At 40.6% G+C, this 72,089-nt stretch overlaps 5 protein-coding genes across 8 annotated transcripts in view; 3 read left to right on the forward strand and 2 right to left on the reverse strand.

Moving 5' to 3' along the window:
- Positions 1-738, forward strand: part of cryl1 (crystallin, lambda 1) — a 24,633-nt gene extending 23,895 nt beyond the window's left edge. The window contains exons 9-10 of one of the 2 annotated variants that reach the window (XR_003834331.1): positions 299-467; positions 603-738. Coding sequence is in view for 1 of the 2 variants with exons in the window: in XM_029459796.1 (XP_029315656.1) it covers positions 299-403 (105 nt within the window). In the remaining variant the exon portion in view is untranslated. Of the gene's footprint in view, positions 1-298 lie in introns of both variants that reach the window. The other variant, XM_029459796.1, reaches the window with a different exon arrangement.
- Positions 739-3,047: 2,309 nt separating this feature from the next.
- On the forward strand, positions 3,048-7,528 carry gjb8 (gap junction protein beta 8). The gene is made up of 2 exons (XM_029459765.1): positions 3,048-3,176; positions 4,242-7,528. The coding sequence occupies exon 2, from the start codon at positions 4,275-4,277 to the stop codon at positions 5,070-5,072; it is 798 nt and encodes a 265-aa protein (XP_029315625.1). The 5' UTR covers positions 3,048-3,176; positions 4,242-4,274; the 3' UTR covers positions 5,073-7,528.
- A 524-nt stretch (positions 7,529-8,052) lies between these two features.
- Positions 8,053-14,394, forward strand: LOC115026652 (gap junction alpha-3 protein-like). The gene is given in 5 exon segments (XM_029459533.1): positions 8,053-8,434; positions 9,004-9,065; positions 10,308-10,731; positions 10,733-10,775; positions 10,778-14,394. Coding segments are annotated over 3 exon segments (1,434 nt in total). The 5' UTR covers positions 8,053-8,434; positions 9,004-9,065; positions 10,308-10,342; the 3' UTR covers positions 11,780-14,394.
- Positions 14,395-28,131: 13,737 nt separating this feature from the next.
- zmym2 (zinc finger, MYM-type 2) lies at positions 28,132-56,405 on the reverse strand. Its single transcript, XM_029458706.1, has 26 exons — positions 55,813-56,405; positions 49,442-50,152; positions 48,847-49,015; positions 47,554-47,708; positions 43,558-43,706; positions 42,989-43,151; positions 41,822-42,034; positions 40,132-40,282; positions 39,550-39,665; positions 38,632-38,757; positions 38,114-38,264; positions 37,856-38,028; positions 37,597-37,762; positions 37,404-37,432; positions 37,157-37,298; positions 36,866-36,987; positions 36,518-36,668; positions 35,959-36,095; positions 35,598-35,733; positions 35,283-35,416; positions 34,965-35,157; positions 34,608-34,750; positions 33,124-33,238; positions 32,188-32,430; positions 31,896-32,040; positions 28,132-31,287 (listed from the first exon to the last, which is right to left on the reverse strand). Exons 2-26 carry the CDS (start codon positions 50,135-50,137, stop codon positions 31,065-31,067), a joined length of 4,341 nt encoding a protein of 1,446 aa, XP_029314566.1. The 5' UTR covers positions 50,138-50,152; positions 55,813-56,405; the 3' UTR covers positions 28,132-31,064.
- Positions 56,406-62,532: 6,127 nt separating this feature from the next.
- The window catches only part of mphosph8 (M-phase phosphoprotein 8), a 25,545-nt gene continuing 15,988 nt past the window's right edge, over positions 62,533-72,089 (reverse strand). For 2 of the 3 annotated variants that reach the window (XM_029458496.1, XM_029458498.1), the window contains one exon: positions 68,449-72,084. In XM_029458496.1, the coding sequence (XP_029314356.1) occupies positions 70,805-72,084 (1,280 nt within the window). In that variant the 3' untranslated portion in view covers positions 68,449-70,804. Of the gene's footprint in view, positions 64,083-64,415; positions 64,500-64,860; positions 64,986-65,217; positions 65,370-65,493; positions 65,649-66,748; positions 66,836-67,094; positions 67,236-68,448; positions 72,085-72,089 lie in introns of those variants that run through there. The other variant, XM_029458499.1, reaches the window with a different exon arrangement.

The following is a 72,089-nucleotide window of genomic DNA, read 5'->3' on the forward strand; positions in this document are numbered from 1 at the left end:
TGTTCTGGACATTGTCTCCAAAGTATAAACAATAGTAGGCATTATGCGAAGGTTTCAATATTCTCGTATTCCAGCCTTCTTTCCTATTTCCTGCTTTTCTTTGTCAACTAAATATTTTTAGGTATTTGGACTGACGTCACATTTTGCTCTCTGAAGTTATGACGGCCATCGTTGGACGTTTGATAGACTAATTATAGGCGGATTTATCCATAATGAAAGTAATCGGTAGTTGCAGGCTTACCTGGAAGTCTTCTATTCTTTGCTTTTTCTCACATGTTTTCTGTCCTGCTGTCCACAGGAGATGTGTGAGCTGATTCCCAGCGAGGCGCAGCATCTGTCGGCCCGGATGGAGAGGAGGGACCAGCTCCTCATGGGTCTCGCCAAGCTGAAGAAGGAGCACTGAGGTCAGCGTGCGGCGCTCAAAGTCGAGAAAATTTATGACTAAGACCCAAAATTTGTGAAATTTGGTAAGAGATAGGGATTAAGCAGACAGACTTCTCATCTGATGAATAATTTCAATAATAATTATAACATCTTGGGAGTGATGAAAAGAAATGTGGTCATGTGCAGTGATAATGAATATTTGTGCCTTTTATTGATAGTTTTTGGACATTACTACCAACATTGTGGTGATTGAGGGATCAGATTCAACGCAATCATCTCACGACATAATGATCTCCTGTATAAACTATTTCTCTGAAAAATGTGAATTTTGATGAATAAAAAACAACAAAATCATACATTTACATTATTTGTCTTATATTCACTCAATACAACACGTTTGATCCTTCTCATAATGAAAAATAAAACTATGAAATCCAATATTAAATATGTTCGGATGAGTCCTGCAGTGGTTTCTGTTCCTTCCAGCACAACAAATGGATGATGTGCGTGTTTTTAACGGCTTTCTGATAAGCTCCTGAATCCCAGGAAACGATGAATGGAAACATGTCACGAGTGATTCTCACTCTCTCTGTGACATTTCTGCTCTGCTCATGTTGCAGATTTAATTTCACAGTAATATCAGACCAGAGTGACCATCACATGATCTTACTGTGTGGACTACATCCATCAAATGTGTAAGTTACAACAAACATATCCAACGGATCATTCTCACTGAGGTGTCCATTATCAGGAATTATTACATATATATATATATATATATATATATATATATGTATGTGTGTGTGTGTGTGTGTGTGTGTGTGTGTGTGTATATATATATATATATATATACACACACACACACACATACATATATATATATATATATATATATATATATATATATATATATATGTATGTATATATGTATGTATATATATGTATGTATATATATATGTATATATATATATATGTATATATATATATATATGTATGTATATATATATATATGTATATATATATATATATATATATATATATATATATATATGTATATATGTATGTATATATATATATATATGTATATATATATATATGTATATATATATATATATATGTATGTGTATATATATATATATATGTATATATATATATGTATATATATATATATATATATGTATATATATATATGTATATATATATATATATGTATATATATATATATGTATATATATATATATGTATATATATATATATGTATGTATATATATATATATATGTATATATATGTATATATATATATATATATATATGTATATATATATATATATATATATATATATATATATATATATATATGTATATATATATATATATATATATATATATATATATATATATGTATATATAAATATATTTATACATAAGTATATGTGTATTTATAATAAACACTGTGTCTTAAAAAGGTTAAATAATTTATAGAATAAACATGTTTGAAATGTTATATACTGTATAGTCTGGAACTCCATCCCTCCACACATCCGACAGTCCGAAACTGTTACAACATTCAAGTCCCAACTCAAAACTCACCTGTTCAAACTGGGCTACTCTCTGTAGTATCAATCATCCTGTATCCTCCGCCCCCCCCTTCTCTTTATTGCTTTCTTCCTGTTAGGTTTTTAGATTTCCCCCTAAAAGCATGACATGACAGGACACTGTGCGAGGAGGGGGCTCAGTATCTGTCACTTATAATACAGCCGCACTGGTTAAACGCGTCTTCCTCTATAGGTAGTGTGCAAACACGTGACAAAACTGTGTGACGATGTTACGTCATAAAGCTTTGCCGCTTCTCCTGGTGACGAAAATAAATCCTCACGAGTTATGTTGCTAAACCACAGTTTACGGTGTTTGGTAGACAGTGGTGGGAAGTATCAGAATCAGAAAAAACTTTATTGATATTGAGTACATTTACAGAAACACTTAAGTATCATTTTTAAATATTTTACTTCTACTTCCCTACATTTTGGAAGCTTATATTGTACTTTTTTTTTACTCCACTACATTAAGTTACTTTACTTTCAGATTAATAAATAAAAAAGAATAAATAAATAAATTATGATCCACAGTATAGAATAAGATAAGACTTAATCACAAGCAACCCAGCAGTATGTAAAATAATATAAATAATTATTGTGTATCTTACTTATACCTTTCTGCAAAGACTTAACAATAGATACCGTGTTCAGCATTAATATATATTATATAATTATAAAATGGAGCAACTGTAACAAAATCCAATGTCCCCCCCGGGGGTAAATAAAGTATTTCTAATTCTTATTGCATCAATAATCATGATGCAATAATATAATGTATGTATGTTTCTGAAATGGGCCATTTTTACTTTTACTTAAGTAAAGTACCACCATTGCCTTTACCTAAATATAAAAACGTATGCTCCACTAACAGGTTCAACCCTTTTCTTCTTATGAATATTCACATCTTATAAAACTCTCTAGTCATCATGCACAATACAAAAAGATAAGTAGGCCTTGAGAGTGTCTTCTGTGTGTCTGAGAGGCACCTCCCCAGCCGGCCCCTCCCTCAGCCGGCCCCTCCCTCACTGCCTGCAGGACTAAAAGCCTCTGGAGACTCAGGTGCGTCTCACACTCAACTGTAAGACGGCGCGAGCGAAACTCTGACTCTGGTGTAGCGCGTGGAACAAATTCCCTTCACATCACAAAATATTAAGGATTACTTGTTTCACTCTTCATGGATAAGCTCCACTAAGACAGGTGAGTTCTTGGTGTTATAATGTTTAGATGTGTGAACTCGTTGCAACATCAACAATAGACTTTACTTAATATTGTATAATGTTCGTTTAATTAATAGTCCTACTATTTAGCATGATTCATGTCTTCACAAGTAACAGGAATATTGTGTATATTCGGCTTCTACATTTATTAAAGGCTAAATCCCGATAATTGTATCACGAACAAGCCCTGTTGATTTAATACTCGTATGTCCGCGCATTTTTAAGTAATTACTGATATGCGAAAAATATATATTTTTAAATAATATAGAAAGAATAAAGATTATAGGATCGTCTCGCCAAATTAAAGACCGGTTTAATAGAAACCAAAGACGCTGGCTGCTCCTTTTACGATTTAATCCTGCCCAGATATCATCTTTATTTATTACTACTTCAGCATTTCCACTTCTGTACATACAAATAAATCACTATACAATAATAATTAACTATTAATACTTAAATAATGTTAAAGACAATACGATATGTTTAGTTTAAGATGAAAATAACCTGTCATTTCGTAATTAAATGAAATTTAAACTGTATTTTTAGTGTCTTGAGGGTTGGGCAGGTTGTGTGCATGAAAGGAAAACAAAGAAATGAATCAACCATGTAGAGTAAAATATGTTGAAACCTGTGTTGGTTGACATCAGGGACAGTAGTGATACCCCTGCACTTCCTGACATGCGTGCAAAACTGCTTACGCTGCAAAAAATGAATGCTCTAAATACACCAAGACGCCTAAAAGAGACTGTTCTCATAGAAGTTATAAACTCTACTTTGTAGTGCAGCATTCATCATATACCTGGACCTCTGTGTCCCAGGGTTAAAGTCTTTTCATTGCTGCCTTAATGCCGTTAAAAGTGATTTAACGTCCCTCTCTTGACGCTAATCTACCAAGAAAGCAGCTGTAGGCCAACAACAGGTTCAACTCTTTCACTTCACACAGAAGTTCTGTGAGGAAGGGAGATGCTCAGATGCGCTTCATCAATGAACTGAACTTTGGGTTTTCTAGACTTTAGTTAACCTGCTGAACTTCTTCCTCTTACAGGTCGTCTGAGCTTCCAGAGTCTTCCTCGTCACAATGAGTTGGGGGGTGCTCTATGCCCAGCTGGGCGGTGTCAACAAACACTCCACCAGTCTTGGAAAGATTTGGCTTTCTGTCCTTTTCATCTTCCGCATCACTATTCTGGTTCTGGCTGCAGAGAGCGTGTGGGGGGACGAGCAGTCAGACTTCACATGCAACACGCAGCAGCCTGGCTGCAAAAACGTCTGCTATGACCACTTCTTCCCCGTGTCGCACATCCGCTTGTGGTGCCTGCAGCTCATCTTTGTGTCCACGCCGGCCCTGCTGGTGGCCATGCACGTCACCTACAGGAAACGTGGGGATAAGAAGACCATGCTGGCCTCCAATGGCACAGACAGGATGACAGATAAGGACCTGGAGACCCTGAAGAAGAGGCGTCTGCCAATCACAGGCCCACTGTGGTGGACTTACACCTGCAGCTTGTTCTTCCGCCTCATCTTCGAGGGCGGCTTCATGTACGCTCTGTACTTTGTCTACGACGGCTTCCAGATGCCCCGGCTGGTGAAGTGCGAGCAGTGGCCTTGCCCCAACAAGGTGGACTGCTTCATCTCCAGGCCAACGGAGAAGACCATCTTCACCATCTTCATGGTGGCCTCCTCGGCCATCTGCATGGTGCTGAACGTGGCCGAGCTGTGCTACCTCATATCCAAGGCGCTCATGAGGTGCTTGGCCAGGTCGAAAAATAGGAAACTTGCTTACAATGACAACATGATGCGGGATAATGCCCACCTGCAGAACAAGAAGAACGAGATGCTGCTGTCCAGCATAGATTCGACCAGCAACAAGATGTGTTGAAGGTGGCGGTGTGGTACCAGAGAAGAGGAGCAGCATAACTCCAAACACCTGGAACGGTCACAGTTTGTGTGAGTGTCCACCAGATTTGTCTCTTGAGAAGGTAAAACAGCCTCTGAAGCAGATTTTGAGACCATGGGAAATTAAAATGACCACAACAGAGATAAGTTTAGTTAGACAGCAGCGTATGGAGCCAACCTGCGACGCTCATGTAGGGAAATCACTGTATCCTATGCATATTTGCTCTGTATACCTACATATGGACTCTAATCTGCCAAGAAAGGTAGTTCGATGTTCTTCCCTGATGAAAAAAGATCTTGTTAATGTTACTTAAAGAAACACTTCACCCAAAAAAAGGATAATTTGTTTATCAATTACTCACCTCATGTTGCCTTAACTTGTATAATCCAAGTCTTGTTCATCCGGTTGTTCTTACTTCCCAAACATGCATTTTCGCTGAAATCTGTGTTTTTAAATGGTAAGATTTTAGTAAAAATGCACGTGTGACTGGATGAATACGACTTGGACTATCATGCATGAAACGCGCCCCATTTATTTCAATTCATCTGACTTCTTTGCCATAAAAATATGTGAGAAAAACTACATTTTCTATAAGCATTGAAGGCGACACCGGCTGAGTAATTGATGTACAAATGATAACTTTTTTAAAGAGCCTGTTTCAGGCAGTATTTTTTGTTTGCATCTGTGTGTCTTCCACATTGTCACAAGTGTCACCTTACCTTTCACACAGAGGAGGATCGATTTGATGGAAGGTTTTAATTTATTGTTCACAGTTTGAAGTTGCTTTAATGTTTTGAAGCAGAAGAATGAGTCGACGCTGACATCTAGTGGTTCTTAGTGAACAAACGCCTTCCTCCAACCCAAAGGATTTATTTGGTGTTGGAACAAGAGGAAGGAGAACAAATGAAGTCATGAAAAGTGAAGCAAAAAGTGCCTTTTTATAAATGTTTTTAGTGTCTAGTTTACAACAGCTGACATTTTATTTTAAATGCGTGTTTTACAGTAACTGATAAAAGCAGTTTTTATGATCCTGCTGTATTGAATCAAGTGACTGTAGCATGAAGTTTGAATCATAGTTGAATAACTTTGTAGAGTTTTGTGTTTTTATAATTACTGGGTGTGTTGCACGGGATAAGATTATCTGACTTTAATATATGATACACCACATGCTCTTTGCTGTTCGATCAAATCAGAATGTCTTTTACTTGAACTGAAAGTGTTTCTTTACATGAGTTAAATGACCTAAACACACTGTCAATGTGTTGCATGCTATCACATGAACACAGGTGATGAACATATGAAACGATATGTATGTTTGGATTGTACAAGAAGTTTTTATTCTGCAGTCGGCAAGTGGTAGAAACCTCCCCGACTGATCGCAGTGCAATTTATCTACATCTGGACATCAAAGTCTTAAAGGAAGAAGCAGAAACAAATGTCACATGACACAGAAATATTAATGAGTGGAGTTAAAACATATCAGGTGTAAGAACCTTATTGTAAATCTGGAGATGCTTGAAAGTGATTTCTAGACATTTCACTTGTAACATTAGTTTTTTGTCCCCTGAAGATGCTTTTACCCTCCGAGTTCATTAAAGAGTTATCATCATCATCATCATCATCGTCATCAGCCAATATATATGTATAACATCCGGCTCTTAATCCTGCGTTCACACAAGTGTTCCTGTCCCCCTGCTGCTCCTCCTGTGTTACTTGTTGGGCTTGTGTTGTGGTTGCAGTGTGTACTGACCCCAGCTGGCTGTATCAGCTTTCAGCATGTGCCTTATTTTAGCCGCCACACTAATCACCGCTCGCCCTCTTAACGTGAGGAAGTACGGGCCGATGTCAAAGTGAAAATGTCTTTGTGCTCCCTCCCGTCCAGGAATAGCTGAGTTGGATTAGTCCCATCTGTGTTTGGACAGTAATTGTCTGGATGAGTCGTACGTTAACGTTACATAATCGATGTAGATCTGTAGCGTTCTCAGCATGAAGTGTCGTGTCACATTTTAAAGTGCGTGATATTGAGCAAAGATCAAAACACAGAACAAAAAGTGTGATTTCAACTTTCTTTTGTATGTCTGCTCTGCGTTGACCTTTGACCTCTTGCTTTCTGTAACAGCCAAATGACATTTTGATGCAACGTTTATAATGTGATAGCAACGGCGTGTGTTTTTACGGGACGAGCCTGATCATTACGGTCCCGAGACTTTAACATTTTTCATATCCAGATTTTTTTTCTACAATCTTTAGTATCCTGCTTTTAACAGCAAACAACGAACTAACAACCAGACCGCTTTCTGAGAGAGATGAGAAGAATTAAAAATGTTTGTAATTGTGTTTTCTACCTGAGATGTTTTTATCACACTCGCACTTTGATCCTTGAAGTCTTTTTGCTCTGTGAGAATGTTTTTCATAAATCAGTAAAAAAAAACTAAAAAGAAAACTGAGTGGTCCGTTGTTTGTGTGTACAGTACAGCAGCTACACCGTGTGTGTGTGTGAGATTGCCTCATATAATTCCATGCCTTACTGCAGTGTGTGTGTGTGTGTGTGTGTGTGTGATGCCATAAAAAATGAGTACTAATACTGAGAATACACTGTATTAAGCTCACACACATTTTGTCCTTTTTAATCAGATTTCCATGAAGGAAAGTTAAATGAATTCTAAAGTAATGTTTTATTTGGACAGTGTTTGTTTTATGATTTAATTATGCCTTTCTCTTAACATATGGAAACTATTACTAGTTTTTTTTTTTTTTTATTGTAGATTGACTATTTCTGGAGTTTGAAGGGTTTGGAGCGTATCCCGGGATACTTGTTCAGGTTTTGGACAAATAGAGCGAAAGTTTTTGGGGGCGCATTTCCGGAAACTTTTGCGCACATTTTGGACAGGTTTTTGGGGAGGTTGGCAGGGGCGTGGTGTGTCACCGGACAGGCTGATGACTCTGTGGATTCACTCATGCATGGTCACACAATGTGACAGTCCAGACATGGCTGGAAACGGGAGGCAGCTCCGTTTAACCGAGCCCCATCTCCGACTCCAAGCCGCCTCCAAAAACTAACAACAAAAGGAAAACTTTTCTCTGCGCAAGTTAACGGGCCCGGGACAAACAGCCACACCGGAGAAGTTTGTGCATGAAAGAGTTTGAGAGGCAGTGTTAAAAAAAAAAAACCAGTTGAGAGAGAGAGAGAAGCGACAGGTTGCGGGTTTGGGATCAGGGAGACAGAGGGAGTGTCGCTGCAGCCGCGGGAGGTCTACACGCTTTTCAACGCACTCAAATGATGGCACCAATGCTGGCACATGGATTTGCTTTCCCTATTTAAGTATGGCATCTCCGGTCTAAAGGTATGACGGATACACACCGCTGTGAATGTTATCCTGGACTTAAATGGGAGTAAAGTCAAATGAAGAATGTTATCTTCATGTTAATTAAGAGTTGCTTAACAAACAAGGAGAGTGACACAAAAGCCTGACAAAGCTTAAAGGGAGTCTGGGGACTCTGGCACAGTCTGTATTGTCAGCCTGGCAGGTATGGCTTTGTATTTGAACCTGGCTCTGTCTGTTACATTCATCACCAGCCGACAGAAATGCCACAAATACCTGTGAAACTGTGAAATCCATTCAACGTTTGACACTAATAATTGAGTCATCACAAGGTCAAATGGTACACAACTATGTGGGTTAAACGCTGCAGTGTCCCAAATACTTCTACCAATTATTATACTACTTATGACCAATATTAATATCAAGTATTTCAAATGCAAACTGTATTTAGAGGGTTATTTAATTATTAACACAAGCACAACTTCTTTATGTTCTTTTCTTTTGTTCACTAGTTTTTTAATCTAAACTTCATTCAAAGTCTTAAAGAAAGGAATTTATTTACTGTCTGACTAATGTTTCTTTTCTTACAGGTGTCATACATATTGTGAACCCTAGTCGATGGATTTATTACCTTTAATAGAAGAACATTTTAGTAAGTTTCTCTTCGGCTCGGTGTTGAATTTGTTGTATGAATATTGTTTGTTCCATGTGCATGATAACGTCTAAAAGATGTAAAGAATAACAACAGGATCACCTGTCTATCCCAGAAGAGGACAGAAGATATCTGTATTATAAATATTAATTACTTTTATTTACATTTGACATTAAATAACAAAAGGTTAAACTGAGAATCTTTGTACAGCTGATTAATGAAGTCTTTTATAAAACAAAATAGCAAAACATTTTCTGATTTCAACTATTCAAACACGAGGAGATGCTAATGTTCTCTGCTTTATGTAATTGTTGTTTAATATATGTGGGATTGTTTGAACAAATCAAGCTATTTGAAGACATCGACTTGGACTGTCCGGATATTTTAAAGAGAGAATAATTTAAATATAAATTAATTTAGTCAATAAAAGTTTTTATTTTATTTAAATATTCACTTTCTGTGTTTTTGAAAGTTAAAAAACTGCTTATTTCTTAAAGCAGAATTTTTCACACCGTTATTATATAATATATATTATATTATTATATTTCGTAATTACAGTCAAACGTTTCTAATTGATCCCTGTGGCATTAAAGTTACAGTTGACAGGGAGAGAGAGGAAGGGAGGGCGGCGTGTGTGTGCGCGCGCGTGTGTGTGTGTGCGTGTGCATGTGCGTGCCACACCAGAGCCCCATCGCTGCTAAATGCTGTTTTCGAACATTATAATGTTGATCTCAGCACATGCCTGCTGAGCAGTGGAGCGGTGAGAGAGAGAGAGAGAGAGAGAGAGAGAGAGAGAGAGAGAGAGAGACACACAGAGAGTGAGAGAGAGAGACAGAGAGAGAGAGAAAGGGAGAGTGAACCAGGGTTCAGTCAAACCGGTGACCTATACAGTAAACGAGCTGCTAAAAAGCGTCTGTGTCTAAAGCGAATGCTGTGTTTCGATTTCGATATCCGACGCCTGCGTAGCAATTTTCTATAAAGACCTTGTTCTGCTAAGCGTTTTATGAAAAAGAGAAATATGTCGGCGTCTAGTCGACACCTCCCCTCTTCTCCGTGTCCTTGTGTCTTCTTGTGTGTTCTTGTGTGTTCATGTGTGTAGGCTGTTTAGCGTCGGGGTGAGGCCTTACACAAGAGTTCAGATCAACTGCGAGGAACAGATCCACAAGCATTTCTTTAACTCTTCTCTCTCTGTGTTTCTTCTCTTTTTGTGTTGCCATTCCTGCCATCCTTTGTCCCGTGCAGCCTGTACTTTCTCCATAGGCTAGAAATCTTGAAGCATGGGCGACTGGAGCTTTCTGGGGCGGCTGCTGGAGAACGCTCAGGAGCACTCAACGGTCATCGGCAAAGTCTGGCTGACTGTCCTCTTCATCTTCAGGATCCTGGTGCTGGGGGCCGCGGCCGAAGAGGTCTGGGGCGACGAGCAGTCCGACTTCACCTGTAACACCCAGCAGCCCGGTTGCGAGAACGTCTGCTACGACGAGGCCTTCCCCATCTCGCACATTCGCTTCTGGGTGCTGCAGATCATCTTCGTGTCCACGCCAACGCTCATCTACCTGGGCCACGTGCTTCACATAGTCCGCATGGAGGAGAAGCGGAAAGAGAAGGAGGAGGAGACGCGCAAAGGAAACAAGTTCCAACAGGAGAAAGAACTCCTTTATAGAAATGGAGGAGGAGGAGGAGGAGGAGGAGGAGGAGGAGGAGGCGGCAAGAAGCAGAAGCCGCCAATCAGGGACGAGCATGGCAAAATCCGTATCAGAGGCGCATTGCTGCGTACCTATGTGTTCAACATTATTTTCAAGACCCTGTTTGAAGTGGGATTCATTTTGGGCCAGTATTTCCTCTATGGCTTCCAGCTGAGGCCCCTGTACAAGTGTGCACGTTGGCCCTGCCCCAACACCGTTGACTGCTTCATATCGAGGCCCACTGAAAAGACTATTTTTATTATATTTATGCTTGTGGTGGCTTGCGTGTCTCTTTTGCTGAATTTGTTAGAGATCTATCACCTTGGATGGAAGAAAGTTAAACAGGGCATGACAAACGAGTTTGCCCCTGACCACGAGTCGCTGCGCCGCGTCAACATTGCAGCGCCTAAGTGTTTGGCCTTGGCCTCCAGAACTGCCCCCTCCAGCCTCAGCTACCCTCCCAAATACACGGATGTGACGGCGGGCAGCGGGGCATTCCTGCCGCCAGTGGGGCCGGCAGCCGTGCCCTCAGCGGCAGAGTTCAAGATGGACGAACTCCAGCAGGAGTCCCGCCGCCAGCCCTCCCCCTCTTCCCACTACTACATCAGCAACAACAACAACCACAGGCTGGCCACGCAGCAGAACTGGGCCAACCTGGCCACCGAGCAGCAGACTCTGGAGATGAAGGCCACCTCCCCCTCCCCATCCTCCTCTTCCTCCACCACCACCGACAAGGAGCAGCAGCAATCCGTCGATGCTGCGCTGCTCCCTCCAGCCAGCAACACCACCAGCAACACCAACATCGACAACTCAACCGCTACTGCCGCCTCCAGCAGCAGCGGCAGCAGCCCCGGCACTGCATCCAACGCAGGCAGCTGGAGCGGGGGGAAGAGCGAGCAGGAGGAATGCTACGTCACCACCACTGTGGAGATGCACGAGCCTCCAGTAACGGTCAGCACAGACCCTCGGCGGCTCAGTCGGGCCAGCAAGAGCAGCAGCAGCAGGGCCAGGCCGAGCGACCTGGCTGTCTAAATCTCTTCAGCCCTTTCATGTCCCCTAAACACCCCGCTTCCCCAAACCCAACCCCCAAATACAGTGATTCTCAGACAAAGAAATCTCACACATGCATAAAGCAATAAAAACACCAAAAAAAACTAAACTAAAAATTAGAAAAACAAAAGAAGGCAAAGTGACAAGAGACAGGGAAGCAGACAAAAGGTTTAAGCAAATGTGAAATGACTTGACCAGCAGCAGTCGTTGATTTAGTGCAATCGGTGAGTTGCAGAGTAGGTTTGTTCTCTTCGGATGGTCTTAATTTATGCACATTAAATGTGATCATGCAGTGCTATGAAGTCAGAAGGCTCCGCTCACAGCAGCGAAGGACATTGTGATGTCATAATTTTGCATCAAAATGGACACATCTCACCAACGTGTTTGGTTTGGGGGGAAGATCTCATGCTGTTACTGTTTGTTGAGCCTAAAGGACAAATTATTACAAATGAAAATGCTCATTTGTCGAAAAACAATGACTGGATTTTTATTAATTTTTTATCTGGAAGAAGCACAGGTCGCTGGCATTGTTGTACAGATCAGTTATTCCACGTGTTGCCAGACAATTCGCTTATAAAGCTTAATTTTCATCTGTTTTCACAGGTCCTTTGACCTGGAAGGTCTTTTGCTCAACCAGGAAGAGATTTCACCAACAATCATTTCCTGTATTGTGTTCGCCTACAACTCACCGATTCATTGACAAATTTGCATGGCAAAGCTGGCTAGCTTGGTTTTTACCCATGATCCATTGCAGCGCTTCCTGCGGAGACAATAAATATTGTAATTGAGATGGATAGTAATGGTCTGGTGTGATATTCCCACGTTCCTCAGAGTAGTGTGGATGGGGTTATGGGTCAAAACTGCTGGTAGAAGTCATCCCTGTGATGCCCAGAATGCACCTGGGTCTCTACGAGCGCTACACTGTCAATAACATAGAGATGAAAACGTTGCTGTTAGTTTACAAGAGGCAAATAGAGTCCTTTACGCCTGCCTCTGCTCTCCACACACGCACAAATGACAAGATATAGCCTTATGCAAATACGTGGCAGCCAGCATCTGATATATAGAAACACAATATTCTCCTCGTTCATTCAGACAATAGCTCTTTGGTTAGACTTTAAACTGCTATCTTCTTTACGACCTTACGACCCCCCTCTTTAATCATCACACCTCAAGATTGAGAGCAACTTTGGGAGTTCAATATTTCCCCCTGTCACACACTTCACGTGCTTCTTCATTGGTTTTATTCTGAAAAGTGCTATTTTTTCTTAATTGAATTTTACTCATAAATTGCATACTTGTCGTAGTCATTTTGTGATTGCGAAGACAAAATAACTCGGCGAGTATCAAAGCGCCTCGGTGCAGTCGGCCTTGGCGGCTTCTATTTTGTTGTGTTCATCTTAATTCTTAGAGATCTTTAGAGAAACTTTTAACTGAATTCCTCAGCAGCCACAGTCCTCTGTCTCTGTTGTGTTACTGTTGGTTCATTCACAACCCAGGGCACTCACGTTCAAAAAACATTTCAGCTTTACAGCAACCTTAATCCGCCGTGTGACCCTGTGAGTTCACCTTGAGAGTGCAACGTCAACTTCTCTGCATTGAACACACTGCACTCACAGGGCATAACAATGCGATTAAGTACCAATATGTTTGTGCAGGTTAATACACTGGAGAAGGAGCAAAATGGTTTTATTTTTCATATTTAGGGGGGCGGGGCTTACAAAAAGATGGTACAGTATGCTGTAAGAGTATCTGTACCCATATAGGTATCATGTCTATCTTACTTAAGTTGCTTAAATGACATTTAGTGCAAACAGAAACACAAAGAGGAGAATAAACACCTACACCACGCACAAGAAAAAGCAGCCTTTCCCAATCCATGTTTCTTGTTCAAAATGACAAAAAAAAAAAAAAAAATCTGTTATCTGCATTTGTTTTTGATCCCTAAAGTTTACATTTTGGTAGTTGATAAAGATTTGCACATTTAGGAAAAGAAAAATTGCTGTTCTACAATATTGGTAGTAGTAGAGAGAGAGAGAGAGAGCGAGAGAGAGCGTGACTAGAAAACTGCTATGATCCTCAAAGGAAAGAAACTAAACTAAAACGCAGTGGCTCTTCATAGAAAAGGCAGTATTAACAAAAACACTTATTTATCTCCAGCTCAGAAAATGATGAGTCTGAAGATAAAAACAAACAACAACAGCGAGGGAGAGAATAAACAGCTGTTTCTCTGTGTGTTCAGTGTGTTCTCACACAGCTCGGGACTCTGGATACACGTCACATCAGAGAAAACGTTAGTGGGCCCTTCCCTGAGCCTGCATACAAAGCCCCTGATGTTGTGTTCAAAGCCTGTCGTGCTCGTGACTCCTCCCAAACTCTCTCCTCTTACGTTTCATGCAGAGCATGATTTTTCTGGCTCGTCAGGGAGTAAAGGAACCATCTCACAATGCTCAGAACAGCAACCTGTTTTCAATGCTGTCTTAAACAAGAGAAGTGCCTTGTGTATGAATGATTCTTTTGTAAGAACAAGTTGATGTAAATGTTCATTTACCTCAAATGTTTACAAAACTGTTACTAAATAAATTTTTTGTACCATATTTATTGTTCTTGCTTTTCATTTTTGCATCATGAAATTCGTCGATACCACGAAAAGTACTCTAGACGCAATACTAGTGTAGAAATACTCTCCTGCATTCAAAATATTACATATGTAAAAGTACAAATGTGCTAGTATCAAAAATACTTAAAGTAAAAATGATGCATTATGCAGAATAATATTAGTAATATATCAGTAGTATATCAGTGCCTGGGTGCAGTGTGGGGTGCCTTGCTCAAGGACACCTGACAGTGTCCAGGAGGTGAACTGGTACATTATATTATTGTGGTACTGACTGCTGATGGAGCAGAAGCCTGAGAACCAGTTTCCAATCACATAAAAATAAAGAAATGTTTACTTAGAGGAACAAATCTCAATATTGCCTTTTTAATTATTTCAAAACATCCTCTTTAATTATAATAAAATGCCTCTTAAATTATAATAAAATGCCTCTTTAATAATAATAAAATGCCTCTTAAATTATAAAGAAATGCCTCTTTCATTATAATAAAATGTCTCTTTAATTAAAATAAAATGCTTCTTTAATTAAAATAAAATGCCTTAAATTATAAAGAAATGTCTCTTTAATTATAATAAAATGCCTCTTTAATTAAAATAAAATGCTTCTTTAATTAAAATAAAATGCCTCTTTAATTATAATAAAATGGCTATTTAATTATAATAAAATGCCTCTTTAATTATAATAAAATGCTTCTTTAATTAAAATAAAATGCTTCTTTAATTAAAATAAAATGCCTTAAATTATAAAGAAATGTCTCTTTAATTATAATAAAATGCCTCTTTAATTAAAATAAAATGCTTCTTTAATTAAAATAAAATGCCTCTTTAATTATAATAAAATGGCTATTTAATTATAATAAAATGCCTCTTTAATTATAATAAAATGCTTCTTTAATTAAAATAAAATGCCTCTTTAATTATAATAAAATGCCTCTTTCATTAAAATAAAATGCCTCTTTAATTATAATAAAATGCCTCTTTAAATATAATAAAATGCCTCTTTAATTATAATAAAATGCCTCTTTAATAATAATAAAATGCCTCTTTCATTATAATAAAATGCCTCTTTAATTATAATAAAATGCCTCTTTAATAATAATAAAATGCCTCTTTCATTATAATAAAATGCCTCTTTAATTATAATAGAATGCCTCTTTCATTAAAATAAAATGCCTCTTTAATTATAATAAAATGCCTCTTTAAATATAATAAAATGCCTCTTTAATTATAATAAAATGGCTATTTAATTATAATAAAATGCCTCTTTAATTATAATAAAATGCTTCTTTAATTAAAATAAAATGCCTCTTTAATTATAATAAAATGCCTCTTTCATTAAAATAAAATGCCTCTTTAATTATAATAAAATGCCTCTTTAAATATAATAAAATGCCTCTTTAATTATAATAAAATGCCTCTTTAATAATAATAAAATGCCTCTTTCATTATAATAAAATGCCTCTTTAATTATAATAAAATGCCTCTTTAATAATAATAAAATGCCTCTTTCATTATAATAAAATGCCTCTTTAATTATAATAGAATGCCTCTTTCAATAATAAATAAATGCCTCTTCGATAATTAGGAAATGTGAAGCGAAATAACAAAATAAAAGCCTGCAGGGAAGCATAAACATTTTCACGAATAATACTAAAATCTACCCTGATGCAGGTTACCTGGGGAAAAGGTGTTTTTTAATATTCACTCCAGCTGTTTTGTTAAAGAAAAGGAAATATGAAAGAGAAATTATTGCCGTGATTGTACACTGTATGATTTGTATTTGTCCTTCAATAAAATACACAAATATTGACTCCAGCTAGATAAGAAAATGCTGAAAATCAAAGGCAAAGATCTTCCAGGAAACTCACAAGATCACATATTCAGATCTTAAGAAGCCACTGATAAGGCTTACAAAGAGCCGGCTGTTGAGACTGAAAACCCCCGCCTCAAGATGAAACACTTTACGTCTGAAAAAATGTCATTAAACTTGAAACAGAGAGATGTATGAAGAATGTGAGTATGACCTTAGAATAATTCGTTTTTTATTATAAATTAAATCCTTTTTATTTTTTATATTATTGATGAATGCCTAATTTTTTGTATATATTAATCAGTTATTAATATAATTAATTTTAATTATTGACTGTTAGCATTATTTATATATATATTTATTTATTTAAAGATTTATTTTTTGTGCCTTTAATAGATAAACACAGAGAGACGTCGTGCAACAAAAGGGAGTCAAACCCAGCCAGGTTTTTAGCATTTTATGTAAGAGCCTCCACAAGATAATAAGTCAAGTCTTTGTTTTTCATTTCCTGTGTATGTGGAGATAAATGTATTTAATAACTTGTAAGCTCAGTATTGTTTTGTTTTCATATATTATCGCCAGTTACATAATCTGTCATAATTACATGTTGGCAGCACAAGTTCTTGATGGTTTAACTTCAGGTAATGTGGCATTACTCTCTTTGTAGACTCTTTGATCTCCGACCTCCCCCGACGCTCACTCCCTCGCTCTGCATTCCCACACTGTTTGTCAGAATGTGACGCTGAGCCAGAGACACGCACACACACACACACACACACACACACACACACACACACACACACACACACACACACACACTTCATAACCACATCCAGAAATAATTAAAATAAGATGGACGTGTCAGTCTTGCACCTGAGAGTCAAACATCTATCACAAACTCAGGCTGCACCCGTTTACAACACTGTGCAATACATGAGAGGTGGGGGAGTGTGCAGCTGCTGGGAACTTAAACAGAGAAACGAGTGCATTATATAAATGTTAGAGTATACTTTGCATATTGCACACACTAAATGTGATCTCTGACTAACTCTAACAGGCTACAACATCCCCGAAATACCTCCTGAGTGCAGCCAATAGTAGCTAGCTAGTATTCAAACGTAAGTGAGTGTGTCATGCTCATGACTCAGCATGTTCTCGCAGTGTGGGGTACCATAAGGATGTGGTGTTTGCCTATGAAAACACAAAATTGCAATTATACTGCATTGCTTTTCATTTTGCTCTCCACAGTAAAATATTCAAGGTTAGCAAACAGATGTTTACTTGAACCTCCAACAGACATAAACGTTCTCATTCATTTGCTAACTATAGACTATGTTTAGCAGTTATTGTTTGGTACTTCACAGGTTGCGTACAGAGGGTTTATGATCCTTTCAGGACTTTAAAATCAACCGCACCGCACGTTTCTGAGCTGTAAACGCTGCAGATGTTTGAGCTGGCCTCCATGATCGTGGCACTAAAAGCATTTTTACATTTAATTTGACGTCAATATCAAATATATTGATTGAGGCAGGTTTAATTTTGGGGATACAGAATGTATCATGTACCAAATATATTTATTTATATTGTATATAATTAAATCACCAAGATCTATGCAGTTGGTTGTTTTCATCTTTTAAACCGTGAGTCTTCAACAGGGGGTCCGTGGCCCATAGGGGGTCCTCACAGTTACTCTAGGGGGTCCGCCAAATTATTGTTTGATAAGGCTTTGAAAGTTGTTTTTCAAAAAGTAGAATGTCTGAAAATACACATTACAGTAACATGAATCCAACATATTATTATCAAAGGTAAATCGGCCTATTCGCAAAAGCAAAACATTTAGATTTTATGATTTATGATTTAATTTAACATTAATGATCGTGTAAATCACGTGAGCTAGCTAACCTGTGCTAACACGCTGTGTGCCAACTGTCCAAAACGGCAAACTACTGGTATACAGGCTAATATTTTAATAGTTTAGTATTGTAAGCTCCATAAAAAGGTTATATACGTGGCACTTTTGGCCGCCCTACGTGTTCTGTGTGGTAGGGAGTCCCTCCCTCTTTTAGCTAAAAGGTCCTTGACCTGAAAAACGTCTCCACTTAAATATTTTGTTATTTTCGACTGTGATGAAAGAAAAGCTATCCAGATGAAGGTAAATATTTAATAAGTTAGATGTTGAGATGAAGCAGTCGAAGGATTTCTTTGCACAGGACATTTGGCATTAAATCAACGGAGTGCAGCAGGCAGCGTGAGTGCTGGGCTCTCGGGTCCAGTGGCTGAAGAGTGATGGGAGATCGTTGATCTGTTGGCACGCCTGACTGGAGGCTTCTGCCTGTCACTCAGTCACTGGCCTTGTTTCCACTGCAGGGCCAAACAGGGCCATACAGGGCCAAACAGGGCTCACATTTTCAACCCTTTACAGCAACATGTATTTGATAATATCAAAAATATTCCTCAAATCTAAGGAGAAAACATTTAGTTGACTCAGTAATGGTTGTAGAGAAAACAAGCAAACATTGGCAGATTTATTTTTTATTTATGAAGTAAAGATTCTTGTTCATCCTGCACCTGATGGCTGCTCATTTGAACTTGATGTTTTTGGGAGGAAGACACACTCACACACAAGGTTTCTCCAGAAGATCATAGCTTTAGAGTAATTACTTTCCTGTCTGACAGCTGGAGCTTTGAGTTTAACTGCTTTACATTCACTTGTTGCTCATTTCAACACAAACACTACAAAAGCTGCAGCTTTACAAGCAGTAGAGACTCAAACATCATTACCTGCAGAGGAGAGATCATTCCAATTCATTTTTATTTGCTTCAACAGCAGTTTTTGAGAATTTACTAATTGCATTTTACAGATTTACTTCATAATACAAAACACAAATAGTTTATTTAATGATTTTAAGTGAGAAAGTCATGACACTGGTGTTTCTACCCGCTGGCCCTGCGGTGGAGAAGCAACTACCACAGAGTCGCCTGTCTACAGCTCGCAGCAGACAGGAGGTTATATTTAGCCTTTAATCACAAATTCACACTCAGCCCACAGCACAAATACCTCAGCCCCTCTATCTATTTCAGGAGTGTGATGAATTTGTTTCTGGAAGACCTGACTGCTGGCTCATGGAAAGATGTTGGTTTGTTTGACAGAAACGTTTATAGTGTGGTAGCAGACTGTTAAAACTTCAGATCATGCAACCTCGAAGTTCTCTGCAAAAAAAGTCGAAAAAATCAACAAACTGTGAATTAATTTAGTTTTTAGACACATTTTAATGTATTTACTTTAAATGTATATTTTTCCTATATAATTATTTTATTTAAATTGTATTACTACTCAGACACAAAGATGTTAATAGTGTTCAACTTGCATTATTGTTTTTATAGACACCAAGTAATTGAGATTATTTCCCCGACATGTTGATCTTCACACTGCTGAGTCTAATCTCAGACGTCAACACATCACATACAGAAACTAACCAACACTGAGCGAAACAATAAAACACATCAAATGAGCCGTGAGTAATATCTTTATGCATAAAAGAATACTACAATAATAAATAAACAAGTGTTATCACCATGCTCACAGCACCATAACAGTGTCACATGGACAGAAGTAATAACAGCTCACTGGTGATTTAGGACTTTACAGCCTCTGGTGAAGTGCTGCTGCAGAACTTGGCTGTCCTGGATCTAATTAATAACTTTCTATTCTTTTAAACGAAGGCAGGAAGTTAGAAAGGAATTTCCGAGAGAGAGGGAGAGCAAGAGGAGAAGAGAGAGAGAGAGGAGAAGAGGAAGAGGAAGAGAGAGCGAGAGCGAGAGAGCGATATATATATATATAAACACTACATAAGACAGTACACAAACTTCCACATCCAAGACATAACAAAATGAAGTACATTAACAGTCGCACAAATAACATAATTAAATGAACTACACGAACATGTGGGTAGGCTATGTAAGGAGATATACAAACATGTAGATATGAAAGGCTTCAATCCTTCTCCCAGCACAGGAACATTAATCATCTCCAAGTTGCTGACCCAGAGTGCCCTCTACATCCGCATGTTCCAGAGAGTTAAGGAACGGGCCCCATACTTTTTTTAAATAGTTCTTGTTTTCCTTTAATTGAATAGGTTATGTTCTCTAATGAGACATATACAGACAATTCTTTTAGCCATTTACCAATACTTGGACTGTTTACATTTCTCCATGAAAGTGTGATCATACGTGTTGCCTGTAGCAGACAGAGATTTAAAAAGATTCTTTCTTCCTTATGTTGTGTTCTTGTGGGTAACACCCTAACAAAAGAAGCCTGGGCTCCATGCTTAACTGCAATGATAGAATCCCTTCTATCATACATTTCACCTCCTCCCAAATGTTCTTATCTTGGTACACTCCCAAACACAATGGAAGAACGTTTGATTACCACTTAATTTGAGCCAATAGGAGCTCTCATTCCTCATCTACAGACTTCACTCGCCAATGAGTGTCAACTTAGTAAGGAAGTACCAGCCCCTCGTTTACAGAGCGAGCCTATAGCAACCGAGTCTCCGGATGACTGGCGTATCGTGTAGCCAATGAAATTCTGATCATAACGATGTGCCACTATGACGCGATAGTCCACATATATAAGATACATGAGATACGACGGTCTTTCTTTCGCAGCTTCTCTTGCGTAAAGTCCCCATTTTGAGATTCGCTTTACGCATTTGAAGAGTTTGTTTGTCGACGCAAACAATGGCGAAATATGACATAAAGGACATGCAGTCAATCGCTGATTATTGCTCACGGCCAAGTGACGAGTCTGCAGCGGAGGACAGCCCGGGTGATTCCTGTAACTCTGAGGCTGAGATGTTTGTGGAAGGCCAGGATATTCTTCTGGATAAGTAAGTACATTATAACTTATAGCCTATTACTATTAGACACCCTGGACATCACGCCACCACAGCCCATCTTCAAACCGAAGATTGCACCCGGACCCAAGCTCATCGGCACAGCTGCATACACCCCCATGGAACTGTTCATGTTGTTCTTCACCACCTCGGTGTTGGACACAATCATTCTAAACACTAATGTACAAGGCAAAACTCTTCATACATCATCTACATGGGTATGCTGAAGTGATGTGGCTTCAAAGATTACTGGCGAGGGGGCAACCTGTACAGCTTGTCGTTCCCAAAACGGGTTATGTCTGGGAGGAGGTTCCTGATGATCGTCAGGGCCCTTCATCTGAGCAGCACAGTGGCTGATGATGCCAATCAGCAGAGGAAAGGCACAGCAGCCTACGACCGCCTCTGCAAAATCAGGCCACTGTATGATCAGATGAGGGACGCCTGCAGGAGGAACTTCCACCCGGACCAGGAAATTTCCATCGACGAGAGGATGGTTGCCTCCAAAGCCCGTATTGGCTTGAAGCAATACATGAAGAACAAACCAGTGAAGTGGGGGTACAAGCTCTTTGTTTTGGCAGATTTAAAGAACGGCTACACTTGGGACTTCTTTGTGTATGAGGGGAGGTCCCACGGAAACTCCGGCATGGGACTCAGTTATGAGTCGGTGATGGAGCTTGTGGACACGCAGTTGCTGGGCACTGGCTACAAGCTGTATGTCGACAACTTCTACACTAGTCCTACCCTTTTCCGGGACCTCCTCCAGAAGAAGATCTGGGCTTGTGGAACCATCCGCACCAAACAGATTGGTTTCCCGAAGACAAAAGAGAACAGTCTGAATTCTAAATCGCCCCGTGGCAGCATACGCTGGTTGAGGAAGGACTCCCTCCTCTTCATCCAGTGGAAAGACACGAGGGAAGTCTTCATGTGTTCAGCACTCCACACAGCATATGGAGTGGACCTATCAGATGCCCCGATAGGATATTACAAGGTCCTCCACAAGACCCAGAAGTGGTATAAGACCTTCTTCCACTTTATGGACATTGCTATTGTAAATGCCTTCCTTTTACAAAAAGCCATCGCCACTGGTAAAGGGGAGAGGCCAATGAGCCAGAAGGCTTTTAGGGAGACCCTTGCCGAGCAGCTTTCACAGTCAGACCCGTACCGCCGCCTCCTCCACCCAGTCAACATCACAAGCCAGTGCACATCACTGGGAACAGCACGGCTGGACGGCTGAAGTGCAGGCTGTGTTTCGCAAAACACCAGTGAAGTGTGCCTCCTGTGATGTGGCTTTGTGCTTTGTAGCGGGACGGGACTGCTACAATGCCTGGCATGATGAAAACAACCAATGAGGAGTGGTTGTCACACTACACGCACACTACATACTGTAGGAATGTTCACTTTGTAAATAGTTTGTTAATTTTTCACATTTGCTGTGTTTTTATACTCAATAAAACACAAAATATTTGTTCATACTTCACTTTCTCTGTGTCAATACTACTTACTGTTACTATGGTACTACCTTTCAGTAGAGCCCAAGAATATGCCTGTACGTTGAAGTGTTCAAAAGTTATGGACTTTTTATCCAAGGTATGTGACCATGTTACCAAAGGTCCTTTTGGGGTGTCCAATTGGTACAGTTTGGGAACACCTGGTGTTACTCTTATAAAAACCTGTCTTACGGTTCAGGTTAACTGAGTTGCCCAGTAGTACCAGAGAGGATTAGGACACGCAAGGCCCCCTCTATCATAGGGCATGTACAGGAGGGTTAAGCGCAAGCGGGCTCGTTTGTTGTTCCACAACATTTTTTAAAATAATTTCCTTAACTTTGAAAATAAGTTTGGAGGCGGCGGGGGGATGTTTTGGAATAGATACAGCAACTTGGAGAGTAGGTTCATTTTTAATATATTAATTCTCCCAATTAAGGAGATGGACATCGGCTTCCATCCATCAATTGTTCTGGTAATTGACTCCATAATAGGATCGTAATTAGAATTCACCACATCTGTTATATTGGGCACTATTTTTACACCCAAATATGTAAAATTATCTGCAACTTTAAACTGTGAGACTGATGCAGTCGGACTACTTCTCTCCTTGGAATTCACCAAATTAACTAATAATACTGGAATTGATCTGATCTGAGACCTGAGAAACACTATGACGTCATCAGCATATAAAGCTATAGTTGTACCAGAGATCTTTGGATGAGACCGAACAGCTATGGCCAGCGGTTCTATTGCCATTATAAACAAAAGTGGTGATAGAGGACACCCCTGACGGCACCCCTTGTGGATCTTAGTTTGTTTTTCGAGGTTGTATTATTTGTAAGTATTTCTGCAACAGGGTCAGTACAACAATTTAACCCATTTACAAAAAGATTGACCACATCCAAAGCGTTCGAGGACATCAAGAAGATATGGCCATTCGACCCTATCGAATGCCTTCTCGGCATCTAACGATAAGAGAGCAGCATCTGGCATTTCCTTTTGGCTATGTAGAATGTTCAGCACCCTCCTGACGTTATGAAACCCTTGGCGCCCCTTAATAAAACCATTCTGATCTTCCTTAATTATCCCTGGGAGCAGGCCTTTACACAACACCTTTACGTCCGAGTTGAGAAGGCTTATTGGTCTTAGGTTCTCACATCTATTGCAGGTTTCCCTGGTTCTGGTAACAATGTAATCAAGGCTTCTCTCAGTGATGGCGGAAGGATTTCATTTTTAAAAGATTCTAATAACATATTTAAGAGGGGCGTTTGTACGTCCACCTCCTCCTAATCCTAATATCATCCTTTGGCAGTAAATGTGTCTCTTGCAAAAAACTATTTTAGATTGCAGACTTTTAACTCTATTCATAACCTGTTTGATTTTTTAAAAGTTGTTGCAGGCCTCTGCAATTCCAGGAAGTAAATTTAACCTCCACACCCGGCGACATGACCTTTGACACAGATTAGGTTACACACATGTACATGAAAATTAAAAATACATTTAAAAAAACATTAAGAAACATAACACGGATGTTGATACTTCCTCTTATAGCTGACAGTCACTGTACTCATACAGCACGTGCTTCAGCTTCTATTCCTATATAAATATAAACAGAACATGTGATCAGTGTCAGTCAATCAGTTCAAGTAGTTCGATATGTCCAGACATATCCATTCCCGTATCTCCTTTCTCATCCCCTCTACAAGTCCGACTTTAGAGAGCGATCAGGATATCCTCCGAGCCTGCTTCCCACCGCCCGGCCTCAACAGAGGTCATGGCTGGCGCAATGCTAGCGCTAGCATAACTTTCTTTAGCTTCCACGTGTAGCTTGGATGCTCCGGAGTTGTTTAGCTTAGACGGAAGTGGTTTTGGTCGTCCTTTAGCTGATTTCCCTGCTGCAGCTGGCATTTAACCGTCTTTTCCGTGGAATAGAAACGATGGGTTGACATAAAACGTGGGTAACATTAGGATTTAAGACAGAAATTGGCGGAGCACTGATAGTTGCGTCTTCCTAGCGAGCCGCCATAACCGGAAGTCACTATATTATATTTCTTTCCCAACACTTGTCTTATTGTATTTTAGCCTGCTTTTTATTTATATCCTCTTGGCTCTTTAATGACTGTTTTTAATCGCATTTAAATTACGTGTTTCTTTTGCATTTTGTTTTGATCAATTTAATGTTTTTTGTTAATCATTTAAGCAAAAATAATAAACAAATAAAATATAATAAAAATAATTTAGTGTCACTGGAAAGGAAAACACAGAAATTAAAAATAAATAAAAGAAAGAAATCTCATTTAGTCAATTAACCCTGATACATTTTGAATTAATGAGTTAAGTTAAATAAAAAAGGGCCTTCTTCCATCCTATAAATGATGTAATGTTGCAGCATTTGTGCAGGCATGTGGGAAGCGGCTTGTTTGACTGTCCATAGAAAGAGGGGAGGGGAGCTGCACAGGGACAAACAACATTATGAAAGAATTACGTGAGGAGAGGTCAGCTCTGCGGGGACACCTACAGGTGAGGCGAGGGTATGGGCCCAGTGCCCACAATGCACCTGGCTGACTTCCCCTCACTGCACCAGACATTCATTATGACTATAAAAATGACTCAAACTGAAAATAAAATGTTATCTCCCGCCATCTTTTCAGAGGTCAACTAAAGCCCAAATAAACACCTCACTTATGGCAGTTTGAGCGTTTTATTTTGGGAACCCCAAACACACGTTAACAGCGTAATGTTTCATTTCTGCAGCTTTCTTTGGAGGTGCAGTAATCTCTGCTCTGTTGATGTGTTGCTGTCTGCAGGACTTCTGGCTCCTGACAGTAAAACCATCCTTTAGTTGCTTCAGTTTGACCATCATGCATTGTTCCCCCCCCCCTTCATCCTAACAAGGTCATCTTTCAGTTTTGAATCAATAAAATCACTGGATGTTTTCACTTGTAATATTTTGCAACACCCTTTTGCACTTTAGAGGTCAAAGGTCACCGCTAACAGTTCACGTCATCAACAAACACATAAGAGCTTTTTTTAAAACATTTTAATTTCTACTTGTGGAGCGAGAAACTATTACTTATGAGGAGAGGAGGAATGTGATCCAGGCTTCAAAAGGGGACAGTGTGTGTGTGTGTGTGTGTGTGTGTGTGTGTGTGTGATGTGTCAGCCGGTGGGCGATTTGGAAAAAGTTGAGTTTGGTGACTCTGCGCTGAAGAGATTGTTGTACTCACGCTTGATTGTGGCACCAAATAGGGTTAGGCCATCCTAAATTTAACTTAATCCAAACCCCCCACTCTCCCTCGCCACCAGTCAGAGCCAAGGTTACACTGGTGTGTGTGTGTGTGTGTGTGTGTGTGTGTGTGTGTGTGTGTGTGTGTGTGTGTGTGTGTGTGTGTGTGTGTGTGTGTGTAGGGGGGTAGACAGTCTTTGTCCATGAAATGAAATTCAGATATCATCATCCTCAGTTTGGAAGAAGCCATCACTTTTGGAACGTCCATGAAACAAGTGGACATTTTGTTTGCATTTATCTTGTACAAGAAGATACGGAGGACAGAAAATTGGGGGAAATATTTGTGTCGCACTTTAACCCACATCCCTCTATCCCGTCCTTCAGCCGGTCCTGCACCGCGTGTTGAAGCACACAACCTGAGAAAAATGCAGTTGTCATCCATTCCTGCTCTCTTGTCCTCTGTGCAGCTGTACACTGCATCAACACACACACACACACACACACACACACACACACACACGCTGTTGTTTTATCATTAAATGGCGACATTAGTTCATATCATGTGATTGGAAGAGGATTCATTGCACATTACAGGCCCTAATCGCCACCTATAGTCTACCCCCCGGGCCTCGCCCACATGACCCTGCTGACCACAGCGCTTTCTTTATGCACCCTGAAAGAGCTGGGGATTGAGCCCAAACAAAAAAAAAACCCACGAGGGTGAAAAAATGTTTTTACACCCTCCCCGCTCCCTCACGGGCCGGGCTCTGTGGGTGCACAGGGCCGTTTTAGCTTTAGATCAATGGGACAAGTTACTGGAGTCTGGCCAACTCTGACCGATAGCACAGAAAGAAAAGAGCTTGCCTCTTCAAAAAAAACTGGGTTTTGTCACTGTGTTTTGTACCTCCACCCGTCCACCTCCACCGAAAAAAAAGGAAAAGTGAGGTGAAATGGAGGGAATGTTTTTCCCCTTAAAGCCTACAAAAGATTTGAGTGTTCATGCAATGCTTCTTCTGTGTGGAGGGTGAGAGGGCGAGGCTGGGGAGGAGGGGGTGGGGTGTGCACAGGCTTATGGGAGGAGAGGGGAGGCCGCCTCACGTCAGCCGGCTGCAGAGGAACCTCTTGTCAGACGTGGGTGCTGATACGGAAGTCCTGCAGCTAATGACGGGTGTTATAGTCTAACAACACGTCTGCTGGTGGTGATGGCTGATAAACCAGGAGCTCAGGAACACTCGGCCGGTCCCACCGGGGAGGGGGGTTCACAGCGAGGACGTAGCGCCCCCCATTGGGAGAGACGGGACGGTGCTCTTTTTCACTCTCTGCTCATTCCCTTGTTTTTACTTCTGTGAGATGTCGGCCTTCATTACAGGATAAAGACGGGGATATTAAATAATCATTATTAATTTATTTATTCTTTTGGTTATAAAGTGTCAGAAAATAGTGATAAATGTCCATCATCGTTTCTCAAACAGGGATGTGATGTTTCGTCTGTCCAAAGATCTTCAGTTTAATATGATGTAGAACAGGAGTGTGCAGTTGCTGCATGTTGAAGAGACACATCATGGCCTCTTTAACCTTTCCAACACAACTTCCTGTCTCTTGACTCTGAGCTTCGCCTCCCGGGCTGTCGTCGTGACCCCGGGGTGTCGACAGGCCTCGCCTCCTCCTCCTGCTGTCCGTCATCTCCCAGATAACACTCCCTGCCTGTCATGTCCGCCTGGCACCTTGTAAAAAGAGATATGATAGAGAAGGTCAGTGAAGAGGCCCCCCCGTGTTGTGCAAACATAAACACACTGTCGTAACTTTAATATGGACTTTATCTCTACAATGTTCCTACATTAAATTGAACATCATGATCATTTAACTCGTGGCTTTTCATAAAGTTTGACAGAAGTGTCAAAAGGAAGTGAATATTAAATAAAGGACAAAGTGCTGTTTGGTGTTAGTCATCAATTTTCATTGGTCAAAAGTATTTGGACACCCCTGCACACAAAGATCTAAAACTTAAGTAAAAGTTGCAACTGTTCAAATTAATTTAGCTTATTTAGTTATAATTATTATTAATTTATAAAATCAATTTTAAGTATTCATTTATATCTTTACATCTGGTATTAATATAATGGAAAATGTATCACTTGTCCACCATGTTTTTTATGCTTTAAATGCTATTCTATTCCCCTCATCATATTAAGTTAGCATCTCCAACTCTCAGCACATGAACGTTCACAGCTCAGTCCCGTGGTGACGACGCCCTTCCTGTTTGTACTACAGGCAAATTAAAAACAGCATCGTTAAGGAGTCCGGTTAGAAAATGAAATCATTTATTTAACATGATCATATCAGCAGATCAGCCCACACACATAGCATCAGACTCAAGTCACAATCACTCACTTTCAGTATATACAGATAGGCACATTCACATTAGGCGTTACAGCCAGCCACAGAGTCTACTGTGGGTCCAAACGTGCGGCAGGTTCGGTCACTGCCGCCGAGTCCAGCAGGAAAAGAAATCGGCCACGTTAACCCGGGTCCTCTGATCTGGTGTCAGGTAGATCAGTGTCGTGCCCTCTAAAAATCCACTAAAACCTTCGTTGCTCAAATGTTACGCTGCACGAGTGTACAAAATAACAGGAACACCTTCCCTCCAGAACAAATAACTGTCAGTCAGGAGAAATGTCCCTTTGTGTTGATGGAGGGCGTTCCTTATAGTTTGAGCACTTGTCGAAACACACATCTTGTTTGGGTGTACGTCTCACATTATTCTCCGTATTTAAATGAAAATTTAGATTTGAAACTCGACACTTTTTCTCTAATGTCTTGAAACAATCCAAATGTAAATAAAACTCCAAATGAAGTAAAAAAAAAAAAAAAAAAAAAAGGAATTTAACCAAATAAAAAAATCAAAGAAAGCAAACAATTGATGGTGTAAAACATGAGTTTAGTTCAGACGTCCAACCAGTTTCATTACATTATAAGCTCTGCAGTGCTAGCACTCTAAAGCAGGTTGGAAGAAGAAGAGGGCACTTATTAAAAAGTACTCAGTTTTTAAATAAACCGATATTAAGTTTTAAAAGGAGACTAAGAATAACTGATATAAGCCGGAGAGTACAAACACACGGACAAAAGCAGAAAGGAAATTCTCACAAAAATAGTGTTGAACTGAATAATCTTTCATGTTCAGCAGCGTTCTGCACAAACAATCTTTTTAAAACAGACAAGAGGCGAAGAGCTTGAGAAGGAAATGGTACCCACAGAAATCCCATCCCAACGTAAACATGATTCAGTCAAAGTAATAAGATAAATAAATAACCACTTTTAAAAAAGGCTTCTCGGGAGGCGTTTTCTTTCACGCTGAAGGTTTCAGTTTGTCCCTCTGTGTTGACAAATAACCGCCTTGTTGCAGATATTTACACTTCGAAAGCATCCCAATCTGGGTTTAGTACGCACATAATGCTACATCGCATGAATGAAAGTTCCCCTAATGTCGTATAAAGAAACGCAGCATGTCGGTAGGTTGCCTTTAACCCGCACCACAGCGAGTCAGGGTTGTGAGACGAGAACTCGAGTCCTCTTTCGACTGTCCTGGGATCAGTCCTGACTCCTGAAGTCCTCTGTGGTGGAACCGGGTTCGCCTGAGAGCAGCACCGACAGAGGAAGAGCAGTGAGCGGGATGATGGGAAGGAATGACAGCAGCCCAGTTATAATGGAGATGTGCGACACCAGGACGCTGCTCTGGGAGGCCGTCGGTCTTTATGTCACAACTTCCATCTTCATGAAGTAAAAAAAGCAATGGATAGAACCAACATGGCAATATTCCCATTATAATCTTTGAAAGTCAGCTCTACATAGCATCACTTTTAAAATACTGACAATCGACACACACTCAAGGCCAATAAAGAACCGTAAAAAAAGGTTACACATACCTACACGGGTGGTTTCACTCATTTTACTTGATAAGATCCCTTTACTACCATTTAGGCGGGACGATGTACAGCGTGATTCTTATTCCGTCCGGCAAAAAGGTTTGTCTGCAGGGTTATGGGAAAACTACAGGCCCAATTTTACTGTAACTTGGAAGCATGTAGCATGGACCAAGGAGAAAAGCAGATACATATACTTCCACTTGTGTACATTGCGAGAGGCTTTGGGGACTCCGAGTGCCCGTCCCGTTCAGATTGGTACACTGACCTCATGATATTTCCAGCATATAAAAAGGTGCACTCATAACTTTCCTGTCCTATGAAATGTGTCCAAAAGATGTTTCTTTTATTAAAGCAGCCATTATAATCTAAACCGTGCACAAGAGTGCCGCTGCAGTGATAATGTAAGTGATGAAACAGACTAAAATAACTTTTAATATGTCAAAGGGATTCTGCTCGAGAACTCCTGCAGGTTGTTTAAAACCCACACCTCCGGTACATTCTGCAGGAGTTTAACAAACCAACCGTGTGCACTATGTTTAAATCTTAAATGTGCAAAACCAAATATTCGTTTGACCATCAGGAGGCATTTTAAAAACCCCACAAAGAGAAGTGGACGTGCCGTTGGATTCGACACCTGAATGATCCACCAGTGCAAATATATTGTTCTGCTGTAGAATATTAAGTGATGTAACATCCTTTATTAAAATAGAAACTGGAAATATAGAGCAGCACGATTAAGTGCTTAATTGGGAACAGTTGTGAATATTGGCCCAGAAGGATCCTGCACCCCCGACACGCTGTCCCTTCGCCTCCCGCTGGCTGCTGATCACCGTCATGATTCTGCGTTAAGAGTTTAAATATTGTTAAGCTGCTCGTCTGAGCACTATAAGCTCGTCCGGCCCTCAGCAGCACATCCTATCTTTTCAAAGATGCCACGATGACCGTCGACACACTTTGTCTTCTACCTGATTTTGCTTTTGTTCGACCACAAGAACAAATGTCACCGCCTTCATCTCTTACTCCTCATCCTCCTGTTAATCCCAACTAGCTCACACATCAGGACTCATTTGTGCCCCTCTTCCTCCGCTCCTGTTTGGGAATCTATCAGCAAAAGTAAAAGTTTGGGCTGCGCTTCATCCTCCTCTACTTCATCAAGTTCTCGGTGGTGGAGGCCCCTCACCAGGAGGAAACAAAGTCAGCGAGGAGGGTAAGACGGGGGAGGAGCACACACACACACACACTACTAGCTATACTCCGCTTCCTCCTCCACTGAGTGTTCAGGCTCTGCTAACAGAAGTCAAAGTGGCTGCTACTCTGTCCCAACTGCTTCAGCCCCGTCCTCTTCCTCCTCGTCTTCCTCTGGGTGCTGTTTGTCTGTGTAAACGTCCCTGACCAGGAGGACTCGGGTGAGGAGGCTCTCCAGGATCTGTCGCTCCAGCGGTGCGGAGCTGAAACACAGCGGGTCGTCGGGACCGCAGGACGGATCCGGCTGAACGTAGAAGACGTCTAGACGCTCCTGCAACAACGCCGGGCTGGAGGTGGGAAGGGGACAGGAGGGGAGAGAAGGAGAAAGGAAAAGATAAGAGAATGGGAAATAAAGATTGGAAGGATAAACAAAAGGGGGGAGATATGGTTAAAGGAGAGGAGGGACAAGGAGAGCAAACGAGGGAGGTGGGGGGAGAGAGAGAGAAGTGTGAATTTATTGTTCTGAGTTCCATGAATCATTCAGAGAAACTTGTGACGACAGATCATTTTATGGGAAGTCCTCATCTCTAAATAATCAACACTGTGGTTCAGGATGTGAACAGCAATGAGTTATAATCACAGGACTCAAGACAAACGCACTCAATCAAACGGATGACGTCATTGGTCACATTGGTTTCCTGACGCTGTTATTTTCATCTAGAACATCAATGTTTTCAAAATCTTAAATTAATCCATCAAGGAAAGTGTTCCGCAGAAATATAAAAGACTTTCACGATTCCTTTTTCTCAAATGTTAAAAGATGTCCTTTAATGTTCATGATTCTCAAACACTAAATGTTCAGTAACATGTGCTTTAATCATGGTTTCACTCAGACGTCAGTGATGACTGCTGCAGTTTGCTCCTCTGGATGAATCAGTAAAGACATTGAACCCACCACTTGGACCTGTAGAGGTCGTAAAGGTGACACTCGTGCTTCTTCACCGGGCAGCGTACAGAGGAGCCTCCCGAGTCGTCGTCTGGCTCAAAGTCCTGATCGCCGTCCTCCAACTTACGCTTCCTCTTCCTCGACTCTGTTTGCACTGAAGGACCAACAGATAATAAATGAGGTTTAACAGTCTTCCAGGTTTGAGGGTGTATGAATGAGCCTTGAAATGTTTTTCATCACATTGTGATAAAATATATCTTCAAATGTATCAACTAAACAGATGAAATGTTCCCGGCCTCACCGCTGTGATCCTGAGAGATGGAAGGCACGCGGATGCACACGGTGGTCTCCTTGGTGACAGGATGGACGCTGTCGGGGCCGTAGACGTTGGCGAAGGAGAGACGGAGGTGCTGCTCCACGGTGCGCAGGCCGAAGTATTTGGTGTTCAGGTAAACCAGAGAGCGCAGCAGAGCGGCCGGACTCTGCTCCCCGAGCTGCCGGCTGCTCCACAGGCTCTGCTCCTCCACGCGACCCCACAGCGAACCTGGAGGGAGTCATTCATCGTTAGTCTGAATCCAAGATGGCGGGTATAATAGTATTTATGAACTTCGAACTATTTGTGCAGGAAATATTTTTTCAGGCTTTAAATGACATCTATTTAACATTCGACCAAACGCAACTACATTCTCACAATACAATGAAGTATATGTGTGTAAACTCATTTATTATTTAGTAGATAAGTACTAGATACTTCTGTCCGTTTATCATTTGTTTGAGATATCACCTCTGTGCCTTAATTTCCTAATGAATGCTACATGTACAATTTTAAATGTATGGGAAATATAACACACTAATTACATCTTTATAACTACCAAACATGAAAACACTCAAATATGTGTTTTTGCTCATTTGTGTCCTCATATAATAAAAATAGTGCAATCACAAAAGATCAGAATGTGAACAGCAAAAGAGTTATAATCATCAGACACAGAGCCACACTGCAGTGGCACAGCACGACACCATGTGGCGCTGACGAGCAACGCAATCTTACTACTGTTGAATTCTAGGTTCAGTTTGACCTCTGAATTTCACTTTACTAATTATTATTATTTTTTTCCATTTGTGCACATTGAGGTTGTTCAGGCATTATTAATTGTGTGGTGATATTAAATGAAGACAAAAAAAGACACATTTGACTCAGATAAAAATGGTGCAGGGCACATGGTCATGGACTCACCATCAGGAAGCACGCTGGGCTGCCAGTCCTTCAGGACTTTGTTGAGCTCCTCTCCAAACTGCTGGTAACACGAGTCACTAAATAGATCATCTTTCCGGCCTTTGGTGTGAAGATGCTTAAAAAAAACAAACACAAAAACTCACATTTATAAAAAGTTCAAACAAATATCTGCAATCTGTGGAGATCAAACTGAAGTGTCCTCATATTTAAATAAATTGTCATCACTTTTTCAGAATGTGAACAGCAAAAAGTTAAAATCATTGGACACAAACAGCACATTCAGGAACAAAAAGGTTATTTTCTGGGAGGGAAATACAGCAGCAAGGCCCAGAAGAGGTTCAAGACATTACAGTGTTTTAAGCCGTATTACCGGATAAAACTCCAAATAAAACTATTTAAATCTTTTAAGCTTTGTTTTCACGAACAGATAAAAATCAATCTTACATTTTCCTGTCAGAAAGATCACCCTCCAGAGGACTTCAGACAATCTGGAGCTGCACTCTGCTACCATGCTGTGCTGCTGCTGCTCACATGTGAGGGTAGGAGGAGAGACTGTGCGCTACTTATATCTGTCCTCCCGGAAACACTCACTCTAACTTTAGTTCCTACATCTAAAATGACTACAGATGGAATTCTAATAGAACAAAAAGCAAACGTTAACAAGGCTAAACCTTTTTATTGTATCTTATTAAAATCTTAAAAGTAATAGTTATTTTATATTATTTAAGAAATTTAATTTTAGTTAATTAAACTTATGGTGGTAGCGGAGAGGAAGTCCAACAAAATTATTATTCTGACAACGCTACATTACAATTAATGCCTCGCCTTTGTATTAATTTTTCTTTTTCATAATTGTTTTTTCATATAATAATATGTTATGGCATATTTGCCTATATTTGGCACCGACAGGGAACAGGAAATGGGGGGAGAATAAAAAGGAGGGATCACATGGTCACATGTCCAGCAGGAAGCCCCAAGCTTTTATTTTTTATTATGATCGTATGACATGTGCATAGGTCAAATAAGAAACTTTAATTTATTTAGATGATAGCCATTAGGGTTTTTACCTCCGTTTGTAGTTGTCAGAGAGTCACAAGAACTACAGGAAGTTGACATGCAACCAAAGGTCCCCAGCTGGATGAACTGCTGTTACAGGCTGTGCATCTTAGACTCAGGCACATTGACATGTAGAGCTGAAACGCCTAATCCATTAATGGATTGACAGAAAAATAATTGGCAAATATTGTGTGTACAAGTCATTTCTTAAGCAGAAATAGTGAAACAATTCACCTATTCAATACTTCTATGTTTCCAGCCACTTAAATGAGAGGATTTCCTGCTTTTTCATTGTTGACTGCAGTTGAAAATTGACACACTGGCACATTTACAGAAATGTTGATTAATGTGCATTGTCCATTGTTTATGGCTTGCTGGAGAGGTGCTGGTGTGTTTCTGGGGTTTTGATTCTCTGGTTTGGTACCAACCTGCTGGATCCCCAGACAGAGGTAGAGGATGCTATCGGGAGAGTAGCGCTCCCCGCTGGGCCTGCAGACCTCCCTGACGAACTGAGACAGAGCCACGTTCAGCTCGTCTGAACTCAGCGACAGCAGGTTCCTTTTGGACCGGCCTGCAGGAGATGAGTAACAGACACAGACTGCTGTTAGCAAACACATCTTACATGTTCTCAAATAATCCTTTTATTATTTTTAGACAAGCAACTAGGTAAAAAAAACTTTTTTATGCTGCTGTCTGGACCAGGACTCCTTGTAAATAAGATTCTGTATCTCACTTAGAAAACTACCGAGTCTAGGGAGTACGATCATGATGCAGGTTTATCTTACTTGGTTTGGAGCTGTTCTTTACTTTGGTGTCATCTGATTGGTCAGAAGGAGACAGCGCCCAGCGCTTCCAGGCGTTGATGCCATAACGAGCTTTGAGAGGCAGCGACCGTCCTTCTGAGTGTCTGTCTGTAGGATGGGAAGAAGAGGACGAAGCCAGATCTGAGCTCTCCTCCACCGCCTGCCTCTTGTTCCCCTGCAACACACACACACACACACACACACACACACACACACACAGTTACTAAACAGTGAACTTAAGTTGGACAGTACAAAGTTTCTAACTGTTACACGTGTATATGTGATCGTGTGCGTGCATACTTGTCTCCTGGGCTGCGGTCGAGGTGCAGACTCCTCCGGCTCCTCCTTCTCCTCCGTCTCCTCAGCCAGGACTGGAGGTAGAGAGAAGCCCATGTCCTCGTCCATCCCCTCCAGGACAGGAACAGGGTCTGAGGCTGAGACAGGAAACAACATCTGTTGAATTATTTGCTTATCTGTTATATGGTGAAAATATAAATCCAGTCAGGATGGGAAACAAGTGAGACTACCTTAGATTTAGGGATTTATATATGGTGGCGTCATGCACTCAAGAGACCAGCTTATTCAGACACAACACATTAAGCAGGAGGCGTTTACCTTGAGGGAAGTCTGTCTCCAGGTCCAGGTCTGGCTGGTACTTGTCGTCCTCCTCCTCCTCCCTTTCTTCCTTCTTCTCCTCCTCCTCCCTTTCTTCCTTCTTCTCCTCCCTTTCTTCCTTCTTCTCCTTTTCTTCCTTCTTCTCCTCCTCCTCCTCAATTTCTTCCTTCTCCTCCATTTCTTCCTTCTTCTCCATGTCTTCCTTCTTCTCCTCCTCCTCCATGTCTTCCTTCTTCTCCTCCTCCTCCATGTCTTCCTTCTTCTCCTCCTCCTCCATTTCTTCCTTCTTCTCCTCCTCCTCCATTTCTTCCTTCTCCACATTGTCTTCCTTCTTCTCCTCGTCTTCCTTCTCCTCCTCTACTTCCTTCTCCTCTTCTTCCTTCTCCTCTTCCTTCTCCTCCTCCTCCTTCTCCTCTTCCTTCTTCTCCTCTTCCTCAGAGCTGCTGCTGGAGGCCTCCTCCCCTTCGTGCTCCCTCTTCACCTTCACCAGCTTCACATCTGAAACACAGAGCAGGTCAGTTATCTCTTGTATTTGTGGGCGACATGAGAGAAAACCAAATATCACAATAATCTTGACCTCGATATCGATGATAATTCAGGGTTCACTTTACAGCCGCCTTTAAAACCAGGAAAAGACAACACATCACCTGCTGCAGCTTTCTTTAAATGTAACCGAAACTTGTGTTAAATTGTGAATTTTGTAACCAGAACGAGACATTTTAAGGTTTGTTGATCTCAATACACACAACAAATGTCATTCACTTCCATTGCATTCCAGTGGCCGACGTCTTTTACAGTTTTTCTGTCTCGGAGAACTAGAAACACGCCTGGATGTTCCGCTGTATGTAAGTGTAAGATGATGTAGCGTTGTATTCATGGCATCTCTGATCTGTAATGTTTTGACCCTCTCGTGAGTGTACCTAGCTTCTGGTCCTCTGCGATCATCTCAGCCATGGAGAGCATGTCGGCCTCCAGAGAGTCAGAGGGCATCGCGTGTTTCAGCTCGATGAGGGTCTGGAGGATCTGCTCTGCCCCGTGCAGGGTGGTGGGCAGGAACACAGGCACAGGAACCTGGACGGCACAGGACATAAATGTCTCCTTACTTTGCTTTGGTGACACTAACAGCACATTTTCAACATAAAAAGTGAGTCGTTTGCTCATCTGTTCATAAAAGAGCCATGTATCGATTAGTCTACTGCATGTTAACACCTTTACAAGATACACTTTTGCCTTTATCATAAATAATCAATGTGTTTAACATGTCTTACCGGTACAGGCAGAGTGACTGTAGTGGGGGTGATCTGGGCATACATATTCATGGGCACGGGGATGAAGACAGGCACAGGTATGGGTACAGGAATATACTCCCTCTTCACACCATCGTCTACATCTGTGGACACATATGGCGAACCATAACATTACATCCAAATCCGTATTAATGGGTCATGAAGTGATGGTTTGTTGGGCGAGCAGAGTAAAGTCAAGTAAAGTCCACTGCAAACATCATAGAAACATTTATTCGATGTGCAGCACACTTCTAAGTAAGATGTTTTGTTTACCCGTCTGTAAAAGTTTGCTCTGCATGTGTGGCTTGCAGTAAGTAGCCTTGGTTAGCGTGAGCGGCTTGCAGAGCACGGCCTTGTTCTTGACATCTCTCATCAAACCTCCACCAGCGTACGCCACAGTGCCCTGGTTCACCATCTGAGGCAAACAAACGGACATGTGCACTGTTAATAATGAGAACAGCAGGTATATTTAGTTAACAAAAGTTACGTTTCAAAGTGGATACACAACATTACAACTTACCCCAAGTTTGGCCCCGTGCATTTCATACCCTGTAAAGAGGAAAACAAAAAACATCACATCTTTGACACATAAAGTTTATATCACTAAACCTCAGATAACGTTCATTCATTCCCCAATACATTGTCTGTTACATGGAACAGGAAACATGCTCAACAGGGCAATCTGAAGGATCACACACACACACAGTTTGTACCCAGGGTGCAGTTCTCGGGGCCTTTCTGCGTGACCATGATGGGGTCGTTCTGCTGGCAGTAGAACTTCAACAGACAATCCTGGTCACAAAACTGCTTCATCTCTGCTCTCCACATCACAGACTCCGTCAGGTCACCCTGCACCTTGCAGCAGTCGCACCTCGCCGCCTAGTGGCCACAAGAGGGAGGTTTCAGAGCATGTTCCTGCATACATATATTCTTGTGTTCATTTATTAACAGATGCAGTGAATAGGAGCCAACCTTGTGGTACCAATCGTGGAACTTCTTGGCGCAGGCCTCGCTGCAGAAGTCCCGGGTCATGTTGCCGAGCTGCCGGGTCAAACCTTTCTTACATAGCTGGTTGCAGTGGTTACAACTGACACACTTCAGACCCAAACGCTTGATAAAATCCTGCTTAAATAATAGCTTACAGCCTGGGAGGGGGGGAGAAAGAATGAAATGGCTGAGTACTTAACAATTACTCAGATTTATCAAGTGTCCTGGAGAGGAGGTAAATACCTTCGCTGCAGAACGGTCTCTTGACTCCGGAGAACTTGACCATCTCGTGCAGCGTCTTCTCCTCCTGGCAGTACTCGCAGAACGTCACAATGCAGTGGAGCTTCTTGTAGTCCTCACAGCACGTCTTACTACAGAACTGGTAGACCTTATCCTGAAGACACACACATTTAGATAAACGTATTGTATCTATTATGGTTTTAAAATTAATTACTAATGCAACTTTCATTAATGTTAATCTGTCAATTAACAGATAAATCATTCGGTCTATACAATCAATTTGTGGGGGGACTTCAGGCCAAACATAAATCAAGTCGAGGAGGAGGGTTGGTAGGATGAACCCGAGGACATTTCTAAAGTCATATCAGATTGGTAAATAATATAACGGTTGTTAAATTAAATAAATATTGAGCTAATTGTTTGAGTTCTGGCGAAGAGATCATGTAATCCTGGTACTCCTTCACACACACACACACACACTTAAAGAAAGAGACGTTAGCATCTCCTCGGGATGGTCTCACCTCCCACTCCAGAGTTTCGGGCTTCAAGCTGAAGGCTCCTCGACAGTAGTTACATTTCAGCTGGACGGCGTTGTTCGTTGTGGAGAGGGCCGTCTGTCCGTTGGTGGTCGTTTGAAGAGTAGTGTTCTGTAAAATAACAAAAACATCACACGGAGAAAATTTTAAAACTTTTGATGACTAGCAGCTGCCGTGTAAAAACATCCAACGTGCCTAATAGCCTTCCATAAGCATACTTGATATACCAAAACACACCTGGTGCTACTTACAGAGCTAATTAACACATCGACTTTCAAATATTTATACACCCACAAACTTGTCTTTGCACGTGGGCGGTTTTATATGAAGTGTGTCAATGATGGAAGTCACGATAGTTTCAAGTAAATCTGTTAATTTATGCAACATGGTGCTAAAAAACTAATCAGGTCATGGAGTCCACTGAGGGAACCTGTGGTGCTCCAAGTTTGTGTTTGTGAGCTGCTGTTTTCATGAGAATGATGCATCATGATGATAATCTGTTTCATTTTCACAACTTTCATTCTTAGCAGGTATATTTGATGTCTTTACTGATCTGTAGAGAAATTGGGACACGGGCACCAACTGCCAGTAAGTCTAGTTTGATGTAATCATCTAAAACTACTTCTTGCATTAGACGAGTGTGCATGTATGCTTATTGTCAGCATCATCCTGCAGTTGCACCGAACAATATGGTGTTTTCCTTCAGCTATATCAAAGAATATTAACACATCAAAGGGGGCAATTTTTTAATTATATATATATATATATATATATATATATATATATATATATATATATATATATATATATATATATATATATATATATATATATATATATATATATATATATATATAAAAAAGGACCCAGATTTGTGCTCCCTGGTTTGAAAAGAGTCCCCACCTGGAACTTGGTAACACACTGTGAGCTGCAGAAGTTGAGGATGTTTCCCTCTGGCAGCGTGGCCTGGTACTGCGGTAATGAATTCCTCTTACAGAAGTGACATGTGGGCTCTGAGTCTGCACACAGACATTAAATAAACATTAAAACTCACACGAAAATGCAGTTATTACACATGATTCTGACTCCCTTTGTTTTGTTTCTCCTACTTATGCATTCTGAATACCAACGATCAAACAGGTTAACAGCAGCGTTTCTCTGCCGCTTTGTCAAGTCAATCATCAGAACATACAAACCTACAGACAGTCGGACAGGGAAGTTATTTAATTCCTAACACAAACAGTAGGCAGCCGAGCCCTCGCCATGATAAATGCTCATTATGTTTCTGCAGCTTGTGTCGCTAAGATCTGCTGAACATATTACGGGACATGTGAAATCTGAAGGTCCTATTCACATACAAAAATTGTGTAACATGGTAAAACGTTGAAAGTGAAATGTATATATGTATATGTGTATATATCCCTGACCCTGGAACACGTGTGGTTCAGAAAAGCTGTTTCCGTGTTAAGTCGTCGGGTGACTCACTGATGAAGGAGGTCGACGCCAGCTTGCCCTTGTTCATGCAGTTGACGGAGCAGTAGGAGCCCATGGTGCCGGCCGCCCCGAGGCTGTGTAGCACCTCGCCCGTCTTGATCAGCGTTTTGCAAGTCAGACAGCTCGCAAGTTTACTGTGGATCTGTGACCGAGAGGGAACACATCAATGAGATTATATTAAGTCATTGGCAACGTTAATAAAACTGTCAACACATTTCAATGCACAAGAACTGACCCGTTTCAAGCCCTTTTATTCACATTACAGTCCACACAGCAAAATATCCAAGTCTACCATGCACCATGGAGGACGGACATTAACAGATGGATCCTCTTCTTTGGAGAAAGAGGTTTTTTTAATGCATTTGTTGGAATCCAGCGCACAACAAAGGCAAGAAATGCCTTTTTACGAGCAAACCTTGACGATATATAAGCATTAGAGGAGTCTAAATGTTTTGTTTGTGACGGTTAGACACAAAAGCCCACATACATGTCCTTATTATTATTATTATTATTATTATTATTATCAGTGACTAACAGAAGCAGCATCAGCCCTGGAGATCTATTATTGCATTACTAGATAATAATCTATGTTCAATATGTTGTAAGACACCTTCACACCTTCCTTTCTACAGAGTACAACAAAGATGATTCAATGATAGCAGAATAATATGATTTCCCTCACAGAACTGTAGTTATTGAATTGATTTCAGTTCTTTGTTGTTTAAAAGAGATGCATATCATCATTTACATCTCCTGCTGTATAGAATATCTTGTCTCTCTTTAGAGGAACTGAGTCTTTAAAATCTTGTTTATGGAAATGTAGACAACAGAGGTGAGACATGGAAAAGATAACACATTTAGAAGCTCAGCTGGAGGAAGACCATTTCTCTCCAGCAGCCTTTAGATCATCCAAACACTTAAGTTTCATCATTTCCCAACTGAGCCGGTTCGGACACGACGGCTCATTAGTGGACAAACATCCGCTCACAGCTTCACTGCTGTTTGAATCTCACGCCTCTGACGTGGAACTTCATAGTTTATTCTACTTATTAGTGGAACAAGTGGAATAAGATGGTGTTGCCAAGCAACAAATACAATTCAAACATCTAATGTTCTGCCTAATAGTATTCGGCAACACAATTTATTTGTAACATGGCAGCAGTAAAACTGAATAATAGAATTACTGGAGGTTTACAAAGATATCCAGAAGCGCATTAGTCAACCCTTTCCTTACATGGGTATACTAGTCTATATACATAACACAAGAACGTTTCAATCTGAGCATCTCTCGTTGTACATCATCCATAAACATGATACTCAAATATTTCTCGTGTCTTTCGCCTTAAAAGCCACACAGACGTAAAAGAATCTGAACAACAACAGAGCCATAGTTCCCCCTCGTGTTCATTTAAGGACTATTAGCTGTCCACTGCGATATTTATTTCCTATTATTGGCATGCACACTTGTGTTAGAGCAACTGTAAATGTTTAAAATATATATATATTTTAGGAGGTGTGTGTGTAATAATTGCTGTGGGGGCAGTGTGTACCACAGCTAGAATAATATAACAGTAACCTTGACATGTCTGAGCAGAGCTGTAATTATAAATAGATGTAGTTGAATGAAATGAATCAATCACACAGGCTCCAGCAGACACACCTGCGGCTGAGCCTACAGTACCTGCTTGAATTCCTTGATGCAGTTCTGGCAGCAGAAGCGTTTCTGTTGACCATCGACCAGAAGGAAGTGGTTGGCCGACGCGCGGCAGGGAAGGTAGTCGCCACACTGCTCGCAGCAGTTCATGATCAAGCCGTTGGCCCGGCGGTAAACGTTGAAGCACGTGTCGCTGCAGATCTTATGGGTCACAGTCTTAAAGCTAACCTCGTGCCGGATCTGTACACAGGAGACATCAAAAAGCGTGAACAGAGTCTCCTCCCTGAACAGCTGATCAACTCTTGCATGTATTTGTTTGCCGTGTTACAGGATAACTTGACCTTCAGAAGGTTCCACAGGTGAGCAGAATGAATCACTTCAGCATGGATACACACAATCCCCCACCAACAAGCCTTTTTTATTCTAGAGACAACAACTCACGACAGATGAAATCAAGAAGTATACATAAATAATGCAAATTGATTTTTTTAAGATGTCACAAATGCAGATGGTTGTGGTTGCTAGGTGACAGTGGTACTGGTGATGCAGGTAGCAGAACAACCCCACAGACCGTACCGTGCTACCAATACTGAAGGTTTGTGGATACTCTGAACTCTAATGCAGCGAGGACAAACACCAACTTGTTAACTAATGCATCCTTCTGAGGTGGGGGGGACACAGTCTCCAATTTAGAGACTGTTTTTGCATGCGGTGGCCATGGAGACTGAGCTGCTGCAAACGAACCGTAAGACGCCATGAAGACGAGGAAGAAGAAAGAGATAAATAATGAATGAAAGTGGCCGGAGGAAGACGACAATAACGGAGAAAAGGAGGCAATGAAATGGTGCTAAAATAACATTCATGAAGAGAGTAAAGAAAGAGAAGATGTAAATAAATGCAACACTACTTTTCTTTAAAACAAACATAAATAATGAAGCTGGAGAACCAGTCTGCTGCAGCCATGCGACGCGGTGCTGGACTGCATTACCCTGAAGGATGTTTGTACGGTTTTGTGCATCCTGAGGGAGCCAGATTATTAAATACACCTCCAGATTACAGTAAACAATGATCATACTTCACATTTTCACTTTTCTTTACCTATTGTTACTCAATTATTCAGGAATATAGAGGCGTGTGTTGGTGGAGAATGACAGGGAAAAGTATTGTGTTGTCAAGCGTGTCAGACCGACTGACCTCTGTGAGTTTGCCGCAGACAGTACATTTGGTTTTGAGGCCTGATTTTGGCGGGTTTTGCTTGTTCTCGTATGCACCGAGGCAACCCGTGCTGCAGAACTCCTGGAATGCCTCGCTGGAGTCGACCTGGGCCACGATGGTACCCTTCATGTTTGTGATGTCCCTGAAGAACACACCACAGAGCACAGATACATTCACATTTCTTTAAAGTCCATAAGATGGTAAAAATGTATATAAATTTGTATATCTTTGTGCTTTTATTTGCTGCACTCCACGTGCACGCACCTTCACGACATCTAAATACAACAAGGGCCACAAATAAGTCCTGTGATTTAAGTTCTTTTTAACGGTGCATGCAACCATGTAGTTGTCTTTGTCTTATTAATTATCGTGTTTAGGACTCGCAAAGATGGGAGTTAAAAGTCCATTAATAATATAAAGAGGCAAAAATGTACCTAAAAATAAAACCCTTCTTTTCCCTTAGTCGAATCATCCCCGACACGCTACATGTACGTAATAAAAAGCCTCCTGTTCAAAGATGTTCCAGCACATTCAGGGCGGAGACTCACTTTTTGCACATGGTGCAGCTCTTCTTGGGGGCGGGTTTGTGTGAGAACGCAGACAGACAGGTGGTGGAGCAGAACAGGTGTGTGGAGCCTTTACGCTGGTAGGCTGTTTGACCTTTCTTCAGAGGCTTTTTACAGTTTGCACAGGTCACCTGGGAAGAGGAAGCAGAACAACAAGTAATGATGACTTCACTCAAAATCCTTCTGTGCAACCAACGAAGATATATTCTGGTACTTTGGACACTTTGGATCTACAGTGTTGGAACACCTCGCTCCAGTGGTGTAATATTTATTAAGACTTTCAGTATATATACGGGACGCACATGCTTTCAAGTCGAGCATATGAACTGAAATATTACTGTAGTACTTATACCTGTACTGAAGTTCTACTCTAGTGCTTGTACTGAAGTGCTACTCTAGTACTGCTACTGAAGTGCTACTCTAGTACTGCTACTGAAGTATTACTCTAGCTACTGAAGTGCTACTCTAGTACTGCTACTGAAGTGCTACTCTAGTACTGCTACTGAAGTGCTACTCTAGTACTGCTACTGAAGTGCTACTCTAGTACTGCTACTGAAGTGCTACTCTAGTACTGCTACTGAAGTGCTACTCTAGTACTGCTACTGAAGTGCTACTCTAGTACTGCTACTGAAGTGCTACTCTAGTACTGCTACTGAAGTGCTACTCTAGTACTGCTACTGAAGTTCTACTCTAGTACTGCTACTGAAGTGCTACTCTAGCTACTGCTACTGAAGTGCTACTCTAGCTACTGAAGTATTACTCTAGCTACTGAAGTATTACTCTAGCTACTGAAGTATTACTCTAGTACTTGTACTGAAGTATTACTCTAGTACTTGTACTGAAGTATTACTCTAGTACTTGAAGTATTACTCTAGTACTTGTACTGAAGTATTACTCTAGTACTTGTACTGAAGTATTACTCTAGTACTTGAAGTATTACTCTAGTACTTGTACTGAAGTATTACTCTAGTACTTGTACTGAAGTATTACTCTAGTACTTGTACTGAAGTATTACTCTAGTACTTGAAGTATTACTCTAGTACTTGTACTGAAGTATTACTCTAGTACTTGTACTGAAGTATTACTCTAGTACTTGAAGTATTACTCTAGTACTTGTACTGAAGTATTACTCTAGTACTTGTACTGAAGTATTACTCTAGTACTTGTACTGAAGTATTACTCTAGTACTTGTACTGAAGTATTACTCTAGTACTTGTACTGAAGTATTACTCTAGTACTTGTACTGAAGTATTACTCTAGTACTTGTACTGAAGTATTACTCTAGTACTTGTACTGAAGTATTACTGTAGTACTTGTACCTCTACTGAAGTATTACTGTAGTACTTGTACCTCTACTGAAGTATTACTGTAGTATTTGTACCTCTACTGAAGTATTACTGTAGTATTTATACCTGTACTGAAGTATTACTGTAGTATTTATACCTGTACTGAAGTATTACTGTAGTATTTGTACTGAAGTATTACTGTAGTATTTGTACTGAAGTATTACTAAAGCAAAATACTACAGTCATACTTCAGTACAAGTACAAATACAGTAATACTTCAGTACAAATACTACAATAATACTTCAGTACAAGTACAAATACTACAGTAATACTTCAGTACAAGTACAAATACTACAATAATACTTCCGTACAAGTACTACAGTAATACTTCAGTACAAGTACTACAGTAATACTTCAGTACAAGTACAAATACTACAGTAATACTTCAGTACAAATACTACAGTAATACTTCAGTACAAGTACAAATACTACAATAATACTTCCGTACAAGTATAATACTACAATAATACTTCCGTACAAGTATAATACTACAGTAATACTTCAGTACAAGTACAAATATACAGTAATACTTCAGTACAAGTACAAATACTACTTCAGTACAAGTACTACAGTAATGCTTCAGTACAAGTACTACAGTAATGCTTCAGTACAAGTATAATACTACAGTAATACTTCAGTACAAGTACAAATATTACAATAATACTTCTGTACAAGTACTACAGTAATACTTCAGTACAAGTACTACAGTAATGCTTCAGTACAAGTACAAACACTACAATAATACTTCAGTACAAGTACAAACACTACAGTAATAATTCAGTACAAGTACAAATACTACTTCAGTACAAGTACTACAGTAATACTTCAGTACAAGTACTACAGTAATACTTCAGTACAAGTACTACAGTAATGCTTCAGTACAAGTACAAACACTACAGTAATACTTCAGTACAAGTACAAATACTACAATAATACTTCCGTACAAGTATAATACTACAGTAATACTTCAGTACAAGTACAAATACTACAGTAATACTTCAGTACAAGTACAAATACTACAGTAATGCTTCAGTACAAGTATAATACTACAGTAATACTTCAGTACAAGTACAAATATTACAATAATACTTCAGTACAAGTACTACAGTAATACTTCAGTACAAGTACTACAGTAATGCTTCAGTACAAGTACAAACACTACAATAATACTTCAGTACAAGTACAAACACTACAGTAATACTTCAGTACAAGTACAACAGTAATGCTTCAGTACAAGTACAAACACTACAATAATACTTCAGTACAAGTACAAACACTACAGTAATACTTCAGTACAAGTACAAATACTACAATAATACTTCCGTACAAGTATAAATACTACAGTAATACTTCAGTACAAGTACAAATACTACAATAATACTTCCGTACAAGTATAATACTACAGTAATACTTCAGTACAAGTACAAATACTACAATAATACTTCAGTACAAGTACAAATACTACAGTAATACTTCAGTACAAGTACAAATACTACAATAATACTTCCGTACAAGTATAATACTACAGTAATACTTCAGTACAAGTACAAATACTACAATAATACTTCAGTACAAGTACAAATACTACAGTAATACTTCAGTACAAGTACAAATACTACAATAATACTTCCGCACAAGTACTACAGTAATACTTCAGTACAAGTATAATACTACAGTAATACTTCAGTACAAGTATTACAGTAATACTTCAGTACAAGTACAAATACTACAGTAATACTTCAGTGCAAGTACAAATACTACAGTAATACTTCAGTACAAGTACAAATACTACAATAATACTTCCGTACAAGTATAATACTACAGTAATACTTCAGTACAAGTACAAATACTACAATAATACTTCAGTACAAGTACTACAGTAATACTTCAGTACAAATACAATAATACTTCAGTACAAGTACTACAGTAATGCTTCAGTACAAGTACTACAGTAATACTTCAGTACAAATACTACTTCAGTACAAGTACTACAGTAATACTTCAGTACAAGTACTACAGTAATACTTCAGTACAAATACTACAATAATGCTTCAGTACAAGTACTACAGTAATGCTTCAGTACAAGTACTACAGTAATACTTCAGTACAAGTACTACAATAATACTTCAGTACAAGTACTACAGTAATGCTTCAGTACAAATACTACAATAATACTTCAGTACAAGTACTACAGTAATGCTTCAGTACAAGTACTACAGTAATACTTCAGTACAAGTACTACAGTAATGCTTCAGTACAAGTACTACAGTAATGCTTCAGTACAAGTACTACAGTAATACTTCAGTACAAATACTACAATAATACTTCAGTACAAGTACTACAGTAATGCTTCAGTACAAGTACTACAGTAATACTTCAGTACAAGTACTACAGTAATACTTCAGTACAAGTACTACAGTAATGCTTCAGTACAAGTACTACAGTAATGCTTCAGTACAAGTACTACGATAATACTTCAGTACAAGTACAAATACTTTTAACAAACATCAACAACAGACAAATATAAAACACAGATCCTGAAACTCTGGATTTAATCTGGAGCTCGTTTTCCTCGTGAATGTTTTCACAGCCCGTATGAAAGTACACAGGACCAGTGAACAGAGTGGATCACCTTGACTGTCCTGGGCTGTGGCTGTGAGCCTGAGGAGGAAGTAGTTGAGGAAGACTGGCCTGGAGGTTTGGGCAGGGAGGTGGCCGCCGACGGGGAGTCGACCCCCGTTTGTTTTTGGTTGCGGGGGACTGAAGCCGACTGGGAGATCCACGAGTCTGGAAGGAAAGAAAGAACGATTGTCTCCGACCTACATCTCTGAGTTGACAATAACAAACGGTTTATGACTAAAGCCATTTTCCAAATTGCCCTCAGTTTGGAGTAGCCTTCCAAAAACAGAGTTATAAAGTGGTAGAATAATAGAATGGGACAGCACTCATGACTTACACACAACATAGAAGCTGAAGGGGGAAATAAAAACCCATGAATACCAACATTGAAGGTGTGCATGGCCATCTTTCTTTTCATTTTCTGCTGCATTAATACTTTTTACATATGGTGTACTTAGGGTCTGATGATAAAGTATTTATTTTAACAGCTGTTTCATAATCCTGGTACGACTGACAACCAACAAATAACACTTGTTGTTAACACCACCGATCACTCTACCCCAAAGAAACACTGCTTCACACTTGTTGCTCCAAACTAATGAGTTTGTTGTTTTTGTGGTTGTAGATCTGGATATGATGCTGTGCTTCTCAACATGTGGTTCTGATCACATACATGATGTACTGAAACTGCAGACATGAAACTATGAAGCATCAAAAAAAAAAGATCCTTCCAGGAGCACGTTTTAGAAAAGAGTACCAACAGCACCACCCGGAGGACACGACAGGAACGTAACACCATCAGGCCCAGTCCAATGGTTTCAGTTACTGTTGGCCACACGTTTTGCATTTTTTGTCAAAGACCAAGTTTGCACACGATCGACTGAGTAAGACTGTGTCTAGTTTAATGTGCCACCCTCCACTATTCTGAGTTAGTACGGGTGACCCTCAATTCCAAATGAGGCATTCAATTAAGAACAAAGCTAAAGAGCGATTTGACAGAGAAAAGATTTGAAACAAGACACCACCTGTTTCACATTATGAAGGGACACACTGGTGCAGGCAACATGCAGGTTCCTCAAAACACAAATATAAGAAAGGCAACAGAAACATGTGTTCTGCTATGACTCACATATTATTTATATTTATATGTTTCAGGTGAAAGTGTAATGGGGGCTTTCATTTTTGATGAGTTCTGCTACCCTGCACGCACGGCAGAGACCAAATCATTGTGGTTACAATCGTAACATTTTACCAGTCAGAACATGCTCAAGTTAAATGTATTTTTGCTGCATAATAAATGCATTACCTGCTCTGTTGTGCATCCCCGTGTCTCCATTCTGTACCAGCTGGCCCAGGGGGCCTGAGCCCCGCCCAGGGTTAAAGGAGGCTGTTGGTCGACCAGATGGGGTGTCAGGATTCAGGCTGAACGCGCTGCTAATCTGCAGACCGTTTTCCTCTGCCTGGCCTTCACCTGCCTAGACAAAGAATTTGCTCAGGTTAGTTTTTTTTCCTTGGTGACAAAACATCAGAAAACAAGATGTTGAGGAAGAACCCAAAAACTAAGAGTGACGAGTGCAGTCTGAAGAACCTGCAATGAATCCAACCTCATCTAACTAGGAGCTGCCAGTGCAACCTGTAGGAATAAATAGCGCAATAAAATATCAGCATACAGCAGTGTCATTACAAAGATATCATTATGCACTTTGCCAAGAATAAAACTGGGACGCTAAAGAGAACATCTGCTTTCACCAACATCCATCAGGAGACAATGTCACGAGACATTTCCTGAAACCATTTAGAAGACAAACAAGTATTTCATCAATATATAAGTTTACACACAGTAGAGGTGAACGTAAACTACACGAAACAAAGTACAAATAAAAAGTTCTGGTGAGTCTCACCACTGTGACAGCAGCCGCTCCAGCCTGCAGCGATGTCACCGAGGTGATCATCAGGCTCATGTCTTCCTCGATGTCCACTACATGTGGCGGAGTGTGTACTGCAGAAACGGTGGAGCCTCTTTTCTCGCTACTGTGGCCCAGTGTGGTGACACTGGCGATCCGGATCTCTGAATCTGGCTCAGTGCTGCTGAGTGCACCTGGCGAGTGGGATCCAGAGGAGCCTCCAGGGTGCGCTGGTGAGGTGCAGGAAGCGTCCTTCTGCTCAGAGTCCTCCTCATCGTCAATGACAATAGGCTCTGCTTCTGTGGTTGGAGTTTTAGGAGGTGCTGCCGCCGTGGATGTGCTGGAAGACGCAGGAGAACTGGGGGTCATCTCTGCCGCGGACATGTCTACGGTTTCCACGGCATCAGCCGGCTCTAGGCAGTCTGTGCTGGGTGTGTCGTGGGAAAGGGTTATGACAGAAGGCTGGGCATCCTCCTCCCCTACGAGAACCACATCATCATCATCATCATCATCATCTGTGCCACCCTCCTTTGTGGCTTCATCTTCTTCTTCTGTTACCATGGAAACTTCCTCCCCAGCCTCCTCGGAGGGGGGCGTGGCCTGTTGCTCGGGGGAGGGAGTGGCGTCCATGGGCTCCACCCGCTCCCCTGCCTCTTCTGCTACGGCAGGGTTTGGTTCTGGCTCCCCGTCCATCGCTAAGGCAACCACCTGGCAATATAAACAAAAGCCGGTTAGACATCAGAAAACCAATCACTGGTGCTGGCTGCACCTAATTATCTCCTGACAGCTGCACAGGTGCTGCAGCAGGTATCCCCAGAGGCCAGCCCCCCCCTCCACAGAGCCCCCTCCTGCCTGGTGAACTCATGCTATTGTTAGTTACCACTAGTATGTGCGCGATTAGGCAACTAGCCAATTAAATGTTGCGACCCTCGCTAGTCGTCACCAGAAATACTAGTCGTTTAAGCTTATTATTAAAATGATACATTTTGTATCGACATGATGTCTAAACAAATGTTTCTTTATAATAATAAAAACTAGCATCCGTTAGCTACTAATGCCAACAACGGCGGATTATAATGTGCTTGCTGTCGGAGTTGTATCCTCTTGATTGTTTGCAATTATTGAAGGTCGTTTTGGACAAAAGCGTCGGCTAAATGAACGGTGATGTGATATAATTAGAAAAAAAAGATGGAAAAACAATCAAAACACACTTTGGCCTGTTTGCCCGGCAGGTAGCGAGACGGCGAGTGGGACAGAGAGGACATCTTGTAAAACCAGCAGAGTTTGGCAGCCTTTAGATTATTTGTGAATATCGTCTTCAGTAAATATAAAGTGACTTGTTGTCGTGTTTTGTATCATAATGTCAAATATTCATCATATATGGTGCTATGTGCCATAATTAAAATATGATTTGGTTGTTAGAATGTGATCTATCTATATCTATAGATATATCTAGTTTCATCCCAAGACGCAAGTATGAAACCAGGATCCCTCCATATTTTCCTGGGTGAGAACTCATGAAATGTGGGTCACATCGCTCCAGACAGCAGTACATTTAAGAGCTCTTTGTTTTCGTCTGTACTTGACGGCGAGGCTCAAAACATAGAACTTCTTTTCTCAAGTTCACGAGAACAAACAAACAATAGAAGTTTTGTCCTTTCTGAGACATAAAACCCGATGACACCAAAGACTTTCTTCAGCACGCTCAGTATTCTTACTATTGAATCCTAATGGTGGAGCGTAACATTCAATTACCCGTACGTATTCATGCATTTGTATTATGATCGTCGTACAAAGTCAGAATACAGCTCGGAAACATCCCGTCTTTTCAAAACACTCGTGCTGAGACAAATGGAGTACAAGCTGCCGGCATTTGGCGTTTAGCTTCTCCGTCTCACAGACGCAAAAACGTGTGAGGAGTGTGTGTGTGTGTGTGTGTGGGGAGGGAAGTAGGCAACAGGAAGAGAGAGAGAGAAGGAAGTGAAATTTGAATGCGCGTTTAGTTCGTAAACGGCAATGAAAGATGGCATCCTCCACTTTGAAAAGACAGTGAAACTAGCGCCCAAGTTGTTTTACAGTACGTGTATAAATACGTATCCAAGGCCTCACTAAGGCCTTGGATACACACTTGTCTGTAACTAAGACAATATCAGGACACTGATGTGGAAATAAGAAAATTAAAGCTGCGTCTCTCTAAATTCAGACGAGTTCACTCGAGTGATCACACTGGTCTGATCATACGCGTCAAAAGGGTTCAAATCAAACAGTTATGTGATGTTAGAGGAAAGATGAAAATATCGAGCATAGCCCAAAAACATTGAGACATTATTTATAATCCAAATCGCCCAGCCCTCCTTTCATCAACTGCGACGTGCCTGCCCAGCAACGGGAGGCAACTTTGCTCCTCCTCTCCATCACGTCTCCTCCTCCTCTCTTCCTGCTCTCTGCTACCCAGCAATCCCTGCCAAACCCTCACCTGCCGTCTTTTACATCACCACCTCCCCCCCCCCCCCCCCGCCCCCTGCATGTTGCTCCACACAGCTTTTCTCTTGTTGCCCCAGGCAACTGGTGAAGCTACACCTTGGTTGCCGTGGTGACGGTACGGCCCACCACCACCACAGGGACTTGTTCTCTGCGCTCTACATCTGGGTGCTGTTGAGTTGGCCAACTAGATATTCAGATGGGTTATCGGTGCTGAGAAGATGAATTGATAAAATGGACGTCGCAGCGCGGAAACTAGCGATTACTTTAATTATAGAAGATGTCAGAAGTGTGTCTTGTTTTGTCAGGTCAAAACCCAAAGAGATTTAATATGATATAAAACTAAGAAAAGCAGGAAATCTCCACATGAGGTTGGAAACAGTATTATTGTTTTGCCATTTTTACATCAATTACTTTAATGATTTTTCAATTATACAAATAGTCTGTCGGTCGTTGCTGCCCTAGTGTGTAGTGCTTACTGTTCAAATGCATTTAGCTGCTAAGTGATACTAAATGTGGGCTTTTAAAGTATGTCTATAGAAGTGCTGCAACTAAAATAGTTTATTTTCTTCTTCTTTAAATGGATTATATATTATATGGATGGTTGCAGCTCTACTCGATAGTGTCCAAAAGACAAGAAATGCAACAACATGTGTGTTAGGCTGATTTATGTGCCACACTTTGGATCAAATACTATTTAAAGAACTTTTGGGGATGTCTGCACTCTATGTTGATCCGTTTCTGTCAAAATCTCCTTTTCATGTCACACAGCAGTCAGATCACACGTCACTGCTGACAGCTGCAGCACAGAAAACACACACACAAGCTCACACATACACTCCTGTGTAGACTCTTTCCAGCTCTATGTTCTTCAGCCCAACTGCACAGGAAGAGCCTGAAAGCACCTGAATACAGCCTTTAGAGCTACAACAAGTCTACACTACAGAGGAAACCACGACACTGCACATGACATCATGGTGGCGGCCATTTTGGCTTCAGCACAGTGGGGTGCATCCAATATAATCACAGCGCCACAGCTACGGTATATTGGAGGTGCAGATTTTTACAACTTTCCCTTTTCCCCATATGTTAAGTTTCATCATGTCAAGTTTAGATTCTTGCAAAATGTCTGTATGGTTGGAAGGCCATCCTTTACCCAGATGACCCTGACCTCTAAAATAGGGATCAAAGAAACATCACATGGTTACCAATTGTAGGTTTGACGATAAATATTTACACGATTACATTGTTAATCATCAATGATGTTGCTTTAATGACCGAGTGAGTGGGGGAGAAACAGCCCGAAGAGTACAGTAAGTTTAGAAAAAGTCCAAATGTGCGGCCGTGACCCGTACACGCTAAAGCCGTCGGATTATATTGAGGATTTAGATTCATTACCGCTGATTGAATATCCGGATATTGTGAACTACCTTGTGCTACAAACGTCGTGGGCATCCAACGCACAAATGAAGGCATACAAGAGCTTAGATGCTTATAATGTCTTTGTTTCTGGCTGGGTTGGTAGTCTTCTTACCAAACCACTGAAAGATGACAGGGTGCTCGTCCATGCCCGTGTAAATCACTCTCAAAGAGCTCGAGATACACCGCTCAAGCCGTGGTTTGTGAGTGAGAAGAGCGGCGATGTTATCCTCGCTAACGTAAACATAGCTTTAGCATGAGCTCTTACCAGATATAAAGTGGACACCACACACACACGGGTGAATTGTGCTTTTTCTTCTGTTAAATCCTCACGAGTTGCTAAACCAGCTGACGGTGTTCGGTAGACAGAAATTCATCCCTCTTTTGTGGATCGTTGTTTGTGATGATTGTAGGAAATCTAAAGAACCGTTTCTCTGGGTCACGAGTAGCGTTATGACCACAATCATACACTGCGCACACGATTGGCATCTTCTTTCAATCTTAGACATTTAAATACAAAGAAAATTACGAAGCGTTGCAGCAACTCACACGTGAACGGGCGCCATATTGGTTGTATATATACAACCAAGATGGCTGACTTTAAGCATCTCTAACTGACGCACCAAAAACAAAATAAATAAGCACGGGTATTTCCAGAGTAGGGCTTTTGTGTTGTATTATCAGATAACAGATACCAGCATTCAAAATCCAAACCTTAGAACATTTCAAACATACGCAAACTTTAAACATTGTACAGAAGAGTTCAACTACAACAAAAGATATAAGATAAGATGAATTTGTCTTGGGCTCCAACAACAGCTATTGTAAATATCATGCTGTATGATTGTTATACCCAACCCCTTGTATATAATCCATGTTATCCTATCCTTACACCACTATTACCGACCACTGGAAGAGGCTGGACCACGAAACATCCCTCCAAAACGACTATGAGCTACATGAAATGTGATTTTCGGTTAATAACTTACCAGCTTTGACAGGAGTGCAATTCTATTTTTGTTACAGCCATCAAGTAATAAGATGTTTAAATGTAAATACACGTTTAAAAGATGTCAATATGCAAAAACATATCCTTGCAGAAATGCATGATTTGTTCAGAGATGCAGGGAGGAAATGTCATTTGCGTGTATGAAAGTTAATCAAAGTATGTACTTTTGAATAAAAACACTGCATACATTATTACACAGCACCAGAGCTGAATCTAGTATGTTTGATGATTGTTAGGATGCACTTGACTGTAAAACACTGAAGCTAGAAGAGTTGCTCACTGTGACCATGTGACAGGAAGCACCAAGCAAAACAGCATGACATTTAAGATCAATAAGTTGTTCTTGACTGTTCAAAAACAGGACGGGATTCCAAATAGCAACCGAACACAAACTTGTATTTTGAAGATATAACCCTGCACTATGTCCACGTGTGTTCGTGTTATAACTGTGTGTGTGTGTGTGTGTGTGTGTGGGGTTAACTGGTGTCAAAATATTGAGAGACAACTCAAAAGGCACCCTCCATGTGCAACACCTCAAGCCAAGCTGCAACAGAAATGCATTTGATGTTACACCAACACAGGTAATCCATGTGAAAAGCAACTCAGTAGTGCACAGAGGGGGGAAAACAGCCTGGTCTAGACTCTAGTTCAGACTGCAATGCAGAGCTCTGAGCCTGCATTCACGTGGATGCAAGGGAAACGAGGGTCTAGTATTAATGAGCTCTGACATGCAACCTTGCTCCAATAACGTCAACACCAGGTGGACAGAGAGAGGTTTGCTAGACTGAGGATGCCTCCACCGCTCAATAAAACAGCAGACGAGCTAAAAATCTGCGCCAGAACAACCCCAGCCACATCATCACCTAACATAGGTGCTCCTCTACCTTTCCAACGCTGTCAGTGTGCGCACATCACTTCCCCCCCAGCAGGTCACGAGGTAGAGGCATACAGCTGTTTGCGCCAGTTGCGCAGATAACATCCGACTAATAGCATATTCAACTAAAACGATTGAGATTATTATATAAGGCTTATGTCACGGAGATGTGATGCGTAATGCGCAGCCACCAGAACACCCCCCCCCCCCCCAAATCAGCTGATGGGCTACAAAACTGTCCATTCCGGTTACCTGGCAGCTGAATACAAAACTAAACCCTGACTATTTTGAGCTGCACACAGCTGATGAGCTCTCCTCTGAAATGTTAGAAAATCAGCATTGAAGGACAGCCTGTACCAAGCTTTCGGGGACTGCTTAAGTCCCCCTGGCCGTGCCCTTGGTTATTAACACTGGCTATGAGCTCAGCTCCATGACGAGGACCACCACATCACCAAATCCGGTCCAGGCACCCGGTTACCGCGCTGACAATCACTCGACTTGCTCCCTTCTCCTTTTATTCCCCAGTAATAATATGTAACAAACTGTGGAGAGCAGGTCCCAAACTTTAATAATAAACAGAAGTACCTGAGCTGCGCAACTCTTCCATAAATAACCCAGGTAAATGAGGGGGTAGGTCGGCTTCCAAGTTGGTATCCAGGAGAAACGTGGTTCAGTGTTCCGTTCCCACCCCTGCCCTTCCTGGCGCAAACAGCCATTGGATTAGCGGCGGACCGAGAGGAGGAGAGCAGGCACAGACTGCGCCATTGTTGAAACACCACTAGAAATAATCGCAATTTATTCGAATCAAATTAAAATAAAAAACAGCTCAATGTTACACATCATACAGTGAGCCCATTTCTAACGGTTGGTAACGTGTGGTTTCATTACACAACCTCCCTCCTCCTCGTCCAGTTTGTTATTTCTAGTCGTGCACATTACCAGTACCACCAAAGCAGGCCGGGAATCCGAATAAAAAGCCCGATTTGTATGATACCTGTGACGCTGGGGGGTTTAATTGGAGCTACCCCTGCACGGAGTCCACCCTGGCGCAATCAGAGGCAAATATACCCGACCGCCGCTAGGGGCGCCCTCGCGTTACGTATCACATGAACTGCCTTCATTTGTATCATGCGGTGGTAAACAACGAGGCGCAAAGATATCCCCGCATCGTGTGTACAGCAGTCCCTCCGGAGTTAACGTGACCCGGTATAAACCCGATAATTTCACAACCAGATAGCATTTGCCCCCCTCCTACTTCCCCCCGCCCCCCAGCGGAAAACAGCACTGCCTGCCGTCCGCCATTAGGGAGCCAACTGAACAATACTGGAGACTAGAGGCGGCAGCAGCCACAGCACACAGAGCAGCCTGGAGAAAATCTGTTAAAATTAACTGTTTATTCTTCACTAAGTGTGTCTTCTCGCCCCGGCGTGACTCCTGGGGGAGGCCCTGGACACCCGCCTAACGGCCCGCACAAGTTCCCGAAACTTTGACTAATTAGGCTTAAAACTGGAATATAAAAAACGTCTGTGAAATTCGCTTACCGGAGTAGAGCTGGAAACGGTGTAGCGCCACTTTTGTGCCTTGACATTAATCCCGGGGAGCGCATGCGCAGAACGTAGAACTTTCCACTTTCCGTCCAAAGATCGTGTATTGAGCTGATGACTCACTACGTACGGGTGGCGTTTCACGTGACGTAACACGCCGGTTCCGGGCGTCACGAGAGCGTTCGCCTCTCTGATAAAACTGTCAAAATGTATGATGAGATCTTAAAATAATAATATTATATTTTTTCTTATTCATGAAGTGTATTTATCCCTATTTTATTTTTAGTTGTCTTAATTATCATTATTATTTATATTTTCTTAATGTTAATTCAATTTGTTGAGTACATATCTAACATTTGAATGTTTTTTCAATTAAGAACAAAAAATTATTTTTTCTATGTATTAAATTATTTTGGCTAGATATACAATATTTATTTAATACGTTAACTGGTCCAATTATTCATTTAGAAAAAAGAGACATTATATTTGTATATGATAATAATAATAATTTATTGTAAAACACTGTTTATTTTAAATCTTGTTATTTTATAGCCTGTGGAAAGTACTACATTCACAAATGGAAATGGGCCAAAAAGAAACCACACATACAAAAATTCAAAATAGAAATCTGCTGACACTTTACATGGACTGAAGAATAGTAAAGCATTTGAAAACAGTAGGAATCTGTAAAGCCTTGAATATATTTATTTAATGTCTTTATTGCATGTTAAATGCTATGTATATAGTTGTGTCCTGTCCTGATCTACCTTTATGTTTTAGTAGTGAGAGGACATTGATTTATATTGATTGATTGATCTAGTCAAGTAATTTCTCTTTTGGATAATTATTACCAAACTGTTACTATGTGATATCAAATGACCTTTTCTGCACAGCAGCCATTTTGAACATTTGTAAGTCATTAGCCTTTCTCAAAATACTGATTTTGTATTTCAAATAAATAACTTAGTATCTTAAAATAAATATATAATACTATTTTCTTTCTTTGGCGGACTATTTTATGTGTTTGGGGCTCGAAACATTGTTCAAATACTGCAAGAAAAATCATTGGTCTGTAACCAGTAGACATGCAACCAGAGACGGGGGGGTCACAAGTTAGGAACGACTACTGCCATGTATGTTTATGTATGTACAAATATATCCCAAAAAAATTATTTAGTTGTTTTAATTTGTGAATTATATGCTGCGCTCCCATAACATTTTATTCACCTTTTTAAGTGTAGGTTACTAGACTATTTATTGACTTTTTAATATATTTTTACTTGCACCATTGTGTCTTTTGCACAATTTGTTTTACGTCTACTGTATGTTGCATTGTTGGAGGAGCTGGGATTTAAGATTTTCATTGCCAACCACTCTGCTGTAGCATTTGTGCATTTGACAATAAAGCCTTTGAATCTTGCTTCAGTAAAAAACAATCTGAATACTTCTTCTACCACTGCAGTAAAATACCGTTAACTACCTTAAACACTGGTGTGGTCCTTTAAGTCTTGCATATATGCTCACGTTTAATGAAACTGGAAGTAGAGGCAGAGTGAGACCTCACTCATAAATTATCCTCTCTGACGGCATCCATTCGTATTTCTTAATTTTCTTTTTCGCCGCGCATGCGCAGTTGGAGCAATCAAATGGGTTGCATGGTTGGCAATTGAATTGCTCCATTAAACTGGTTTAACCTTATCGATACATAACATGTCTCTCGTGTAAACTGACTCCAGATCCGCTGGCTAATGACATACTTTGATAATGAAATGATTTTTTTTCTCTTTTTTTTTAACAGGCTCCATTGAAGTACACAGCTGAGGTCCAATCAGGAGGAAGGATCCGGGTTGAGAGAGTTCATGTTCCCAGTTTTGCTCGTGCAACATCGGGTTCCTTCACGTAATTTCATCCAGACATGCAGGAGAAAGCAAAACGGCACATACAATAAGTAATAATCCCAGAATAGTGTAAGAAAAGCAACATTATAAAAGTCCCTGTTGGATAAGGGGTGTCAAAGGAGCTAAAAATACCTTTTAAAATCAATAAAGCCACTGTAAACTGAGCACAACAGGTCAATAATGAGCCCTATGAAACGCTATGATGGGGTAATCTGGTGATTCTTTGCAGGAGGGAGGCAAAAAGTCGGAACCAAGTTATCATCACGTTTTTAATATGGCGGATCAGGTGCGTTCAAGGTAGTGACCAACATTAGTGAAACGTGCTCATCGGATTCACCTCAATGGTTATTTCCATCTCCACAGCCTCACACACATCTCTGAACTCACCAGATTGAGCACGAGGGAGAGGAAAGCACGGATATATTTCTAAATCAGCCTCATAATAGTCGGGTTGCCAGATCTTCTGCAAAAAATGTCGGATTTTTTAATTGTTCCTAAATGCGCAAATTCAACTAAACTCTATAAGATATGCGACCCTGGATTCATATTTAAGAAGAAATGCAGACTGATCCTTTATCAGACCCACCAGTAGCTTTTACACCTACATTTCCTTTATGAAATTAACGTGTACGTGTGTCTGTGTTTGTGAGGCGTTTACTGACCTCTTTTAATTTCCATTTTGGTGATCGGATGTGTGCAAAACAGCCAACAATATATATATAGTTTCCCTGGTGGATTCCATACGCCTCTTTATTGTACCTTTATATATTAACTCTATACTTTTTATTGCATTTTTGCACAGAATATTTTAATAATTCTCTTAATCCTTCATGTGACTGGTGGTAGATTTGACATTAACACAGCCACTGAGCATAAATGTGCATACACCTTTGATTAATATTCTTTATTGTTTATATTTAGTTTTTTTTCCCCCACGCTTTCCTACTTTGTACTGAAATTGCTGCACAACAATTTCCTTCAGATATATAAAGTTCTATCTTATTCTTTCCTAAATACTGAGTAAGTAAATAAGTACATTTAATCAAGTTCTGTGTGCTTCTTAAAGGGTGATTTAAAGTTACACTTCCATAAAGTGTATAAAGTCCATAAAGTGGGGGGTTGACGAGAGGAGTGTTTGTGTAGGTCCAAAACCTGAATCCTACATTACCCACAATGCAACGTGATAGCATGTTTTATAAGAGCCTTTTAGCAACACTGGGCTTTCTGGTAAAAAAAAAAGTATTTAGGTATTTATTTATTTATATATATATATATATATTATTATAAAATATAATGCATTGTCATGGATTTAAACACCAACTGTATGTAGTTCATTCCTATCTTTGCAATCATATCACATGACCTTCAGCCAGTTGTTGTGGAATTGCAGATGTTAAAATGCAGATCCTTTACGTAAGTAAAAGTACTAATACCACACAGATTTCAGATTATTAATACAAAATATAATCAACAAATACATTATGATGTATTGAGCTCTTGGGAAGAATATAAAAGTAATTCAAACTACAACTTTATTAGCTGTAGTGTGATGAACACATTAATGCATTACTGATTATAATCCAATAAAACCATTCTGCATAATTAGTTTTAATAACAATAATAATAATAATAATAATAATAATACAAATAGAAAATATAAGTATATATAAATTAATAAATATTTATAGAAAGCACCTTTTAAAATACTCTTAAAGTGCTTCACAAATAAAAGAAAGCAGGAGAACAATAAAAAACGAAATCCCAGTTAACAAACACATAAACAGATAAAATAATGAATAAAGGTGCACGTGAAAAGAACAAATAAAATAATTAACAGATGAAAGAAATTAAGAAAACAGTAAAAGTGAGTGTTGAGAGGATCTAAAGGAGACCCGGGTCCTTAAGTTCCTTTTGTTTTTGGTACTTTAAGTATATTTTGATGCTAATAATATATTTAGAAAGCAGGACTGTTACTTGCAACAGTATTTCTACACTGTGGTATGTCTGCTAAAGATCTTCCAGCAGGGGTGTCTTGTGATTCCACATAGAAACAGACAATTGATCCTTCTTTGTTTCAGAGTCACATGGCTTCTGGTACATTAGTAGAGGAGAGGCTTTCTCTTCCATCGTACCAGTTAAACATTGTGCGAAGTCTCTTGCTGTCCTCCATCACAAGACTCTCAGTTTGTGAGGACTTCTTCCTTCTCAAGAGGTTTATGTTGTTCATGCTGTATTATCTTAATTCTTTTTAAATTACTTTACTCTGAGCTCCTTCCTCTGTACTGTTACCATCTTTGACAGGAAGTGGATTAAACACTTCCAGGATGTTTAGATCCAGATGTATTTAACCAAATAAATACTTCTCACACCTTGAATACACACATTAAACCTCCATTTTAAACATTACGTGACCTCTAAATACAACTGGCTGCAATAAGTGATGATTTAGGTGCATAATAGTAAAGTGAGTGAATACTTAATTATGCAATAACTTATGTTTTATGTTACTTAACTCAGAGAGGTCAGCGGGGGGACACACTTTTTATAGGAGCCGTATCTCAATATTTACAGTGTTGAATTTGAGATTAGGTTTGAAATAGAAGCATTCGAGTTGGTATTACATAATTAATATTAGCTACATGAGGTTCAATACATGCACTGTAATTGAAATATTAATCACGCCTCCTCGCTGGCGACAGCTGAGGCCGGAGGTGTCTGAGGAACTATTTATAAGGAAATAAAAAATAATACCAGTCCATGCAGATACTTAAGGAGGATAGTAAAATAAGTAAGGTCAGCGCTGATGTGTTATTACCTTTTTAAAATGTACTTTCTTTTTACTGTGATGTAAAAGTAATCTTTACGAACTCTTTCTGCACATTCCTGCACTGAACAAGTGAATATATTGAACATATTCTAATTGTTTCATATTTCTATTGCCAATTTCTCTATTTTGTTACTTAACTGTTGCAAAACTTACTTTATATATTTAATTTTCTCAGTTTACTGTCGTGCACCAACGTTCAAAGACAGTAACCCTGATTCTGATATCCACACGTGACGATGAACTCAAAGGGAACATTATCTTTCGACATGTTTTGAGCACCTGGATCAAAGACAATGAAGGAAAACAGGAAGAGGAACCAGTGTGGAAATATATGTACACGTTGTTATTTAGGACGGAGACGCAGCCTCACACACACACACACACACGTCCACCTGCAGGAACATTCACAGCCAAATATTTGTAGAAGTACAACGTGTGTACGGGAGGCTCTGGGGGCGAGACAAACTGTTGGTCTCCACTTGTTCTCATTGCTCTTAAAGGACCATACCGCTGTTTTTACCAGCTGTGTCTCAACTACAAATCCTATAAGTTCATTTACTGACACTTTTTGAAAGCATGCTTGAACGTTTCAGATTTCCCTAACCCATTAGCAGGAGCATAAGCGTCGGCTATTCCTCCTGTGGTTCACTGACTTCTATTCATTTGCATGCATTGTTAAAATCAATTAGCAGACTGTTGGAACTTTCTACATCTGTGTAATCCATCACAGCGAGCCTCCAGTTCAGTAATGGAGCTTTAAGTTCTATCATTGCGGTATAATAATTGATTTTTCATACATCTGCTGTTGACTTTCATCCCATTTGGCAATAAATGGGAGCCAATCAGTGTGTGGAAAGTGGGAACACATGCAAACTATGAAACAAAGCAGTATGATGGCAGCCATCACTGGTTGATTTGTGGAGCTTCCACACGTTCAGATGACACTGAGCCGTGACTTCAGGGGAGCAGCGCTACAGAGAAATGACTGACAGAAACACAGAAAGCCCAAAGTTTTCCTAAAGTGAGGCGCTGAACGTGAACATGCTGCAGTTTATTCAAAAGATATTTTGCACTTTTGTAATATGTGAAGACAAAAAACCTTTTAAGTCTTCACCGTCTCTGCAGGCGACAACCTCAGGAGTCTTTACACATGTTGTTATAAAAACAGTCAAAAAAAGTACAACTGGGTTTATTTCTCAGTGAGAACTGTGGATATTAAGGAAGCATGAAGTGTTTCTGACAAAAGTTAATTTAACAATGCAAACAGACAAAAATGCGGAAACATTTCAAAGACACATCGCTGCCCTGAGCCGAGTTCAGATGAAATCACAGCTGTTCGCTACATTTGGGTTCAAATATTGACGGAAAAGATTGTCAGAAAAGAGTTTTAATTGGAAAGTGTCGGCGTAAAAAATGTCTAAAGTAAGCTGTGATCAGAAGCCACTAACGAGCTTTTAATGTATTAACTTCTATCAGCAGGAGGGCCGATCTACTGCGAGACATGTTAGCCCTTAAAACATCAGCTTTTTAAAAGTATACACTAAATAACTTAAGCCACTCCTACAGGAGCACAAAGAAAACATGATCAGTCATCAGATGACATTTCTATAACTGTATATTTGTATGTATATATATCTATAAATAGTATGTGAATATGTACAAACCAGAAATATAAACAGCAACTCAGTGCATGGAAGGCAAAAGGATTACTTTTCTTCATTCATATAAAAACACTCAACATCTTAAATCATTCCGGTGTCTTAACTCTGGAAGAGTGTCGCAAACACACAGATTTATTCTGTGATGAATCTAGGTTGCCGAGAAAATGCGACACAAAATTTAAACCTCGTGTTTATAAATGTACACAATTTACTTTATCAAAATCATCTGGGGGGGGGGCAACACTGATACACAGGTTAATACACTGAAATGAGTTCATAATAAACTAATGCTACCAAAAACAACAGGAGTGGGAAAACACGAGCTTGGTCCATGAAAAATGCTAAAAAAGTGTAAAACAAGAAGTGATGGAAAATCCCCACTTTAAGCACCCAAAAAACTTTGTCCATCTACACACACACACACACACACACACACACACACACACAAGCTAGGGTTACGAACAACACACACACGTATCATATCCACGCTGACAAAAGGTGGAACTTGGGGAAAGGCACGACTCAGGAGGGTTTATTTGTTTTGGGAGTTACTCCGAGGAGAGAGGAGGGATGTTCTGCCTCCTGGAAGCTGCGTAGCGATGGACGCGATGCTTCTCGAGATCCTTGTGCTGCATGTGAAGCGGCGGTCTGGACAGGATTCAGATGTCCTCAATTTGAGAATTTACAGTGACGTCAGAGGAAGCCAGCTTTTGATTTCACTTACGGTGACGAGAACCCAACAAGCTCCTCCTCCCTTACAGACAAGGAGCTCGTGGAGCATTTCAGCTGCTGCTCCGTCAGTGTGTGTCCGTGATTGTGTGTTTATTTGTGGGCTTGGTGTGACATTTGACGTGATCAGATGGGGGGGGGGGGGGAGGGGGCATTACTGCAACTGAACTCTGTACGCACAGATGAGGAGCTTGACCTGCGGGAAGAAGAAGGTCAGAGAGGAAACAGTTAGCGAGTTAGCATCGGCATGCACAGCGAACAACCACAATCATTCTTAATCAATTCATCAAACTACCAAACCAGGCCCCCGCTGGTCGTGGACCACATCCTTAAAATAAGAAAAACTCTCTTTGGTTGCATATATTTCTTCTACAGAACTAAAAACAGGTACTTTGTGTTGAAACGGGTCAAACTCTGCAGGATGCAGAAGTCTCATTGAAATGAATGAGGCAGCTGTGCATTGTCCATCTTTATTACATTAAATACGCAGCTGTATGTTTGAATGTGTGCGTTACTGTACGCGTGTCACCTTGGCTGTTGGCGCCTCTGCTAGACGGATGAAGAGTCTGTTGATGCCTGGAACCGGACTGAAGGAGTAGATGAAGTGACTGTCCTGAATGTTTGAAGACAAAGAATGAAAGAATGTGGAAAAGATAAGCATTAATTTACAGAAGTGGTGCATTCATGCATCGTGTCCTGTGAAATGCGTGTGCAGATCATGCGTGTGGGGATGGAGGAGAGGGGATTACTGGAACCAGCTATGGCAGGAACAACAGCCTCAGTGAGTGGCATCAAAATGGGATCTGATAAAGAAAATCTTCTGGATTATAACTCTGACGTTTCCCCCTTTGTTTGTTTTATAACTTCATTCCATTTGCTTGATTCTAACCTTGGGTTTGTTTGCTCTGATAAACACTTTGGTATTTCCAGCTAAGTGCAGCGCAATTGAATTGCTGTTTTTAATGAGAACAAACCAGGAAGATGGGCAGCTGGAACTTGTCGTTGAGCACCACGGCGTGAACGCTGCAGGGTCCGCAGAGCCTGGCTGTGATTTCATTCAGGAAGTTGGCGTGGAAGATGAAGAGGAGGATGCCTGAGCCTGGAGTAGGAGGGAGGGACAGAGGGAGGGACATAAGTTGAGTGTCTCGAAAAGCAATAATTCAATAGGACAATGTATCGTCTTGTATCGAGAAGAAGCCATATATGCAGATCTCCTGATACACCACTACGTTAGTACTAACAAGCACATACTAACACACATTTCTCAGAACATTTTGACCGTAATCACTCAGTACTAACGCACCCAGCTGCTAACAGAGTCTGTGTTTCACCTTCTGGTTGTGGCTGCGACTTGAAGCCAAACTCCAAGGAGAAGTCGGGTCCCTCACAAAGCCGGTGGCAGGCGAGAGGGAAGACGGGCTCCAGCAGCACCAGACGAGACTCAAAGTACGCTCGGATGGTGTCCTCCGCTATACTGGACAGCCTGAGGGACGGAGACAAAAACAGTCCGAGTGACTACCAACCCTACACGTGTGCACGCAGACCATCGCACGCCATCACTACAGTGGTTTACTTTGTGTCTCTCTTATATCCAGCTGTAGACTCACATGCTGGTGTGGTCCTTGATCAGGTCGCACACCGTCAGGTTGTTGCCGAGCTTGGCGAAGTACATGGCCGCAGTCTTGTTCTTGGACATGATGTTGCAGTCAGCTCCGTACTCCAGCAGGAGGCGCACTACGTCAGTGTTCCCTCTTTTGCAAGCCTGGAGAGAAGGACAGGAAACGTTTAGCAACACAGGCCGAGTCCCATGCACAGACACGACCACTGTGCATCAGGACTAGAGGCCTAAAGGTGCATTACGTCTTCTTTAACTTCAGCATTCAGAGCTTTCTAGTGGGGCTTGTTGCTATGACTGAAGTTATCGTTAAAGGTGGAATCTTTCTTACAACCAAACTTCAGTTTTACTCACACAAACTAATTGTTTTTAGAAATCAAATAACAATTTACATTATTCCAAGTTGCTAAATTATAATATCCAGTTATCCTCCAGTCATAGCTTCTATAAAAACTATTGGTATACTAATAGTTTATTTATTATTATTATTATTATTATTATTATTATTATTATTATTTATAAGTCAACATGATTGTTTAACACGAGTATAAAGTCAAATAGCCTGCTCGTGCTGTGATTAACAGAGCTGTGCACAGGACTTTTCATTACACCAACTTATGCTTCGTCTTCCTATGACCCGGTAATCGTTCCCCCCTCTGCCATCACGGAGGATCTTCCAATCAATTAAATGCACCTCGGGGAGACGAGAAGGCTTCTGGAGGAGCTCAGAAACACGTCTTTTATCGAGGACGTGTCGTGTGATCATTCTTTACTTGTTTATTCTCACAGTGTCGTTTAGAGAGATCTACAGATAATATAATGTGCCGTCACCTCGCGTGTGATAAAAACCACTTTAGAATCATTTGACTGCAGAGTGTTGTGGCCTCACAAAGCAGCGCTTACAATAGACAAACAGTCTTCTGCAGCCGTGCGGTGTATTATTGTGCAGATAACAATAATGCAAGTAAATATCATAAAAGGAATCTACGATCAGGTTTTGAAACTGTTTTTAAATAAGGGCTTCTGTGCAGTTGGTTCGACAGGTGATGGAGCACGTCGTACGCTTTCTGCTTAATACTGAGACTATGGCGCCGAGGATTTCTCATTTGGCAGCTTGTGAAGAGATGCATGTGAGGAAAGTTAAGAGACACGTTAGCGTAATGAAAAGCAGCCCAGGTGTTGTGTAACGAGACACTAACCCGTCCGTGTGTGCCGTTCTGAGGTTTGTGTGTGAAATGCAGCTTTACCTTCATCAGCGCCGTCTCCCCGCTGAGAGTCTGAGCGTTGACGTAGGATCCCGCCTCCAGCAGGATGGCAACGGTTGTCAAGAAATTCTGACAAGAGGACAGAAATAAAAACAAAAAAGTTGTGAACACACACACACACACACACACACACACACACACACACACACACACACACACACGGTTCTACCAAGTGTTTTACGGACACATGGTGTGCATCTGTCGCCTTGTTGTGGAAATAAAATGATGCACCACCAGGTTTTTAAACCTGCATGAATTGATTTGCAGTCACTTTGTGGCATCAAGCTGTGCACGCAACACTGACCCGGGCCTGTGTGTAATGCGTTACCTTTTCAGCAGCGTGCATCAGCGCTGTGGTGCCGTTCTTCTGTCGTCCATTCACCTTCACCCCCTTCTTTATCAGCAGCCTGAGGATGTCGTCCTGCCCCCCCGCTGCTGCCAGCATGCTGAGGGACATACCGCTGACATCCTGCCGACAAACACACACATACAGAGCTACGATGTCACAGACGCAGGGCGGGAAATGAGCAGCTTCTTTTCAGAGTACCTCTAAACATGTGATCGTCTCTCCAGAGGCAAAGTGGACAAATGTGTTTCATACCACGCTTACATATCAGGGAACAAAGGGCTTCTAACAATGTACCTGTAACTACGTTGATCATTGAAGTACAAAGTGATGTTAGAGGTATATCCATCCCAAATACTTTCTTAATCTTGTTGTAGACTGACCAAAATAATTACAATTTTAGGGCTGGACCACATAGGAATACATTTCAGACACAATGAGAGCACAGAGGGTCATATTTACATAATGCATGAGGATTTGTTAGAACATGTAGTTAACAATTGTATTTCAGGACTTTGTGTTCGTTTCAATCAACTTCTGAAAACATTTAGTCCCTCAGTGTGTGTGTGTGTGTGTGTGTGTGTGTGTGTGTGTGTGTGTGTGTGTGTGTGTGTTGCTGCATAAATGGTGTAAAATAATAATTGTTAAGCAGATGTTTCCCAATAAACACTCATCATTCTAAATGTCCTTTTCCACCCATCCAGCAGTAACTAAACTACAAAACAATCACTGTTAATGAGATGCATAGTCACCAGCAGAGTTGACTAAATGTGAAGTCATACAGTGTAATAATATATTTAGCTGCTAAGAGTTATTAAATATCTGTCAGTGAACAACATTTCAGAAAGATACAGACAGAGAAATTCACGTATTTAGGGATCATTAAAACAAACAAATGCAGACAGTATGTTGTTGTATGTTTAGCTTTAGGGATGTCAGTCTGTCCACCACAACATCAACAGGGCGGGTTGTCAATGTGTCTTATAAAAGATGCCCAGACGGTGAATCCTACACACTTCAGAGTAAAATATCTCGACAACTATTTGATGGATTGCAGTGAAATTCAATACAGATATTTAAGGCCCCTTGAGGATACATTCAAATGATTTCGGGGGTTCAGGCACCAGCAGGTGCAAATATTCACTTATTCAGTGAACAATCTCAACAACTGCTGGAAGGATTGACACCACATGTTCATGCTGCCCAGAGGATGAATCCTCCTAACCCCAGCATGCTAATGAAGACATGCGTTAACATTATACCTGATAAACAATAACATCTTAGCATGTTGACAGTATTTTGAAATCAAAGTCAGTCCTTTTCATCACATCTTAAGTCATTTTTAAGTCAAGAAGCATTTTATTGTACAAGCCAAAGTTATAAGTTGCTTACAATACTTGATCTTAAGCATTAACTGAAGGCAACAGAATTACAACAGGATGAAGAGTAACACGCACCGTGTGCTTATACAATAGCAATGAAAGATCTACTGTACAGGGACAAAGAAATGTTGCTTTGCAACACCAAACAGCAATGGTTGTGTCCGAACGATCATAAAGCACCTGGAGACCTGAAACATGTCTTTAACACAAGCCTGTACTGCAACACAGGTATAGCACTTTCATAACTACACAAAAGAACCTGTTTGCCATTGGTTTGAATGAGTTTACCTGACGTGGTTATCTGACCCGCATTTGCAGCCTCACAGTCAGAGTTGTATGCATCTCTGACACTAAGGAGAGGGTGAACACTGGTTACTCTGATCAGATGTACTACAGCCGACGCTGAGGAGAACTCAACATCTTTAGTCCGTGACAAACAGCAGTCGTGAACTCGTAACCATAACTTCAGCTTCTGGATCACAAAGAAAACTAGAAACTACTCAGAACGGCATGTTCTTCTCACGTGTCCCAATGAAGACATCTACAGAGCCGACTGACCTGACCCAACAGCAGCTCCACACATGGCTGAGTATCCAGTGTGACAAACACTGCAGTGAGGATGTAAAACTGAATTTGACGAGCCTGTTTAGGCAGGACAACATCTGCAATATCCTGTTCAATATGATTTATATGCGACAGAAACAAACCAAAGTTCAGCTTAAAATTAAATCTGCATTCTTTTTTGGTAACTAAAAAACACCTCAGACCTCAAAGGTGATAATTCTAGAGACAATATGAATTTAGTTATTAATCTTATACGTTATCCACTGGGAATGAAATTGACCTTTTTCATGCACTGTCTGGTACACTCAAGATTTAACCAAACTATACCGATTCCATTTAAAAAATATAAATTAAACATTTATTAACTTTTGTAATAAAGGCTTCACATCTTAAAAACAAGAACTGCACTTACTATGCTGTGTGTCAGACGTGATCAATATGAAAGTGTAACAGAGCAAATAATCAACAAGGCATAATAAGGCAATCTGATCTTGGCAACTGGATATTAATGTCACAAATATCCAGATAAAAGCTTGAAACCAAGTACAAATGAGACCAATGTAGTGTATTTACCTCAAATAGAGTATATCAAATACCATAAAGTACTAAAATGTTCCACACCGTTGCTGTATAGTGAGACAAGAACACAACAACTAAACCTTTCGGTAGCTTAATAATACACATGAAAACAAACAAACATAAATGAAGATAATTAACATTCATCAACAGGATTCTCAAAGAGCAAAATAGATTCATATTTAAGTGAGGTATACACACGACGCTCCTAATTCTCTAACATCAGCAAGGAAAGTATGCCATTACTGCTGCAGCGCATCAGGGGCCATCTACAATATAGGCTACTGGCTAAAGAAAGAATACAGTACACTTGGGCCGGGCATTTGGGAATCATGTAAAGCAAATCTACGCACATCTATCATGTTGGAGGGACTGGATGCAAAGATTTGCTGGTACGTTTTCTATTTCTTTTTTGATCAACAAAATTCATAAAAATGCTACTGAAAATAGTACAGGCAGAAAGATAGATGTAGGGTTCAAAGTAAAGAAGAGTAAAAATCGCTCTGGAAATGTACAGTCACTGAGGCTACCTTTGCTCAGTGCAGGGGGGGGGGGAAATGCCCTGGTCATGGTGGCTGGGGACTCCCAAAAATATTCAGTCATTGCTTTCACAATTTTCACAAATATTGTGTTTGAAATTGTGAAAGCGTGTTGGGTGCCACAGTGGCTACATGCCACAGCCAATGACTAGTTATAGGTTGCAAATCCTGGAAAAATGAGGTTTACATTTACTAAATGATCACACGTCTAAATTAGAACACTTTCTAGAGATAAGCTGTGATGATCTGACTAATTGACAGAGTTACATATTAGACTGTGTCACATACGTCTATATTTAAAACATTACTATCAGCCTTTTTCTGAACCAAAGCTACAGTACAAACATCCTTAGTTCCAACCATTTAGTGTATATTCATGCAACAGTACACTAATGCTTGGTCCGGTGGACTTGATTCTGAATACTTGAACCTTTTAAAAAGTGCGACTAAAATGAAGGGCAGTCTGTAATCGTTGTCAAGATCTGTCTAGCCACTGAGACCAAGGTTCACTGACATTGAACATTTTACAACAATTCACATCAGCTGAACACTTGAGGTTACATCCCTTGCACACCTCTAAAATCTTATTGATCCAATTGTTGGGTTTTTTCTGAAAGTCCATTACAAATATTTACAGGGACAGATAAACGGGACCATCCCAGTCTGTATTTGGATTATTATGAGTCTCCGGTTCCTGTCCTTCACTTGGTTTGGAGGCCAAAACATGCCCTCTTCTTTTAAATGATTGAATTGAGTTATGAACAAAATACTTGACATCCCTCCATGTTCTGCTGTTCAAGGCGGGTTCGGCAGCTAAACATGCATCACAATCCTTTTTGCCTGGCACTTTCACTAGTTTACAGAAGTCTCCGAGCTGACGGCTAACCGCAGCCTGTTCCTCCTTACTCCACAACCTCTTGTTTCTCTTTTGAGGCTTGTCAACTGGAGAGACTTTTCTTCCTGCAGCGGACATACTTTCCTGTCCGACCGGTGTTCTGTCACCCGGTCTATGGATTGTCGGGACAACCTGTGCAGTTGTAGGGGCCCTAGGTGGCGGCCCTGTGGGGTAAGACGGTGTACTTATATGATTCAGAGGTGTGAATGAAGAAACGATAGGTCTACTTCTCTCGTTTAGTGGTGAGAATACAGCGGCCATTGGTGCAATTGTATTTAATGGCGTGAACGTAGGAACCATTGAGGTGCTTGGAGCAGTAAAGGTGCTAAAATGAGGAATCATTGGTGAACCCGTAGTATCCTGTGGTGAATACACAGACGATGGTGACATACTTGGGGCATTCTGTGTGTAAGAAGGAGACAATGGCATAATCATGTTGTTCTCTGATGTGTATGCAGGAGGCATTAGTGCATTTGTAGTGTTGTGTGGAGTAAATGTAGGAACCACTTGTGTATCAGTAGCATTTAATGGTGTAAAAGTAGAAATCAACGGTTGACCCGAATGGATCATGTTTGCACTAGTAGAACACAAGGTTGCATACGTTGAAGTCATCTCTTGCGGGTAGTTGGTTGGAGCCATTGTCATACAACAAACTGTACTTTCTCTAAGGTGATCAGGATGCACTGTTGTCAAACTACAGACAACGTTCGAGTCTTCCAAATCTTTCTCTGTGTTTAGGACTCCAGCCATTGGACTCCTTGGACTCTCATTTATATCCCCTTCAGACTTATGCTGGTTACTTCTCCTTCGTATTGTCTGTAGTGTGTTGTGTACGTAGTTTTTGACGTCGGTCCAAGACCTTCCACAAAGATCTGGTTCAGCAGTTATGCAAGCATTGCACTCCTTTTTGCCTGGAACCTTCAACTCTGTGATAAATTCACTCAAGTAACGCTTCACTGCAGCCTGCTCCCTCTCACTCCAAGGTCTTCTCTTTAAAGTGGGCTTCTGTACAGTTCCTAAA

This window comes from Cottoperca gobio, chromosome 21 (genome assembly GCF_900634415.1).
Source record: "Cottoperca gobio chromosome 21, fCotGob3.1, whole genome shotgun sequence".
NCBI lineage: Eukaryota > Metazoa > Chordata > Actinopteri > Perciformes > Bovichtidae > Cottoperca > Cottoperca gobio.

What these genes read in the sequence shown, in the direction of transcription:
- gjb8 (XM_029459765.1), top strand. Translation starts at nt 4,275, where the DNA reads ATGAGTTGGGGGGTGCTCTATGCCCAGCTGGGCGGTGTCAACAAACAC.
- zmym2 (XM_029458706.1), bottom strand. Translation starts at nt 50,137, where the DNA reads ATGGACGGGGAGCCAGAACCAAACCCTGCCGTAGCAGAAGAGGCAGGG. An exon ending in CCCCGAGAACTGCACCCTGG is followed by an intron (nt 37,433 to 37,596) that starts GTACAAACTGTG and finishes TCCTCTTTACAG; the next exon opens with GGTATGAAATGCACGGGGCC. An exon ending in AGGAAGAAGAGGAGAAGGAA is followed by an intron (nt 35,734 to 35,958) that starts GTAGAGGAGGAG and finishes GAGGAGAAGAAG; the next exon opens with GAAGAAAAGGAGAAGAAGGA.